Below are 72,089 nucleotides of genomic sequence, written 5' to 3' on the forward strand. Positions count from 1 at the left end.
ATGATTTAGGTACATAGCCAGTACTAAGGGAAGAATTGATTATATTTAAAAAGCGGTTCAATTACTCCAGGACAAATCTGTTTAAAGAAAGATGTAGGTACAGGATCTAGTATGCAAGTTGATGAATTCACTGAAGAAATTATTGTAGCTAGTTCGGTCTCTCTAAGAAGAGTAAAACATTCTAAACATTGATCTGATATTGCTATATTATCATATATAGGGTTAGTTATAATACTGTCTGGTTTTAATTTAATAGCCCGAATTTCACATCTAATATTTTCAAGTTTACCAATGAAAAAATCCATGAAATCTATGTAATGATTGTGTGCTTCTTTCTGTAGTGGTTTTATTCCTAGTTAATTTTGCTACTGTGTTGAATAGAAATCTAGAATTGTTTTTGTTATCTCCTATTAAGGTGGAGATATAGACTTTTCTAGCATCGCTAAGAGATTTTATATAGTTCAGTAGGCTCTCCTTCCATGCTGTTTGAAATATTACCAATTTGGTTTGACGCCATTTACGTTCTAATTGTTGAGTGGTCTGTTTTAAGGTACGCGTTTGATCGTTATACCAGGGTGCTAATTTTTTCTCTCTAATTAATTTTCTTTTGAGTGGAGCCACTGTATCTAGTGTGTAATGGAGTGTTGACTCTAAGCATTCAGTCGCCTGATCGAGTTCTATCGGATCAGACGGTGATCCAAATCTAATTGATGTCTCTGCGAGGTTATTTATGAAGCTCGGTGTAGTAGCTGATGTGAAAGTACGTTTTACGCAGTAGCGAGGCGAGGTGGAAATATTATGATCAATACGTATTATGAACGAGATAAGATAACGGTCTGAGACAACTTCAGACTGCGGAAAAATTACAATATTTTCTATATTTAATCCGTATGTTAGTATGAGGTCAAGAGTGTGACCACCATTATGAGTAGATCCGATTACGTTCTGATTGACCCCTACTGAATCTAAGATGGACACAACCGCTGTTCGCAGAGGGTCTTCCAGGTTATCAAAATGAATATTAAAATCACCGACGATTAACGCTTTATCTACAGAAACAACTAGGTTTGAGATAAAGTCTGCAAATTCACTAAGAAATTCAGTATATGGCCCTGGGGGTCTGTAAATAATAATTAGAGGAATTGACTTATTTTTTTGTGGCTACATAAGTTATACTGGTATAAAGAATTTCAAAAGAATTAAATTTATGACTAGGTTTTTGTGTGACGCCTAGATTTTGACTATGGATGAGACCAACACCTCCTCCTCTACCAGTTGAACGAGGCTGATGTATATAACTGTATTCAGGAGGACTGGCTTCATTTAATGCCATGTACTCGTTTGGTTTAATCCAAGTTTCCGTTAAACATATTAAATTACATTCCTGATCAGTAATGATTTTGTTAACAATAAGAGCCTTAAACGCAAGAGATCTAATGTTTAATAGTCCTAACTTCAGATTAAAAGTGCTGGATGTGCATTCAGTATGATCTAATTTTATGTTAATTAGGTTACTAAAACAAACCTTCTGAAATTTTCTATGTATTTGTAATATACGTAATGTAATGTATATACGTAATTAAATATATGTAATAGTCCTAACTTCAGATTAAAAGTGCTGGATGTGCATTCAGTATTATCTAATTTTATGTTAATTAGGTTACTAAAACAAACCTTCTGAAATTTTCTATGTATTTGTATAGCTCGGGGAACAGACACAGTCTCTATAGTATGTACTACAGGTGTTGAACTATTAATTGAACATTGCATATGATGAACATTGTTATTATAGGAAGATGTACTTACGGAAGGCAGTCACTTGGTGTGTAGCGACTTGGAGATATTGTCTGACAGCAGTTCCGCTCCGAGGCTGCTGGGGTGCAGGCCATCAGGACGAAACAACCTAGGACGCTCCCAGAACAGATTCCAGTTATTAATAAACAGCAGATTTTGTTCATTACACCAGAAAACTAAACAGTCATTTAAAGCAAGAAGTCTACTGAACTTTTCAGCTCCACGTCTGTATGTGGGAAGATGTCCAGAGACAATGATCTTCGCGGTGGGTGATCTGCCTCGTACCGTCTCGATCAGGCTGGCAAAGTCCCTCTTCAGAAAATCCGTCTGCCGCAGCCTGATGTCGTTTGCCCCGGCGTGCAGTACAACTGCTCCAATGCACTTGTCCTTCTTCAGGATCCCGGATACCTGCGCAGTGACATCAAGGACATGAGCACCAGAAGAACAATGTGTGTGCACCTTACCCTTTGTTGAAGTGACGTGGACGTTTCGCACAATGGAGTCCCCGACAATCACAGCGTTTGGTCTGGTCTGACGGAGAGGGGCGAAGCAGTTCCTGGTTGGTATCTCGAACATCGGAGGTGGAGAGGTCCTCGCCCGGGGTACGGCTCTCGCCTTTCGCTGCTGGTGCACCCAAGGTCCGTGGTGAGTCGGCGCAGGCGTGACGGAGACCTTGGCTGGAAAAGTCTTGGGTGCACGGTCCCTGCACAGAGAAACACACGGCGTAGAGGGCCTGGGAGTGGTAATACGATGCTGCGTGCTTACCTTGGATGTGTAGGCAGAGGCACAAGATATTTCCAGCACGGTTCTTCGCTCCAGCAGCTGGGCCTGCTTGTCGAGTAGGCCGCAAATCTGTTTCTCCACATCTTCCAGTTCCAGCAGCACCATGTGCAGCTCGAGCGAATCCTCATCTGCACTCAAAAGCAGAGAAACAACAGACATATTTGCTTTTTAAAAAACAGCGGCAAAATAAAATAAAAAATAAAAACAGCGGTAAATGTGATAAATGTGAAATGTAAACAAGGCTAGCGGTAAGGTGATGCTAGCGAGCTACAAGCTAGTCGCGGATGTTTGTAAGACCCAATAAAACTTAGCGACAGCGCAAAGTTATGATTGTTTTATCTAAAGTAGTATCAGTTATATTTGTAGACGTTGTAAAGAAATAACATAAGGTAAAAAATATATAATTTTAAAGTATAGAGATTAGAAAAATAGCATCAGCTAGAGGGACACTGCTACCTGCGACACTTCCTCAGAACTCTTTCTGTTCTCAGCCGAAGTTCCCCTGCCAGTTTACCTGCTGGAACACAGACGAGAGTGGGTTAGAGAGTGTGTGCAGCTTACCTTCTGTCCCGGCGTCCTCCTTGCCTCAGGCCATGTAGGCCTGCCGCACTCGTGCTTCCTTTGCCCCCAATGGCGGTTTCGGCAGATCCAGCGTGGGGAGGACATGACCTGTTAGCCAGGTTTGCTGGGTCTTCTTCGGCGTCCCCTGGTCCAGTTCGGGCGTTCTGGGCTCGTCCTCGGGTGTCCCGTAGTCCGGGTGGCCTTGGTGGTGCTGTCCCTCTTCGCCAAGCGCTAGGGTGGTCAGGGTGTGTTCCAGGGTGGTCAGAAGTTCCCTGGGTGTCCCGGGGGCTTGTATTCCCATGGCCTGACGTTCTGTGGGTGTCAGAGTCTTCAGGAACCGGTCCATGGCCACCCTCTCTACAACCTCGGTGGCAGAGTGCAGGTCTGGCTGGAGCCACCTCTTGGTGAGGCTGCCCACATGTCTTGGCTCCTGGCCTGTAGCTCCACTGGTGGAACTCCGCTGCTGCCTGGAGGGGGTTCCGATACACCATGCCAGGATCTCTCTCTTTACCGCTCCGTAGTCCCCGGCGTTCTCCGGAGAGAGGGCATAGTAAGCGGTGCGCGCCTCTCCGGAAATCAGCGGGCCGAGGATGTGCGGCCACTCTTCGATACCCCAGCTCTCCTGCTGAGCGACCCATTCAAAGGCTTCCAGGTAGGCCTCGATATCGTCCTCTGGGGACAAGTGGGGAAGCAGGTCCTGGACTTCTCGGCGGGGATCAGGGTGAGGAGGGGCGGCCACAGAGGTCATGGCTTTCAGGGCCAGCAGCTCCTGGGTTGCGACCTGTAGGCTCTGAGCGAGCTGCTGCATTATCATCTGTTGCTGGAGGCTGGCCTCCATTAGTTGCTGCAGCAGGGAATCCATCTATTGGGGAAGAAGAGAAAAAAGGAAAAAAAAAAAATTTTATAGGGCTGGGTCTGTGCTCATGCCCGCATCCTCCACCAGTGTAGGGAACTTAGCCAGTGGGGGACAGAGCACAGACACACAGGAGGCAGTTTCAGTGTCTCTCTTGGAGAAGTCTTTATTCACCACCGGGTTGTGAGAGGGTGTAGGTGTGCATGTGTGCGTGGGTGTCGAAGTGGGGGTGTGATGTGAAGTGTTTCGTCACGGTGGGGTTGCCTAGGGCATGCTGGGGGTTTCCCGAATAGCGGGGTTCCCGTCTTGCCATCAGGAGAAGCCGAGGGTGCAGCCAGGGGGCGGAGTCTTCGCTCGGGTCGGGATTTTCTCCAAAACACACTGCAACGGTTATCACATGTACACTGAGAGCCTCCTCTCTCTTGCGAGTGGAGTCTCCCCCCTTTTATACTCTCCCGTCACCTGCTGGATGGTGGAATTTTCCCGTGCCGCCCGCCATTCAGCAGCCCTGTATGTGTTGGCGGCCCCACCCCGCTGCCACACGTTCTCCGGCTGTCCAAAACATTGGTGGTGCTGAAGCGGAGCTGTCGCTTGGGCACCACAGCGGCAGTCGCGGGAGGAGCGATCTTGGTTTCTTGTGCGTCGGCCGCGGGCCTGTCGCCACACAAGTTAGTTCCCGTTATCACTTACATCAAATAAGTTATAAACTGTTGTTCTGCCTCAGATGCTCTTTTGTCTCACTCTCAAAATTAATAAGAAAATAAAAAGCAGGTTGACATGTTGCTGAGAAATAAGATAAGTGCAAAGTCATCTGTTCTAAAGAGTTTTCTGTGTCTGAAAACTTACTGAAACTGGAGACTCCTTCCATAAACGTTACATATCCCATTAAATAAAACTTCATCAAATCTGTTTCATTCACACATAAGGACATAAGTTTCCCTTAGCAGCAGTGTTACTTTTAAAATCTAAAACTGTTTAAGTCAATAAGCAAGCTTAATAAATGATACAAATTCATACATTCATCTTCTGTAAGTGAGAAATTTTTGGTGGTGACTTTATCTCTAATAAATATTCAAAACAAAAAGACACAACCAATGATATTAGTTATACCACAGCCCTGTAGAATTCCCAATACTGATTATTTGGAAGGGCAAATGTGATCATTCTAACATGGTAACGGATCAACTCCATCACACCACTCTGACGCTGAAACAAAACAAAACAAACAAACAAAAAAAATAATAGTCAGTTAGTGTGCATAGATGTATTTATGCATTATGATCAAATGAAAAAGTCACACAAACACGTTAATAAGGTACAGTATCTCACAAAAATGAGTACACCCCTCACATTTTTGTAAATATTTGATTATATCTTTCATGTGACAATACTGAAGAAATGACACTTTGCTACAATGTAAAGTAGTGAGTGTACAGCTTGTGTAACAGACACCAAACACACCTCCAAGACAACCACTGCCTTGCTAAAGAAACTGAGGGTGAAGGTGATGGACTGGCCAAGCATGTCTCCAGACCTAAACCCTATTGAGCATCTGTGGGGCATCCTCAAACGGAAGGTGGAGGAGCACAAGATCTCTAACGGAAGAGGACTCCAGTGGCAACCTGTGAAGCTCTGGTGAACTCCATGCCCAAGAGGGTTAAGGCAGTGCTGGAAAATAATGGTGGCCACACAAAATATTGACACTTTGGGCCCAATATGGACATTTTCACTTAGGGGTGTACTCACTTTTGTTGCTAGCGGTGTAGACAATGGCTGTGTGTTGAGTTATTTTGAGGGGACAGCAAATTTACACTGTTATACAAGCTGTACACTCACTACTTTACATTGTAGCAAAATGTCATTTCTTCAGTGTTGTCACATGAAAAGATATAATCAAATATTTACAAAAATGTGAGGGGTGTACTCACTTTTGTGAGTGTCACTTTTTCTACATCCCTACTGCTGCTGCTGCTGCTGGCAGCTGGACACTGTAAGTGTTTTTAAATTTGAAATAAATATCACTGTGTTGAGCTGATCCAGCCCAGATCCACACTATTAACCCCTGGTCAGTCAATGACTCTGACATGTAAAGTGTCTGGATATTCATTAACTGATAGCAGCTACTGAACAAACTGGATACGACAACCTGCAGGAAAATCTCTGGAGTGGGTCGGACGTATATGTGGTAGCGGTAGCACTTATTACAGTGAGAAACTGAAAAGCAGCTTTCAGGTTTCCAGAGATACGTCCAGCAGCACAGTAACATTAACAGGACAGAACATGCAGACTGAAGACACAGTTGTGTATTACTGCACTCGTGAACCACAGTGAGACAGATCAACAATAAACCTGTACAAAAACACCCTGTACAAAGGCCCGTTAGTCCGCAAGTGCAACATTTATCTATCTAAGTCTAACTAAAAAAAAAACATATAATCACACAAATGACAACAAAGAGTTTAAAGTTATTTTTTAAGAAGTTTACAATGTAGATTTAAACCATATTTCTAACATAATAATGCTACATCTCTAACTTTGCTGCACATTATACACAGCATTGTTAGGTAAAGATACTACAGTATAACAAGTTCTTGTAAGTTATGGAATTATAATAATCACCTCAGCAAATTAGAGTTTGTGTGAAAGTGTGAGAGCATTTTGAGAGGTAGAATTTTTCTATTATAATGATCCCAATATCCTCAAGCACAGATAATAATTATCATGCTAAATTTAATATTTAATCCTTGTGCTTATTACACTGACACTTCAATATTTGAATGAAAATTATAGCATTTGATAAAGAGGCTTCTGTTCCAATAAAAATCCACATATCCTCCATAAGATGAATTTCCACAACATGATTTAAACAGGTGTATTTGGTGTCTGTTATACAAGCTGTACACTCACTACTTTACATTGTAGCAAAGTGTCATTTCTTCAGTGTTGTCACATTAAAATATATAATCAAATATTTACAAAAATGTGAGGGGTGTACTCACTTTTGTGAGATACTGTAATACCTGGTTGGGAAAATGATTTGAAGACATTTGATGATGTTCTATTGTTATTATTCACAGGTGGTGTTGGAGGTGTGGATCTCACTCAGTCAGCCTCTGTGCTCGTGAAACCTGGAGAGTCATTCTCTATCTCTTGTAAGATCTCAGTGTCGAGCTATTGTATTCACTGGATACGACAACCTGCTGGGAAAGCACTGGAATGGCTTGGACATCTGTTTGACGGTGGTAGCACTAATCTCAAAGACACAGTGAAGAGCAAGATCGGTTTCAGACAGGACACATCCATCAGCACAGTTTATTTAAGAGGACAAAACTTTCAGACTGAGGATACGGCTGTGTATTACTGCACAAAAGACACAGCACTACAAACTCATTGCAGCCCTGTACAAAAACGTCCCTGTTCATTTTCCTCTCTCTGCAGTACACTTGTCTCCAGGGGCACCTGCTATAAATGAGCTAGCAGGGCTGAGACCCCTCTGTATTTCAAAGTTACAAGATCATCAACATGTTTCATCTTTGGCCTCCACATTCATGTATTTGTTGTCCTGAGGTGGATATACATTTAATCCATCATTAATAATATGTCAATCCATTGCAAATCTTTTCTGCAGGTTGTTGAATCTGAGCTGTGTAAAGTGGATGTTGGTATCAGTGATAGAAGCTCCACACACTCAGCTCAGTACAAAACACACATCTGCAAGAAGAGAAACAAAGTGTAAATGTTTTTGCACCTATAGAGGGCAGTAGCTCACTTCTACTGAGGTAAAACTCATGAAACATTTAAAGGAAACATTTTCTCGAATGGCCAGGGTCTGGGGTTCGATTCCCGCCGGGACCATGTGTGTGCGGAGTTTGCATGTTCTCCCCGTGCTGTGGGGGTTTCCTCCGGGTACTCCGGTTTCCTCCCCCAGTCCAAAGACATGCATGGTAGGCTGATTGGTGTGTCTAAAGTGTCCGTAGTGTATGAATGGGTGTGTGAGTGTGTATGTGATTGTGCCCTGCAATGGACTGGCACCCTGTCCAGGGTGTACCCCGCCTTGTGTCTGAACCTGTCTCCAGGTTCCCCCGCGGCCCTGAAGAAGGAGTAAGCGGTAGGAGATGGATGGATGGATGGATTTTCTGGAATGAGAAAAGACACAAGTATTCTCTCTCAGAATTAGGAGCAGAAGCATCCTCTAAACAACAACAGCAATAACATACACAACACATCAATTCAGACAACTTATGTAAATATAAAAGACAACATGAAATGTTGAATGAAAGTGTTCAGTTGCCAATTAAAACATTCTGAGGTAATTTATTCATTGTTTCTAATATGTTAAATAATAATTAACAACCATCTCTAAAGTGATGGAAATTAATGAATCAGAACTTTGAAGGTTAGTTGCATGTACGCTAATTATTAAAAACAACCACTAAGCTGAACTGGCAAACTGTAAAATGCGACATCGCTCTCATCCTTGAGACATGCAAAATCAGCCTGTGGAGGTTCATATTATAGACCTGACTCTATTGGTTAAAAGGAAGTCTAGGCAAATCCATCCTGTTATTATTTGCTCTGCATAAAAATCATCTTGTTGCTCAGCTAAAGCTCATATCATCAAACTGAATTACAGAACTTCTAAACATCACAGAGTTTGATTATGGGGCTAAGCATGTTAGCACATGTTAGCATGCTAGTCATGTTAACACGAGGTATCTGAGACTTCTTTATATGTTTACTAGCGAGTGTATGATTTAATGCATCAATAATTATTTTTGACTGTTTTATCTGGCAGGTTTTTGCAGTGCTGAGATCAGACTGGACTAGTATCCTGCTGTGGTAAAGAGACCTGGAGAATCTGTGAAGATTTTGTGTAAAATAAGTGGATATTCAATGACAAGCTACAACATACACTGGATTCGACAGAAACCAGGGAAAGCTCTGGAGTGGATTACCTTGATGAATACAGGCAATAATAAAGCAACATATGCAGAGTCTGTGAAAAAACAGCTCATTTTTACAGAGGACATCCCAGCAAGCACATAGTACTTAGAGGCCTGAAGACAGAGGACACTGTGGTTTATTACTGTGCCCGACAAACCACAGTGACTTGAGCTGAGGAAGCAGCTGTACTAAAACCACACACATATTTTTGAACAAGTCGTTACTGTTGTCATTTATGCAAAGAATGAATATAATCCCCTCTTACTGTGGTTAATAAACTGCTCAATTACAATTCTTTATATTACAAACCAGAGACAAATGAATGTGTATTATACTCTGTAATGTTTTCTTGAAGGAGGTGATGTGTTACTGCTGCATTCAGACTCTCTAAAGGCCAGGTGTTATCTGTATACTGTGCATTTGGCTTTAACAGCTTTAATGAGCTTCATCTTACAGTTCTCTAAATTACACTGATAAATTGCATCTAAATCTCCCCATCTGCAGATATGACAGATCACATAAATTGTCTTCTTTGTTACCAAGAAAGTATGTTTACTCAATGCAGTCCTGCATTTTTAAAACACCCTGGATGTGACACCATATTCACACTCATTAACACCCAGGGGCAATTTACATTAGCCAATTCACCTACCAGCATATTTTTGGGAGGTGGGAGTAAACTGGAGAACCTGGAGAACACCCACACAGACATACAGAGAGAACATGTGAAACTCCTGGCAGACAATAACCTGAGGTCAGGATCAAATTGGGGACCTTGGAGCTGTGAACCATCGATGCTAACCACTGCTGAACAATTATCCAAATCAAAGTGTTTTATTTCAGTTGGTAAATCCAAGCTGTTCTGTAGTTATCCTGAATAACCAAATGATCACAATGTCTCTGCAAACTCTGCAACAAAATACAAAAAAATACCTAATTTGATAGATGCATTTGTTTCACATAAGTATTTAGTTTGTTTTGGTTTAACAAAAGTTATTAAACAAAACCAAATATAATATAAAACATGAAAGCTTTACACATCCACATACACACGTTTAGCCTCTAGAGAGGAAGTTATACATGCTTAAAAAGATAATAATGTTTTTTAAAAAAAAAAACACACACAAAATATGGAGATTGTAACTGTTGAAACAACTAGACATTGAAAAGTCATGTCACATCTACAACACATTTTTAATACCAAAAATATACCACAAACTTAAATTTCATTCCCAGAGTGAACAAAAGAACATTCATATTCTCAAGGCTTGGACAGAAAAATATTTTATGTAACTATATTTTTGCCTCACTAATATCAAATTACCTACATTTTCCCTCCCATATACAACTCATATTGCTGTAATTGATGATGTTTTATTTGAATATCAGAATATTTTTTATAGTAACTCCTCTAGGGGCTGAACATGCAGATGAGACTTTCCCTTTATAAGCACAGACTCCAGTTGCATTATTTCCACTTAATTTAGACTTTTTTCAGGAACAGCCATGCAACCACAAATCATTTACTGTTTTATTTTGACATTATTGACCATAACATGTGAGTAAAAGCATATTTGTGCATGTATCACTAATATAAATTGTGTAATTCTGTAAGACTATGAAATGATTAAATGTATTTGGCAGGTTGCGGATGTCAGACACTAACCGAGTCTGAGCCGGTGGTCGTTAAACCTGGAGGATCTCATCAACTCACCTGTACCTACTCTGGGATTAGTGATAGTGATGCAGTTATATCGTGGATTAGACAGGCTCAAGGAAAAGGCCTTGAGTGGATCTCATTCATTTCTGCTCCGAGTGGTAGTACTAAACAATACTCTCAGTCTGTTCAGGGAAAATTCACCATCTCCAGAGACAACAGCAAGAAGCAGGTGTATCTGCACATGTCCAGCCTGAAGACTGAAGACACAGCTGTGTATTACTGTGCTCGGACAACACACTGACACAAACAGCTGCAGTGCTGTATAAAAACTTCACATTCACTTACAAGTTCATTTATTTTAAGTGAAGCTCAAATATTCACACCAGAGTCACACGTTCTATCTAATCCACAGAGCTTCATACTGTGTGTATAAAATGTTCCAACAGCTATTTCAAACTGATGTTTTAAAGTTCATTCAGATGAAAATGAGGGTGTGTGCTGTTCAGATGGATTCTGGGATTTGTGAATTTACCAGTTACATCTGGTTCAGCCCAGACTGTAGATTTGTGCAGCCTATCAGTGAGAGTGGTGTCAAGTGATAACACAGAGTGACACGTTCCCTAAACCTGATCTCCTTAACATGCCTTCAGCGGTGACTGAGAAGGTGGATGTCTACCCTGACCTAGAACCTCAACATGAAATCAGTAATTCCTCTCTGTATCAGTTAAAGCCTCTAGAGTACAGACTAAACAGAATGAAAATGATTTGACTGCATGGGGCATTTTCTATTACACAGTTTGATTATAATGTTAAATATAGAGCCCAGTTTTAATGCCACCAATAAAAAGTTTTAGCTACATGCTGTTCTGAAAACACTAATATTTCACTGTGTGAGTGTGGCAATTATGGAAGCAGTTATTCACAGCAGTTACTGTATTTTAACAGCCTCTCTTCTATGTCTATAAAATAAAACTTAGAGATTACATTTACCAGGAAATTTGTACAAATGAGAAAATATCTGTCTTCATGTAATACTCTAGAGTGGGATGTGACTCTGATTAACAGCTGCAGAGCTGCTCTCAACACAGCTTCTCTGTAATATTTATGCAAATCTCCACCTCCTCTTGTAATATTAGCACCGTGCTTATTTAGAGAGGAAGCGGTTCTCATTAATCCTCCTTCAACACAAACATGTTTACTTCAGCTCCACTGCTGCTGCTGCTGGCTCTCGCCCCCTGTGAGTGTTTGTATTTAAGCTTTATTACTTTATCTGATCCTTTCAGTTCCACATGTGAACCTTTTCTTTTCCTCTTTTCACAGCTGTGTTCTGTGCTACTGAGCTCCTCCAGCCAGACTCAGTGGTTATAAAGCCAGGAGAAACTTTAACCATCACCTGTAGAGTGTCTGGAGCTTCTATCACTGATAGCAGCAGCCACTATGGAACAGCTTGGATTCGACAACCTGCAGGAAAATCTCTGGAATGGATCAACAGCATTTATTATAATGGGGGTATTAATAAGAAAGATTCACTTAAAGACAAGTTTGTCATCTCTCGAGACACATCCAGCAACACAGTAATATTAACAGGGCAGAACATGCAGACTGAAGACACAGCTGTGTATTACTGCGCTCGTGAACCACAGTGAGACAGATGAACAACATCCCTGTAAAAAAACACCTCATACAAAGTCCTATTAGAACTTATGAATGACAATATGTGAACGTTATAACAAAATTATCACAAGGACAACACTTTTCCACCCAAGTCTAAATGGAAAATAAACAAATAAATACATAAATCATCTATAAGACAAATTCAGTTATTGTTATGAGTAGTTTGTAGTATAGATTTTAAGCAGTCTGCCGACAAAGCCATGATCTCCAACATTGCTGCACATTCTACATCAGTGGTCTCAAACTCCCGGCCCACAGGCCACTTCAGGCCCGCCTTCCCCCTCAGTCCGGCCCGCGACGGGATGCAAAAAAAACATATATATATATATATATATATATATATATATATATATAAAATCTGGCCCGCCAAATCTAATGATATTTTATAGCGTTTTCATGCCAATTCAACCTATCGTTTTGAAATAATTAAAATAAAAACACAATTCTGTTTTTTTAAAAATGCATTTCGTTTGTTATGGCAAGGTCAAAGTTGGCCAAAATGCGTGCAAGGTGCTGAAGAATAAAGATGTTGCTGTCAAAATCAAAACGTAAAGTGGATGATGAACACAGACTGTTTCAAGAAAGATGGACTACCAAGTACTTCTTTCTGTGGAGTTTAATAGAAATCCTACTTGCCTGATATGCAACGAAAAAGTTGCAGTTTTAAAGGAATATAATATCAAGCGTCATTATTGGACTAGTAAGGGCAACACGAGCCACGCAGCTACAGAGAGGTTTTATATCTCAGCAAAGTATTTTTCATAAAGACAAAAAAGGATGCTGAAACTGCAGTTGAGGCAAGTTATGTGGTAAGTGAATTAATCACCAAAGCCGGAAAGCCATTCACTGAAGGCCTGTTTCTGAAGGACTGTATGATGAAAGTTGCGGATATTTTATGTCCAGAAAAAAAGAGCTTGTTCAACAATATAGCGCTATCGGCTAACGCGGTGGCGGAGCGGATCAGCGAGTTATCAAGTGACATTTATGATCAGTTACGTGATAAAGTTAAAGCTTTCCCTGCATACTCTGTGGCGCTTGATGAAAGCACAGATAAAACTGACAGTGCACAGCTCGCAATTTTCATAAGGGGTATTAATGAGAAGTTCGAAGTGACAGAATAGTTGCTAAGTTTGTGTCCATTGCACGGCCGCACCACATCCAAAGATATTTTTCAGGAGCTGTGTGACGTGTTTGAGTGTGCTCGTTTACCATGGAGACGACTGGTAGGCATTACAACCCTTCTATGATAGGCAGAATAAACGTACTGGTTGCACTGGTACAACGAAATTAGAAGAGGAAAAAGCAGGTCCAGCAGTTGTTCTGCACTTCATTATACACCAACAGGCACTGTGCAGTAAGTGCCTGAAATATGAACATGTCATATCTGTTGTCCTGAAATGTATTAATTATATCAGATCCAGGGGTTTGCAGCGGTGCCAGTTTAGGGCCTTTTTGCAAGAAATTGAGTCAGCATTTGGTGATGTACTTTACTGAGGTGCGCTGGCTCAGCATGGGAAATGTCCTGAAGAGATTCTGAGTTAAGAACAGAGGTGAAGAGATTCATGGAAGATGGCAGAATGGATGTTCATGAATTTGATGATCCAAAATGGGTGATGGATCTTGCCTTCCTAGTGGACATAACACATGAGCTAAACCTTCTTAACCTGAAGCTCTAGGGCCCTGATCAGCTCATCACAGCAGCTTATGAAAACACGAAAGCCTTCTCCATAAAACTGAAATTGTGAAAATGTCAGCTTTCTGCAAAAAACCTTAGCCATTTCCCATCATGCAGATCTCTTGTGGAGGAGGGCACATCATTCAGTGGTGACAAATATACGCCTGCTATTGACAACCTACTGCAGGAATTTGATGAGCGCTTTACTGATTTCAAGGCACACCATGACACTTTCCAGCTGTATGCAGACCCCTTCTCAGTTGATGTGGAGAGTGTCCCAAGTGTGTTGCAAATGGAACTTATTGACTTGCAGTGTAACAGTGAACTAAAAACTAAATTCAGGGAGGCACAGGGAACAGCAGATCTCATTGGACAATTTCCGAGAGACTTACCTCCATCCTTCCCAGAACTGTTAAAAATGTTCAGTCGGTTAATGTGTCTTTTTGGAAGCACATATCTCTGTGAAAAAACAATGAACTTTAATAAATGCAAGTACAGGTCCAGGTTTACTGATGCCCATCTTGAAGCTGTACTTAGGGTTTTGACTACAACCTCAATCAGGACAAATGTATCTCAATTGTTTTTTTTGGGTTTTTTTGATCAAGGTTTCTTTATTAACATTTTTCAAATTAAACATATAACACCAACCAAACAGACAGAACAACCCCCCCCCCCTCCTCTTCTCGGCGGTCAGGCAGCGCCTCATGTGCAGCTAGGGAGCGGAGGCTTCGTTCGGGTCCGAGTCTTCTGCAAGGGAGAAACAAACAAACAAACACACACACACACACACACACACACACACACACACACACACACACACACACACACACACAACCAACCAATTAGACAACACGCATATGACTCCAATGCTAAATAAAGCTCGCAGGAAGCCATGTGCACTTGTCATGTGAGCGGAATCTCTCGTGTCGCGCGGAAGAGCGGCCCTTTATACTCTCCCCTCGTCCGCTGGATGGTGGAATTCTCCCGTGCGGCGCACCAGTCATCAGCCGGGGGTGTGTCGGTGGCCCCGCCCCACCGCCACGTGCTTCCTGCTTGTCCACAACGTTGCAGCGAGGCCGTCTCTTCAGCAGTCGGGGAAGGAGCGATTTTTATTTCTTGTGCGCCGGCTATATATAATATTACATATTATAAAGCCAGACCACCATAGAAGAGAGCAAAAGAAATAAAATTATAGACAATGATCACATAACAATACTGTCAGCATCCATGTCTCTGACAAAGAACAGAAAAGGTTGCCGGATTCTGTAAAATTTCCCAGTCGCCCCCCTGACAGTGTACCTAATCTTTTCCAACTTAAGATGAGACATGACTTCCCTGACCCAATGACCATACACTGGTGGAGCAGGATCCTTCCATCTAAACAGTATTAATCTCCTGGCCAGGAGAGTGCATAAGGACATCATGCTGGTCTCGCACCATCTAAAAGGAGTACTCGCCGGGGTCACCCCAAACATCGCAATAAGAGGGGACGGCTGTACTACTCTTCCCAATATCTTAGTAAAGGTCTCAAATATAGATTGCCAGAATGTGTACAGCTTTGGACATGTCCAGAACATATGCAACAGAGTGGCTGGGGCCTGTCTGCATCGACAACATGTGGGATCTACGTCGGAATTAATCTTCGAGAGTCTAGCTTTGGACCAATGCAGACGGTGAACAATTTTAAATTGGACAACCGCATGTCTGAGACATATGGAGGAGGAGAAAATCCCCTGGATTACCTTGCACCAATCAGCATCAGAAATTGATTCGCCTAAGTCCGCCTCCCATTTATTCTTAAGGAGATCTAAGGACGACAAGTCATGCATGCTGAGTAGGTCATAGATAACCCTTATTGTCTGCTTCCTGGCCAGTTTACAGTTAAAAATTGCATCTAATAGCGAATTGGAATGGCACAATGGGAAGGTGTCCGAATTTAAGTCCACAAAGCTTCTAAGCTGCAAATATTTATAAAAATGCGATCTGGGAATGTCATATTTCTGCATGAGCTGCTCGAATGAGACAAAAACGCCCTCAAAATAGAGATCAAACAGTAAGACAGCTCCATTTCTAGACCAAGTAACGAAAGTCTTATCCAACAAAGATGGGAGAAACAGATGATTATTTGCAGTTGGCCCCATGAGTGACAAGTCTCCAAGAGAGAAAGATCTAAACTGATTCCAAATTTTGATTGAGTGTACAACAACTGGATTAGAGGTAAAGCTAGACAGAGGTTGTGCGAATGGTAATTTAGCACACAGTAGGGCCAACGGGAACGTGGACGCGATAGACGCCCCCTCCATAAGTGTCCATACAGGGGCTGCCACACTCTTCCCCCATCCAGTACAACAGACCTGGGCATTGTACGGCCCACGGGCCACATACGGCCCTTTGGTTGACTCTGACCGGCCCGCGTAAGGTTGAGTGGAAATTACAAAATAAACATATTTTCCAATTTTACCTCATGCATGGACTGAAGCTGCATTGCTTTTATTTTGAAATTGTTTTTTTATTCATGTGCATAATGACACAATACGTAAATCAATACGTGCACATGATTGAATCAACACAAGCAGGTCACAAGGCGATTTTAGCCCTCAAAAATGTTCGCTCATGCTAAAAAAAGAAAGGTAGATGCCGAATGCAGGGTTTTCAACAAAAAAATGGACTGCTAAGTATTTATTTACTGAAGTCGGAGGTAAAGCCGTGTGTTTAGTTTGCGGAGAGCAGATCGCCGTGTTTAAGGATTACAATTTGAGTCGGCATTTTGAGACGAAACACGCAGAGAAATACAAAAACTTGAATGATGCTGAAAAGCCGTGGACATCGGAAGCTTTGCTAGCTAAGCTACAACAGCAGCAAGGCTTTTTTTACCAAGCTTCACACATTCAGGGATGCAGCAACCAAGACCAGCTTTATGATATCCCACAAAATCGCTAAAAACAGTAAGCCATTCTCGGAGGGGGAGTTTGTCAAAGAGTGCTTGGTGGACTCTGCAGCACTAATATGCCCTGAAAAAAAAGGAGCATTTGAGCAAGTCCTGCTGTCCAGGCGAACCATGACTAGAAGGATCGAGGACATTGCGGGGAATTTGGAGCTTCAGCTGCAACGTGAGGTGGGAAGTTTTGACTTTTTCTCCTTGGCTTTAGACGAGAGCATTGATGTGAGTGACACTGCCCAGTTACTCGTATTTGTCTGTGGGATAACGGACTTCAAGATTACAGAGGAGCTGTCAGCAATGCGGCCAATGAAAGGGACGACGACAGGGAGCGATCTTTTCACGGAGGTAAATACATGCATGGAGACGCTGGGACTGAAATGGGAAAGGCTGGCAGGAGTCACAACGGACGGTTGTCCAAATCTAACAGGGAAAAATATCGGACTTTTGAAATGTATGCAAGATAAAGTGACTGAAATTGACACAGATCAGAAATTGGTAATTTTGCATTGTATTATACATCAGCATGTGTTTGCAAGTCAGTGCTAAAAATTAACCATGTCATTGATGTAACTAAAATAGTTAACTTCATCAGGGCACGAGCATTGAATCACAGACAGTTTGTTTTACTTTTGGAGGAGCATGAGACTGAACATAGTGACATCCGCTACCACACAGCTGTCAGATGGCTCAGCCTTGGCAAAATACTAAAAAGAGTTTGGGACCTGAAAGCAGAGATTCGAGAGTTTTGTGAGAAGAAAGGCAAAGACATCCCAGAGCTCTCAGATGAGGACTGGATGGCAGATTTTGCATTTGCTGTTGATGTGACTGCACTGATGAATGAACTAAACACAAAACTGCAAGGCAAGGGCCTTTTTGTTCATGAAATGCACAGCCTGGTGAAGGCTTTCATGAGAAAGTTGCAGTTTCTTTCAAGCCAACTGGAGAGCAACACTCTCACTCACATGCAAACCCTGAAAGAAGTCACACCATCAGCTGATCACCTCCGCAGGTACTCATCCATGTTAGGAGCACTGCATGTTGAGTTTTCAAGGCGATTTGAAGATCTCAGAACAATCGAGGATGAAATGCACTTGATTTCCTCTCCCTTTACCTGCAGTGTGGATAATGCACCCAGTGATGTTCAGCTGGAACTCATTGACCTGCAGTCTGATGCAGTACTAGCAGAGCACTTTAATTCAGGATCACTGCTGGATTTTTACTCTTCTCTCAAGGAGGATAACTTTCCAAACATGAGGAGACATGCTCAGAAGATGTTGGTTCTCTTTGGCTCTACCTACATATGTGAACAAACATTCTCAGTGATGAAGTTTGCCAAATCCACGTATAGATCCTCTCTCACCGATGCTCATCTGTCAGCTGTGCTTCGCATCTCCACCTCAGACATTCAACGTGACTTTGATGCACTCGTTAAAGCCCAACAGAGACTAGATTTCTCTAATTGAACAAGAAAAAAGAACTGAAAAACACCAAATGTGGTGGTTAGACTACAAATGTAGGCATTTAAAGGCACCAACTAGCAGTGAACTGGGACATTTTCTTTGGAGGCCTTTTTCTCAAAATCACAGTTCAGTGACAATCATTATTATAATATGATGTATCTTGCTTAATATTTGGAGTACAAAGACAATGTTGTTATGTCTTTAGAAAGCTAAGAATCTCTTTCCAACAGTATATGAAACTCAAAATGTGTTTTGGGGTGAATGTGAATGAAAATGATCACTAATATAAGAAGTCACAAATGGTAAAAATGTTCACATTTTGTTTACCATTGTTTTGGGAAATTTGATTGAATAAATGACATTTTTTGTAAGGCAACCTCACTTTTTCATTGATTAATCATAACATAAACTCTTACCAAGCTTACCAACTTCAAAACAGTGCTATTTACTGCTTTTTATAAAGAAATACAATTAATATTATGCAGAATTGAGTTCAGCCTTTTGGTCCGGCCCTTCACAATATTTTCTGTTTCTCATGTGGCCCCATGGAAAAAATAATTGCCCACCCCTGCAGTACAACAATGATCTTATATTAGCTGCCCAGTAGTAATACATGAAGTTTGGGAGTGCCATCCCTCCCTTCACTCGAGGTCTCTGCAATATATGCCTTTTGATCCGTGGTGGCTTTTTGTTTCAGATAAAGGCTGATATCTGATTGTTCAGTTTTGAAAAGAAGGATTTTGTAAGAAACACTGGGAAACACTGAAAAACATACAAATTTAGGCAGCACATTCATCTTTATAGTATTGATTCTGCCCCCCAGGGAGCGAGGCAGGGGATCCCACCGCTCAATATCTTGTTTCAGATTAGTTAACAGGGGCTGATAATTAGCAAGGTATAGGTCTTTATAACTATGCGTAACCCACACCCCGAGATACTTGAATTTTTTTAGACTAATTTTGAAAGGAATGAGTCTAGGGGTACCTGGAGTGCCCCCTCCCCAACAGGCATCAGTTCAATTTTTTTGAATATTGACCTTATAGCCCGATATTCTACCAAAAACCTCGAGTAGGGTCATTAGTTCAGGGAGAGTTTCAAGGGGCTGTGAAATGAACAATAGCATGTCGTCCATGTATGCTCTATCCCCGCATGCCGGATCCCCCTAATGTCAGCATTCTGTCTTAGCGCCACAGCAAGTGGCTCCATTGCAATGGCAAATAGCAGTGGTGATAGAGAACATCCCTGTCTTGTACCCCGCTGGAGCTCGAAGTAGGTGGACAAATTATTATTAGTGCGAACAGCAGTCCTCTGAGACATATATAGAAGTTTGATCCATGATATGAACCTGGGACCAAACCCAAACCTCTCCATCGCGCTGAAAAGATAGCCCCGCTCCACCCGGTCAAATGCCTTTTCAGCATCAAGTGAAAGCACCACTTCTGGGGTGCCAGGTGGGGAGGGGCTATAGAGGATATTGAAAAGGCGTCTGATGTTGAAAAAAAGAGTATCGATTCCTAATAAAACCTGTTTGGTCCAGTGATATAATGGATGGAAGAACTCCCTCCAAGCGACGTGCCAGAGTTTTAGCAAGGATTTTAACATCGCTATTTAATAAAGAAATTGGCCGGTAAGAGCTGCACTCAAGAGGGCTTTTGTCTTTCTTAAGGAGTAAGGAGATAACTGCTTCACGCATAGTAGATGGCAGGTCTCTCAAGGAGAACGACTCCTTGAAAACCGACAGTAACAAAGGGGAGAGTTGCCTTGAAAACTTTTTATAGAAATCGTTTGGATAACCATCCGGTCCTGGGAACTTGCCGCTTTGCATAGAGCCAATCACCGATGCTATCTCCCCAACCGAGAGGTCCTCCTCTAACCCTGCGGCTTCCGCTGGATCTAAGGACGGAACATGCAGGGTCTTATAAAAGTCTTCCAATGCAGAAGGGTCTACAGATGGGCCGGAGCTGTATAGTGACATATAAAAAGCTTGAAAACTGGAGTTAATTTTATGATTATCTGTGCATTTTGAGCCCTGCTCATCATATATTTCAGAGATGGACAGATTAGCAGTCTGCTGTCTTAGCTGGTGGGCGAGAATCCATCCAGCCTTCTCCCCATGCTCATAAAACCTGTATCGTGATTTGGAGATAAGATACTCAGCCTGTTTCGTCGACAAAAGGTCAAACTCTGTCTGCAGTGACAAACGCCTCTTCCTAAAATCTGCAGAAGGCTATGTGCCCTATCCAGCTCAAGAATCTCTTCCACCAGTTCTTTAAGTCGAGCCATGTTCACTCTCTTCTGATTAGCACAGTATGAGATGACCTGACCTCATAAATATGCTTTCAGTGACTCCCAAATCGTCAAGGAGGACATTCCAGCTGTTTGATTAATATCCAAAAAAACAAAATTTCAGATGCAATAAAAGTAGTAAAAACATCATCCGACAGGAGCAGAGGATTGAGTCTCCAAGGGCGGTAATTGGATTGCGTATCTGGGATGCGCATTCTCATAGTCAAGGGGCAGTGATCTGAAATAACTATGGGTCCATAATCACATCTGTCTATGAGGGGAAGCATTCTTTTGTCCAAAAAGAAGTAGTCTATACGGGAATATGTATTATGAACTGAGGAGAAAAAGGAGTAACTCCTGGAAGCAGGTTTGCGAAAACGCCATACGTCCACCACTCCGTATGACTCAAGGAAGAGCTGGATAGAACGTGCCACCCCCGACAGGGATGAGGATCTAGGTGAGCTACGATCCAACACGGGGGAAAGTGTACAGTTCATGTCACCGCCGAGGATAAGGTAATGCGATGACATATTCAGTAGGCGTGAAAAAAAATTTGTGAAGAACATTGAATCATCCCAGTTTGGTGCGTAAACACTGGCCAAGATGACCGGAAAAGTATAAATTTGCCCTACGACAAAAACATAGCGCCCAGCGGGGTCAGCTTCCACACTTGTCATCGTAAATGGTGTATTTCTATCAATTAATATAGTTGCCCCCCTAGCCTCCGAATGGAAATTTGAATGAAATATCTGTCCTGACCACTCCCCTCCCAATCTAGCGTGGTCTGATGACCGTAGATGCATCTCCTGAAGAAATACAATATTTATATTAAGCCGTTTCAGATGTGTAAATACCTTCTTCCACTTCAAAGGATGATTAAGTGCCTTAACATTCCAGCTCACGAAATTAACCATACTACCATCCGAGCCTCTGGGAATACTGAAGTCAGTCATAATGAGAGAAGAAGAAAAAAAAAGGTTAGATATCTGAGCCCTGCAGGGAACCTAGAATGACCACAGATGGGCCATAACACAGATGTCTGACAAATTAAACACAATAAATGACAAAGTCTAGCACACCCTCCCCATAACCCCACCCCCCACAGCACCTACAGGAACAGGGTGCTCACCATACCCACCCAAAACAAATCCGCACATTCAGTGCTTGTGTGGGGGAACTCTATAGAGCCTACTGCTCAAGCTCCCACCGAACCCCTGGTATGAAAAGTAAATTGAAAAAGTGCATCCTATCACAGTGTAGAAGCATACACCCTATCATAGCGTATATAACAGAAAATAAGACAACGGAGTTGACCATCTTCCTTGTTGAAGTAGAAGTCTGATCAAACAGTTATCATCCAGTCAGAATTCAGAGACGATGAATTAGCTGGGGCAATGTTACTCACTCAGCCCTCTACAGTAGTAATGATATTCTTCTTGACATAGCTCATGGCTTTGCTTGCGTCTATGAACTTTCCTCTCCGTTGAACGTAATACAGAGACAGGCTGGAAACACGATGCCATACCGAACCCCCTGCTGGTTACGGAGCAACTTCCTGACCTCATTGAAGGCCGCCCTGGCCTTAGCGACACTCGCGGTATAATCCGGAAAGATAGCAATCGTCTCACCGTTACGCCGGAGCGGAGCTCGAGAGCGTGCTCGGCTCAGTACCCCAACGCAGTCCTGGTAGTAGTGGAGTTTGGCTATGATGGCGCGTGGTTTCCCATCCTTCCTCACAGGACCCAGGCTTCTATCAGAGCAGTCCACAAGCACATCCCTATCCAGCTGTAGTATTTCTCTCAGTAGCTCCGAGACCGATGTTGTGGAGCTGGATCCATCCGCTGCCGCCACCCCCAGAATTCTGATGTTACATCTCCTCAGTCTGCCCTCCATGTCCTCACACTTGTTTCGGAGTCCAGTCACCTCCACTGCCAGGTCCTTCACCGTAGTCTGTAAGACTGCCACTTCGTCCGACCAGGTCGTTAGCCCACCTTCCACCTCTTTAATTGTGGCTTTCATCTGGTCGATTTCGGAGTGAATTGCGGCCGTATTGTTCTGTATTTCCACTTTCACCGCTTGCAACTCGTTTTTAAGAAAGTCGAAACCTTCAGCAAGTGCACTTTTCAGCTCAGTTTTTAATCACCACAACAATGTCAGCCCTAAGTGAAAGTAGGATATCCGTCTTCAATGATTCAGCGTCTAACTCCTGGCTGTTCGACGGGGGCAGGGGCTCCGAGCCCGGAGAGGCAGCAGAACTCGCGGCCAAGGTGGTACTGGGCCTAGATTTGGTTGACTCAGTGAATTTATACTTCCGCAAGTTTGCCGCCATCTTCATGCAAATATACGCACCATCAAATTAAGAAAACGTGTTAGGAACAGGGTTTGCTAGTATTTAACTATGAAAAAACACTTATTAACTTAAAAAAAAAACAAAAAAAAACATAAGTTCGACGGGAGCTCAAACGAAACCCTACCTACTCCATTTCCCGTTCGACAGCGCCCCCCAAATGTATCTCAATTGTGTGAGAAGAAGTGCTCTCGGGTGTCTGGCAAGAATTAAAACAAAACAAAAATTTGTGTGTGTGTGTGTGTGTGTGTGTGTGTGTGTGAACTATTACATTTATGTTGAAATTGGTACCAAGTTATTGTTATGGTTATGTTTACTACTACTAAATTTGTTTAATAAAATATTTTGTTAATAGTAATAAAAAGTACATTTTGAGAATATTGCACTTTCTTGGAGTACTTTAATGCTCTTGCGGCCCACCTATGAGATGACAGTACCAAAAGTGGCCCCAGGGCAATTTGAGTTTGAGACCCCTGTTCTACATACACGGTGAAATGTTAAAGCCTGTAGTCATTACAAGTGACTGTGCTGATGAAACCTGGAGAAACTCTATTCTAGTTTCTCTGGAGTCTAATGAGTGATACATTATATAAAGAGCTCTTAATGGCATAATAAGAACAATTTGGGGTATACTATTTAGCGTACGCACACGCACACACTCTTAAAGGTAGAAGGAGAACTGCATTTCTGAAAAGCTGATAAGCAAGAAATGAATAAATGGTGAGAGAAAAAGTAATGTAATCACTTCTTGATATGCAAATAAATTGATTTGTAAAATACAGTTGTAATCAAAATTATTCAATCCCCATTGCAAGTCAGGTTTATTGTCAAAATTTACAGACTTTCAGTTGTTTGCAATGAACAAATCAAGCAAAAGCAATTGAAATAGTTGAACAAAAATGCTTCAAGTGGTTTCCCCAAATTCAACTGAAAATGCAACTTATTAAAATTGTCAAATAATTTCTCAACATGCAGTGGCATAAGAGGAACAACAAACTAGAGGACATGAAGTGATAAGAAAATAATCACCTTGGGTACAGTAAAAGCCACATAATACCACCTCTTCATTGATTTTTATCAATGAAAAACTCCTTGTCTTCATTACATACTATGGTTATATTCTAGTATGTTGACTTAATATTATATTAAAACACCTGATCGTGCATAAGCTCAACCATTACCAACTGTCTTAAGATTTTTGTTTATTAAAACATAAATTCAAACAGAATCCATCAAATTTTCCCTAAGATAAGGAGTGTCTCTATGCAAATGTCCTTCCCTGTTATATATTTAAGCAATGAAGACCAAGAGCTTTTACTTATTCTGCTTCAACACACACCATGATCTCTACGTCCCTACTGCTGCTGCTGCTGGCAGCCGTACACTGTAAGTGTTTTTACATTTGACATATAATACAGTTTGGGTTACTTAAAGCTTTTTTGCTTTTACAACATTAAAATAACTTTTTTTTTTTTAACAGATGTTCACTGTGTTGACCTGATCCAGCCGGGATCCAAAGTATTAATCCCTGGTCAGTCAATGACTCTGACCTGCAAAGTGTCTGGATATTCATTAACTGATAGCAACTACTGTACAGGCTGGATACGACAACCTGCAGGAAAAGCTCTGGAGTGGATTGGACATATATGTAGTAGCGGTGGCACTGCCTACAGTGAGAAACTGAAAAGCAGGTTTCAGGTTTCCAGAGACACGTCCAGCAGCACAGTAACATTAACAGGGCAGAACATGCAGACTGAAGACACAGCTGTGTATTACTGCGCTCGTTACCCACAGTGAGACAGATCAACAACATCCCTGTACAAAAACACCTCATACAAAGTCCTATTAGTCCACAAGTGCAATCGTTATCTACCCAAGTCGAACCATAAAATATAATCAGACAAATCACAACAAAGAGTTTAAAGTTACTTTTAAACGTTTATAATGTAGATTTTAAACCATATTTCTAACATAATAATGCTACATCTCTAACATTGCTATGCATTATACACACCATTATAATTACATGACTTACCAGAACTTGTTATATTGTAGTATTTTTTCCTAATAATCACCTCAACAAAGTAGAATTTCTGTGATCATGTGTGAGAAAGTTTGAGAGCATTTTGTCATGACTTTTAAGAGATGTATAATTTTTATGTGATCACGAGCCCAATATCCTCAAGCATAGATAATAATTATTATGCTAAATTTCAAACTCTTCAATATTGTATTGAAAATTATAGTATTTGATAAAAAGGCATTTGTTCCAATAAAAATCCACATATCCTTCATAAGATAAATCTCTTCATCATGATTTAAATATGGTTTAAATACGTTCTCCTCCCATCATGACCAGATATGCAAATTCAAGCATCAGGGTTGGATATCACTCTATGAGATCTGATGGTCTCTGTTAAACTTTGGAGAACAGAGAAGACCCCAGTACAAACAACACACACCATGTTCTCTACATCTCTACTGCTCCTGCTGGAAGCTGCTTCCTGTGAATGCTTTATCAAATTCATTTATTTACTACAATAACAATAAATATGCAGCATATATTGTGTGAGATATTGCCATGTGTTTTCCTCCATAGATGTGCATAGTGTTGAACTGACCCAGCCTGCTTCCATGACAGTCCAGCCAGACCAGAGTCTCTCCATCAACTGCAAGGTTTCATATTCAGCGACCATACAGCTTGGATCCGACAACCTGCAGGAAAAGCTCTGGAGTGGATTGGAAACATCTATAGCTGCAAAACATCATCACAATTCAGTTCTGTATTTAAATAATAGCTACATTTAACTGAGCGAATAATCCCCACATTATAAACATTTCAGCATAGACACCAAGACCATTATTTATTAATACAAATATTTACTCAGATCATGCTTAATAAAAGATCTCTTTTTAGCTGTTTAAAATTAAATGCGTTTGAATGTCCAGCTAACATACCACTTGCTTTACATGTTTGAAAGCTTTTTGTTTATTACTTCATATATTTAATTCAAATGCTACTTAAAATAATTGGTAATAAATATTAATTGATGACTCAGACACAAAAATATTTGTTGACTCAATACACAACACAGAGGACTGCACTGATTATCATCACAACCTCTTTCACTACCTGTTTTATAGTGATGTTTATAGCTGTAATAATGTGAGTGATAACAAGAAATCCTTTGGGTGATAACAGGAACTCTGGTTTGATTCATTGTTGATTATTGTCCTCCGGAAGTATTTTATTCCTTACTGAATCTGTCACTGAGCTCCTCTGCTTCTGTGGAATTTTTAAAAAAGCTCCAAGTGTTATATTATATATATATATATATATATATATATACATTTCTATGAATTTATAGTGTATAGTACATTTATAGTGTTATATAATAACATATTTTTGGTGTTTTCACTCAGCTTCATTTAATAAAACGGGTTCTTGTTGTTTTCCTAAAGTGTTCATTAGATGGGTAATGGTTCTTCTAAGAACACTTTCTGATAGTGAAACATTCTGTTGTACACAGCAAAATACCTTACAGTGTTTATATAAGTCCACTGGACACAAAAGAACACTCTGGGTGTTAATTCAACACTAGGGACAGGGTTCTACACAGAACCTTATAATCATCCACTCATCTATACACTGAACAGCCTGTGATTGTGGATTTAATACATCCATAGTGGTCATGGACACTCCCTATTCAAACAGAGTCGGCTATAAACAGCATGTTCTTGGCTGTTCTAGTTTCCAGTGAGCTCTGTGATAGATAACACTCCCATAAACTTTAAATCTGGGTGAAGCAGAACTCAGAGAAGGATGATTTGAGGATATTGTATTTTATTTGTTTTCATTTCATGTAAGTTTCAGACTTTTTCATGTGATGATTACTAGGAAAATTAACCATTCTGATCCCTGATAAGCATTATAACATAACATTACCTGGTTGTACTCTTCTCTTCCAGATTCTTATGGACAGTCCCTGACCTCCTCTGCTTCTGTGGTGAAGAGACCTGGAGAGTCAGTCACTCTGTCCTATACTGTCTCCGGATTCTCAACGAGCTAACACATGAGCTGGATCCGTCAGAAACCAGGAAGAGGACTGGAGTGGATCGGATCCATTGCCTATGGCACTGGCACAACATTCACGCAGTCTCTGCAGGGCCAGTTCTCCATCACTAAAGACACCAATAAAAACATGCTGTACCTAGAAGTGAAGAGTCTGAAAGCTGAAGACACGGCTGTTTATTACTGTGCACGACACTCACACTGACACAACAGACTCCAGAGCTGTACAAAAACTTACACAAGCACGTCCTCATGAGCTGTAAATATTCCCTCAGCAGGAAACTGAACCCAAGATACATTTATTATAAACAACATCCATTCATTTTAGTGCTCAGATTTATTTCTCCTTTTGTCTTACTCCATTAACAGTCAAAATTCCTCTGTAAAATTCTCAGCCTTTTCTTTTTATTATCTCTGGCAAGTGCTTAAAGCTGGAGACAAACACGAAAGCAACATTAAGTAAATGCAAAGACACTAAATGATATAACATTCAATTTAATTTCTTGATAAAAACATAACTTATAAAAAATATTTTTGCTAATTTATTTGTTTCTTCATATGCAACACTGAAACTATATTTTGATTAAATGTAATTAATTTATTTGTTCATTTATTCCTTTAAGAATTTGTCTACACAGTTTTGCGAATGAAAATGTTTGAAGAAATGCTGTACTGTATAAAGACTGCCGTAATTAATGTTAAATACATAACCCATACTGCATGCAAATCTCCTCAACCTCAGACAGATATAAATACACTGCAAGTACACAGCAGTCCCTGTGTTTGGTCAAGTACAGCAGAGGAATCATGAGCTGGCCTCTTCTTCTTCTGATATCCTCTGTGCCCTGTGAGTAAACACATCTCTCCACACCTTACTCACCTTTTTATATGCATCATATTTCAGTCTGAAGTGAGTTGAAGTGAAGTGTGTTTTACCGCTCTCCTCTTCTCAGATGTACATGGCATCAGTCTGACCTCGTCTCCTGCTGAGGTTAAACCTCCCGGAGACTCAGTGAAGTTGTCCTGTCAGATTTCTGGCTATGCCCTTACTAGCTACGGCATGGGCTGGATCAGACAGCCTCCAGGAAAAGGCTTGGAGTTGATTGGGATCATATGGGGTGGTGGAAACAAACTCTGGAGCTTTGTGATGTGCTTGCTGCCTGTTAGTGTCAGAGTCGTTTAAAGGACTAATATGTTCATATTGTGGGGAAAAAGAACAAAGTTAGTTTGTTAGAAAATAGCATAATCAAGTCCAAACATAAAGACAGGGGAGGAACTAAATAGTCGCGCACACACGGAAGCGCACACGCACGCACGCACGGAAGCACACGCGCGCACGGAAGCACACGCGCGCACGGAAGCACACGCGCAAGCACACGCGCGCACGGAAGCACACGCGCGCACGGAAGCACACGCGCGCACGGAAGCACACGCGCGCACGCACACACGGAAGCACACGCGCGCACGCACACACGGAAGCACACGCGCGCACGCACACACGGAAGCACACGCGCGCACGCACACACGGAAGCACACGCGCGCACGCACACACGGAAGCACGTGTGAATATAGCATAGCCAATCCACCAACCAGTAGGTCTATGGGTGGTGGGAGAAAACCAGAGAACCCGGAGGAATCCTGTACAGACACAGAGAGAAAATGCAGCTCCACATAAACAGTATCCTGAGCTCAGGATCAAATCAGGGACCTTGGAGTTTGTGTATCGTGGCATCATTAGATATTTGACACTTCCAACAAGCACTGTGAAGTACAGCTCTGCTGTAGGCTCCCACACGTCCACATCCCACATACTGATGAACCCAAACAGGCTCCCCAAAAATCCTCCCTCACACTTTAGGAATATCAGGGTAAAAATATGGGAAAACAAAATAAGATAAAATAGTCCATGTTATGAAACTACATTAAAGCATCACTTTTAAATCTCCTGAGAAGTCACTTACTGCCTCAGGAGCTGAGTCATTTGTGAAGTATCCAAACTGAAGTAGCTCATAAACCACGTCCCGGAAGTTGTATCAGTGGAGCTGCACAGAGGAGAAAAAATGCTTGATATATTAGAGTCCTGTTTTCTATATAATCAAAATCTTTCAGATTTAAAAATCTGTCATTTTACACAGGCATTTGCAAGCTATCCTGAAGAGAGCCCCAAAGAGCTCTGTTACAATCAACTTCTGATTTGAAAGACTTCTCAGGAATTGAATCAGAGACTCATAAGGCAGCTACACAACAACCACATCCTGTTAAAGCAAACAAAAAAAAAATCTTTATAACTCACTTTGGCTATAATGTTCAGCATGTCTACTCATTTTAAACCCTAACAAGAAGCAGTATGTAAACCTAAGCATGTCCAGTACTCCACTAAAGTTACACAGATGATGTACTACATGGGCCAAATTTCCAAGTACTGCATTTCCCAGAACCATTTTCATCACATACATATTATTTTAATATTTGTCCTTAATTCTTAGCAGGCTGTGATTATTACAAAAAGAAAATTAACTATGAATGCTAGTTATTTCAATAGTTATTGTACCTACATTGCACTTGTGTGTTAAAATGTATGCTAACACAGTTTTCTTCACTGCCTAATTACCTGTTACTGTTTTTATATTTAACCACTAAAACAGTAACTGAAAATATGTTGCACAAAAATGAAACAGTCCATCATCATTCTGAAGTCACCTGGTTGTTAGTTGCTGCCAGATGCATCACAAACTTCTTTCCCACCACAAGCAAGAATTTCTGGTTTTGGATGCTAGCAAGCAGAGTCTGAATATAAGACTGCACACAATATAAGTTAAAGCAGAGTGTAATTTACCTGCACAATGACAGCAGCTAAACAAAGGTTTTCCTCACAGAAAACGCCTGACAGAGTGCGCACAGCTTCAGGACGATATCAGCAACCCCTCTCACTGATAAATGGTAGCTAAGAAACAAGGGATATAAATGCGTAGTGTATGTTAAACATACATTAAAACATTACACCAATAAAAACAGTGAAGAGGATTGTACCTAATAAAGGAGACCTCCAACTCCAAAAATGCAAGTCTCTCCTCACTCTCCGGCAAACCAAATTAGCAATGAATCATTAAATCTGCCCCAGTAAATTTTACAGCCTCACAATGAGGGGAACAGCAGCTGAAACATCGAATTACCTAAGAGTCTGGTTCACTCTCTGAATCACTGTAGGGAGAGTTATAATCACGTTCCTTCATCCAAGTGGAGGTGTCCACCTGATATTACCACATACAGGTAAGTGCAGGTCACCTTTTTCAAGGTTGCTGTTAATTAAAAAAGACAAAAACAAAGCAAATATTGACACTGAAGACAAATGTACAACAGACAAAATTCCATAAGTTACTGTCTACACATACACATCATGACAGGGTAATAAATGTACCACAGAGTCCTCAAGTGGCACGGTGACAGTCTCCATGTGGTTACAGGAAATTAATTCTGTAACCCTCCCAGATACACACTTAAAAGAACAATTTAAAGTGAACACAATTGGTCACTGCAATTAACAAAATTTTGTGATGCTGCAACGAATAATCCCTTGTATGCCAGTGAAACATTCCTTGGTGTTGATATGATAAAGGAATCCCTGCAAATAACAAGTATCTGAAACTCAAGATCTATTTCACAAAAGTGTTCATCTAAAAATCATTAATGTCAATTCTCTTCATAAGAGTAATAAAGACTGATTACCTCCTGATTTGAGTAGCGGGTCTTGGAGGTTGTAAACCAGCAGAACCGACGCTCTGGACCCCTCATCATGTTGAGGAAGTATCACCTAATGTTCACTGACTAGAAATAGAAAAAACAAAACCAAACATTAGAGTTTATAAAGAAGAAAATCTGTCTCTGTGTGTGTGTGTGTGTGTGTGTGAAATAAATCTCTCTAAATGTTGCTTTCAAGTAACTTATTGTATTGTAGGTCTGAGTATTTTGAAAACAGGACATGTGTGCCTCTAGAGGGCAGTCTGCTCAAACTCTGCATCCAGCATCATGACTCTCAGGTTAAACTGTATTTCCTGCTTCACCATCTCCAGAGACAGCAGCAGGATGTTGGTGTATCTGCACATGAACAGCGGGAGGACAGAAGTGTATGCAGGGTATTACTGCACTCGCCACAGTATATGGAGCGCCGACACGCTGATACAACCCTTACCAAAAACCTGAAGTGTAAACAAGTCTTCTAAAAGTAGCACATTTTCTTCTGTTCACTAAAAACTGTCACCATCATCCAACCCTTGTTCGCTGCTTGCTCAGGAATATGGCTATAATTAAAATAATGAGAAAAGACACAAGTATTCTATAAGAAAAAGGAGCACAGGGATCCTCTAAATAACATCAGCAATAACACATCCAACATATTAATTCAGACAGCTTATGTAAATATATAAAAGACAACAAGAAAAATATAACCTTTTATAGAGATTAGCTAAAAAAAATCTAAGACTGAATAGCAGCTGCAGAGCTGCACTCAACACAGCTTCTGTAATATTTTGATTATTTTCCTATAACAACATGCCCCCAAGTGTTTTATTCCTCACTGAATATGTCACTTAGCACCTCTGCTTCTGTTGTATTTTAGCTAACGGTCCAATTGTTCATGTCTTTTATCAGAAATGAGCAACAGCACTTTATTTTCAATACAGGACCAAGTTAATGTTCTTTTTGTGCCTTGAGAGAGCAGTCTGGGTAAATTTAGCCATCTCTAACTACTCATTAATACAATTCAGATTCTCTCTCCTCAGACTGCAATGATTCACCATCATCTCTGAAAGATAACATATCCTTGTTAACATTATCATAGTATTATTTTATTGTTCATTACAATACTCTGCAAAGGGTGTCAAATGTGAATGTTAAAAATTATACCATCTTTCACAAACTTAACAACGGACAATTTGTTGGCATGAGCTCTTGACTGAATGAGTCAGTGATGATTTGTGACCTTCATTATTTCTGGAACTATATTAAGTTTGTATTGGATAACCTGGATTAGATACACAGCTGAAAAATGATAGTTTCTGAAAGGACTGGACATGTTTGTGTTGTTCAGTGATCAGAAAACTTCATGTTCTTCTGGGTGTTACAGTGATACACAGTGATGAACTAAAAGGACATGATATCTAATGAGTAAAGAACAGTTATGGACTTGACAGCATGAAACATGGCTGGAGTCTCAGAGTAAGTTTTTCTCTTCATGGCTAGTCCTCTGTGAATCTTTATGTCTCTAGTGGGCGTGCCATGCAAATGATATCCTGTGTTTGAACCATTTATGTTGATAAACGTTCAGCTCAACATCATACCAGCAGTTTGTGTTTATTTACAGCAACAGTAATCATTTGAGATGGGACGAGGCAGACTTCTGAGTTACCTTTCTCTAGCAACAATTATTCAATGTTAGTAATATTATTTATTACATACAGCTAAATATTTTAATGATTTTTTCATACTTATTATTAACTTTAACACCTGGCTTTATGTAATCTTGTATTTCAGATTCCTGCAGTCAGACACTGATTGAGTCTGAGTCAGTGATCATCAAACCTGATCAGTCTCATAAACTGACCTGTACAGCCTCTGGATTTAACTTTGGTAGCTATTACATGGCTTGGATTAGACAGGCACCTGGAAAAGGGATGGAATTTGTTGCAACTGCCCACAGCAGTAGCAAGTATTACTCCAGTGCAGTTAATGGCTGCTTCACCATCTCCAGAGACGACAGTAAGATGCAGGTGTATCTGCACATGACCAGTGTGAGGACAGAAGACACTGCAGTCTATTACTGTGCCCGACACAGTGATACTTCTCCTTAGACATCAGTACAGAAACACATGCTTGCTATAGTCACATGACAAGCTCACATTTTCATAAGCAGTGTATTCATGGAGGTCAAAGAACCTAAATGTTTTGACTTTTACTGCATGTGGCTTGTTGTGAGTGTTGTCTGGAATTTTATGCTAGTGTAAGATTACTTAAGTCAGCTCTAAGTATATGCAATACAGTAAACAGAAATACAACAGTGTAATACACATTACTTTGAAAAAGCCTAATATTGAATTCTTTGACTTTCTGCTGTGTTTCCAAGAGTCTGTGTAATGAGCTCTAGCCAATATAAAAGTTCCTACATGCTGTTTTAAACACAGAAATATTTCACAACGTGACAGTGAGAACTATGGCAGCAGTTGTTCATAGAGATAGGAAACAAAGCTCAATGCAATAACTCACTTCTGGGCCTATAAAATAAAAATTATCTAGATGCAATGTGTATAGGCAGATAATGACAAAGGACTGGTTCTTATTAATATGCTTTAGGGCAGCATGGTGGTACAGAGGGTAATGTTGCCACCTCACAGCTTCAGGGCCCTCGGTTTGATCCTAAGGTTGGCTTACTGTCTGTGTGGAGTTTCATCTTCTTCCTATGTTCATGTGGGTTTCCTCTGGGATCTCCAGTTTCCTCCCACAGTCTAAAAACAAGCTGGGAAATGGATGACATGAATGAGTGTGTGAATGTGTGTGGTGTGTGCATGATAGAATGGTGTCCCATCCAGGATGTCGTCCTGCCTCACACCCAATAGCCTCCAGATCCAATGCAACCCTGACCAGAATAAAGCTCTTACTGTAAATGTATAAAAGACTATTTCATTCAAATGTGATGTGCTCTCCTAGTTATAAATGTTTGGTATTGACGGATGTCTATGCAGCATATAATGGTCATTTCTAGTACTAAATTTAAATTAATTGTTCTAGCTTTAGTTAATACAAACCATGGTAAGCACCAAAGAACATGTCCATTGTGATTATTAAAACATGTAGGAGACAGAATTTAGCACTGCTTTTAGTTCAACGATGTTCCTTTCATTTTTGCTGCTGCTGGCAGCTTCATCCAGCAACTTTCACTTCAATAATGAACTCAGCTTCTACTGTAGTAAGTTATTACAGTTATAACCTACTGTACATACATTTGTGACTGAAACTGTGACATCTCTTTCAGATGTGGGATGTGCAGTGGGACTCACTCAGGTCACCTCAGTGATGTTAAAGGCAGGAGATTCTTTAACCCTCAGCTGTAAAGTATCCGGCTACTCTGTTACTGATAACAGCTACGCCACAGCTTGGATTCGACAACCTGCAGGAAAAACTCTGGAGTGGATAGACCACATTTGGAGTGGTGGCGATAATCATAAAGATTCTCTAAAGTTCAGTATTTCAGCTCCAGCAGCACAATGACTGAAAGGACATAATGTGCAGACAGAAGACACAGCTGTGTATTACTGCATCCGTTACACACACACACACACCTACCTACTTGGGTGTCAATAGAAAAACATATGCATGCTGTAGTCACACACTGACCTCATTTTCATCAGTGTATTAGATCTAAGGAACATTGAGACTAAACTGAACTCTAACTTTCCTCTATGCTTAGAAGAACATCTGGAATAAGCAACATTTCCTGAGACCTCAGTTCTGTAAAATAAGGAGACTGATGGGTGTTTCTGAATTTTAGCAAGTTTCACCATATCAGCAGTTACACACTTTTTGAAAAGTCTGTTTATGTAGAACATCCACCATACAAGTTGTGTGTAAGTTGGAATGAAAGTATTACAATAAGCTAATTAATATAAACCTGTGATTTGCTTTTCTATAACTGTCAGACCTGCTGTTATAGAAGATGAATCAACACCTTCTGACTAATCAGAAACGAGAGTTCAGCGGCACTGTGGTGCAAGTGTATTTAATATCTTGCAATTATTTTTTAGTGTAGCAAGTGGCTCATTTGCAACAACTACACCACCTCAAGAAAATCGGGAAACAACCCAAACAAAAGGCACAGATACGATCCACTTAGGGGATTACTGTCACAAAACACAGAGATAACCCTGAGCTCAACTGATTACAGGGAGCAAGTTTACAAAGACTGACCAAAACCACTACTACCACATAGCGGTATCAGCATAGTTGATAGAGACTGTTACAACAGTTGAATTAAAGAAAACTTAACTTGGTGACAGTAACCAAAATAAAACTAAGTCAAAGACCAAACAAGCAGCAGCGTGGCTCCGCGAGTGAGGGGAGAAGCTATACCGAAATGACCACATCTCACTCAGCCCGCCTTAACGCACGCAAAATCAAGAACCCCAAGAACAACAAATAGGTGTTACAACCTCAATTTGGAAAGCATACAAGTTCATTTAGCTCAAATAATAGAACTAAACGATTTACCTACCATGATCCGATGACAATACTCACAACGGCACATACGGAAGTCATATGATAGCTTCTTTAATAGTTGTGACAGCAACAGCTGGCACTCCGACCGGAGCTACGTTAAACTACCATGCTACACAGATGGGATCCTTGACCGGAAGCACACCGCAAAAAAGAAGCCCAGATGGAAGCACACCGCACTGAGAGTGAGCAGCAGACCGCACTGAGAGTGAGCAGCACACCACACATGCATAGTCTCGGTAGCTCAACGTCACACTAAACAAATAAATCACATGTTGAGTGGACAACGCTAGCATCAAACATCTAAGCGACAACCCTAACAACACATACATCTGTAGTCCATAGCAACGAAAGGAAGGGGCGGGCTGTCGACCACGACGCATCCTGGGAAGCCTAAACAACAGCTTATATACTATGGAAAGAAGAGAGCTCATTGGCCACGTAGTTAATAAGGGTGACGTTTTAATCACGGCACACCCCACTACATTCGGAAGCTTTTATTTATTTTGGCTTTAAATTACATTAGAGAAGCACACTTCACAGAGAGTGAAGAACAAACTATATCATAAAGACAGGGTTATAAATGACTTCATTTCCCTCTGATACTGTATCTGAGTGCTTTCTCTCTTTTAAACCGTGGTGATACAAATACTCCAATGTGGAATTCATATTTTCTTAATTTGTATTGCTGCTCCATATGAGAAGGTTTTATTGACAGCAAGAACATTTGACTCTTTTTCTTTAATATTCCTCATTCTAGTTCTGGATATTTTGGAAACAGGACTTTTGTGCCTCTAGAGGGCAGTCTGTGCAAACTCAACCATCTCAGTCTGTTGCTATCTGCAAATTTAGACAATCTCTCTCTTCACATTCTGCTATGACTGCATCCAGCATCATGATTCTCAGATTAAACAGAATTACATGTAGCATTTTAGGAACCTGTCTTGTGCTGATCAATAATTAAATCATTTTGTTATAGAGAACCTGATTTCATGGAAAGTTAATAAAGATCTGAGTGAGCAAGATCAATTGTTTAATTTTATACGATTTCATTCAGATACATTTTTATTCAAATGGTTTAAGGGGTCATTGGATAATTAAGGTTTCTCAGCTTGTAAAAATGCTTCTACTCGGAAACCTTTCTCATAGTGAAACTTTCTGTTGTAGGGTTCTACACAGAACCTTATAATCATCCACTCATCTATACACTGTGCAACCTGTGGTTGTGGATTTAATACATCCATAGTGGTCATGGACACTCCCTATTCAAATAGAGTCGGGTATAAACAGCATGTTCTTGGCTGTTCTAGTTTCCAGTGAGCTCTGTGATAGATAACACTCCCATAAACTTTAAATCTGGGTGAAGCAGAACTCAGAGAAGGATAATGTTAGGACATTGTATTTTATTTCTTCTCATTTCATGTAAGTTTCAGACTTTTTCATGTGATGATTACTAGGAAAATTAACCATTCTGAATTGATTAGCATTATAACATAACATTACCTAGTTATACTCTTCTCTTCCAGATTCTTATGGACAGTCCCTGACCTCCTCTGCTTCTGTGGTGAAGAGACCTGGAGAGTCAGTCACTCTGTCCTGCACTGTCTCCGGATTCTCAATGGGCAGCTACTACGTGCACTGGATCCGTCAGAAACCAGGACGAGGACTAGAATGGATTGGATACATTGACACTGGCACTAGCACAGCATTCGCTCAGTCTCTGCAGGGCCAGTTCTCCATCACTAAAGACACCAATAAAAACATGTTATACCTAGAAGTGAAGAGTCTGAAAGCTGAAGACACGGCTGTTTATTACTGTGCATGACACTCACACTGACACAACAGACTCCAGAGCTGTACAAAAACTTACACAAGCATGTCCTCATGAGCTGTAAATATTCCCTCAGCAGGAAATTGAACACCAGAGACATTTATTATAAACAACATCCATTCATTTTAGTGCTCAGATTTATTTCTCCTTTTGTCTTACTCCATTAACAGTCAAAATTCCTTTGTAAAATTCTCAGCCTTTTCTTTTTATTATCTCTGGCTGGTGCTTAAAGCTGAAGACAAACATGAATGCAACATTAATTATACGCAAATACATTAAATGATAAAACATTCAATTGCATTACATTTCATTTCTTGATAAAAACATAACTCATAAGAAATATTTTTGCTAATTTATTTGTTTCTTCATATGCAACACTGAAACTATATTTTGATTAAATGTATTGTATTTGTTCCTGTAATAATTTGTCTACACAGTTTTATGAAAATATTTGAAGGAATTCTGTATTGTAGAAAGACCAACATAATAATTGTTAAATACATAACCCATACTGCATGCAAATCTCCCCAACCTCAGACAGAAATAAATACACTGCAAGTACACAGCAGTCTCTGTGTTTGGTCGAGTACAGCAGAGGAATCATGAGCTGGCCTCTTCTTCTTCTGATATCCTCTGTGCCCTGTGAGTAAACACGTCTCTCCACACTTTACTCACCTTTTTATATGCTCCATATTTCAGTCTGAGTTAAAGTGAAGTGTGTTTAATAGCTTCTGTGTGTTTTACCGCTCTCCTCTTCTCAGATGTGCATGGCATCAGTCTGACCTCGTCTCCTGCTGAGGTTCAACCTCCTGGAGCCTCAGTGAAGTTGTCCTGTCAGATTTCTGGCTATTCCCTCACTAGCTACGGCACAGGCTGGATCAGACAGCCTCCAGGAAAAGGCTTGGAGTGGATCGGGATCATATGGGGTGGTGGAAGCATAGACTGGACCTTCCTATGAAACTTGCTTCAGTGTCTCCAGAGACACAAGCAACTATGTGCTTTACTTAGATGTTGTCACGTAATAGAGGTTAGGTTGGACGCAATTGCAGAGAAGAGCTTAATTAAAGAGAGGCAGGCAGACAAATCCAAAACGTGAATCAAAAGCATGGTCAAAACAGGCAAAAAGTCAGGCAATCGGCAAATGGGCATAAACTAGGTTAAACAAAAATTTATTTACCATTTATTTTGAGTTAAAACTTAAATGGTACAATTCACGTTAATCCGTCACATCCTATATACATAAAGAAATCTTAAATGATTAAAGGCAAGATAAACACATAATAAATAATGAATGAATAGAAAATCTGCTTTAACATTTCACTATTTTTTGCTTTTTCATAGACAATAAAATTGACCTAAAAGTTTGACTTGCACTGTATATATTTATATTTAGTATATTTACATATCTGCACCCTCTTTAGAAATGAACATTATGTTTTTCATAACACTTTAACTCCTCTGAGAGGCGCTCTTTACACAACGTCTACCCAACATGTTGCGTTTAAAGTGACTGAGAGATTAAAGGTTGTACAACATTGTTTAAAAACTAAAACAAGTAAGTGTTTTTACATTTGACATATAATACGGCTTTTGGGCACATTTTCCTTTTCCAACATTAAAATAACTTTTCTTTAACAGGTGTTCACTGTGTTGAGCTGATCCAGCCCGGATCCACAGTATTAACCCCTGGTCAGTCAATGACTCTGACCTGTAAAGTGTCTGGATATTCATTAACTGATAGCAGCTACTGTACAGACTGGATACGACAACCTGCAGGAAAAGCTCTGGAGTGGATCGGAGAGATATGTGGTAGCGGTAACACTTACTACAGTGAGAAACTGAAAAGCAGGTTTCAGGTTTCCAGAGACACGTCCAGCAGCACAGTAGCATTAACAGGGCAGAACATGCACACTGAAGACACAGCTGTGTATTACTGCGCTCGTGAACCACAGTGAGACAGATCAACAACATCCCTGTACAAAAACACCTCATACAAAGGCCTATTAGTCCACAAGTGCAACACTTATCTATCCAAGTCTAACGATCCATCAATCCATCCATCCACCCATCCATCTTCTACCGCTTACTCCTTTTCAGGGTCACGGGGAACCTGGAGCCTATCCCAGGAAGCATCAGGCAGAAGGTGGTGTACATCCTGGACAGGGTGCCAGTGCATCGCAGGGCACAATCACATACACACTCACACACCCATTCATACACTACGGACACTTTGGACACGCCAATCAGCCAATCTACCATGCATGTCTTTGGACTGGGGGAGGAAACCCCCACAGCATGGGGAGAACATGCAAATTCCGCACACACATGGCCCCGGGGGACTCGAACCCCCGAACCCCCGACCCACTTGTGAGGCAGACATGCTAACCACTAAGCCATCGTGTGCCCTCAATCTAACTAAATATTTCTAACATAATAATGCTACAGCTCTAACATTGCTGCGCATTATATCACTGCTGTCATATATCAGGAAACTCTGGACTCCAGTCCCCATCAGCCACTGCACTGCACTACATGTCACATGACCACCTGCACCTGATTCACGTTTGGTAATGAGCACACTTGTGTATATATAGCCATTGTCTGCACTGTTTCTGTCTTTTGTTGTCTTAGACTTTCTTGTTCCATGTTCCTGTGTTTTGTTTCATGTCACAGTATTTTGCCTAGTTGTCTTAGTTTTGTTGTTTGATTGTTTAAATAAATATTGAAATCTGTGATTGCTTCTGAACTCAACCTTGATTCGTGACAGAAAGAAAGACCTTCAATCGGAAGCAGCAGATTGCCAGGATGGAGAACTGGGGCATCAGGATGCCACCGATATTAGTGGAGTACTTTGCTATGTTACGCCAACAGTTGGAGGATTACCAAGCTGTTCTACGAAAGCATCAGGTCACCAGGAATTACCTGGGCTTCAATTTACTGCCTATGTTCACGAAGGACTACGCCACGCCAACAGGAGGAGGAGTTTGAGTACAAGGGGGAGTCTGTGGTCAGGGCTAATACCATCTCCCGCCCTCCCTCCCTCCCCTATTATGGATCTACTTCAGCAAATGGAGTCAGCGGAGAGCGAAAGTCAGCCTCCCTGCTCGTCTGAGGACGCTGCTCAGCTTTTTGGTTCAGCTGAGGACGGCACTCAGTCACCCGGGTTGGCTGAAGACATTGCTCCGTGTCCTGACATACCCAAGTACTCCCCTCTGTTCAACAACCCCGCACTCAACACCGCTGTGCCTTCCTGCACTGCTGAGGTCGTCGCTCTGCCTTCCTGCACCGCTGAGGTCGTCGCTCTGTTTGCCTGCACCGCTGAGGACGCTGCTCCACTTTCCTGCTCGGCTGTGGATGTCGCTCTGCCTTCCTGCTCGGCTGTGGACGTCGCTCTGCCATCCTGCTCTGCTGAGGTCGTCTCTCTGCCATCCTGCTTCATGGAGGACGTCGCTCTGCCTCCATGTTCCGCTGAAGATGTCATTCCTCTTCTTTGCTGCGCGCCGTATGTCACTCCCCCTTCCTGCCCCACGAAGGACATCATTCCCCCCTCGTGCTCCGCGGAGAACCTCGCTACTGTCCCTGGCCTCGCGGAGAACTTTGCTCCCCTCTATGGCCTCGAGGAAATCTTGGAGCTTGCCTCGTGGAGAACTTTGCTCCCCTCTCCTGTCCTGCGGAGGAGGTTGTCCCGCTTTCCTGCCGCGCCGAGGATGTCCCTCTACCTCCCTGCTCCACTGTGGACGCCGCTCAGCCTCCTAGTTTTGCTCAGGACATTTTGCCCAGGGGGCCTGACCACCAGATGGAGAGCATGTATTTTTGGGTGCTCTGGGAGAAGCGCCCTTTGGGGAGGGGTTCTGTCATATATCGGGAAACTCTGGACTCCAGTTCCTATCAGCCGCTGCACTGCAATACATGTCACATGACCACCTGCACCTGATTCTCGTGTGTGTGGCCATTGTCTGCACTGTTTCTGTCTTTCGTTGTTTTAGACTTTTGTGTTCCATATTCCTGTGTTTTGTTTCATGCCACAGTATTTTGCCTAGTTGTCTTAGTGTCTGTTTTGTTGTTTGTTTAAATAAACGTTGTAATCTGCGATTGCTTCCGAACCCAACCTTGATTTGTGACAACTGCGCAATATATAACTTACAAGAACTTGTTATACTGTAGTATCTTTACCGAACAATAATCACCTCAACAAATTAGAATTTGTATGATCATGTGAGCATTTTGAGAGGTAGAATTTTTTTCTATTATCCCAATATCCTCAAGTACAGATAATTATCATGCTAAATTTAATATTTGATCCTTGTGCTTATTACACTGACACTTTAATATTTTATAAAAAATTATAGAATTTGATGAGGCACATGTTACAATAAAAATCCACATTCAAAAGATGAATCTCTTCTTTATGATTTAAATACATTCTCCTCCCATCATCACCAGATATGCAAATACAAGCCTCAGGGCTGGATATCTCTCTGAGATGTGATGGTCTCTGTTAAACTTTGGAGATCAGAGAAGACCCCAATACAAACAACACACCATGTTCTCCACATCTCTACTGCTCCTGCTGGCAGCTGCTTCTTGTGAGTGCTTTATCAAATTTCATTTACTACAATAAATGTGCAGCATACATATTGTGAGATATCACCATGTGTTTTCCTCCACAGATGTGCATGGTGAAGAACTGACTCAGCCTGCTTCCATGACAGTCCAGCCAGCCCAGAGTCTCTCCATCAACTGCAACGTTTCATATTCAGTTACCAGCTATTATACAGCTTGGATCCAACTGCCTGCAGGAAAAGATCTGGAGTGGATTGGAAACATCTATAGCGGTGGGAGTACAGCTTACAGTGACAAACTAAAAAATAAGTTCAGCATCTCCAGAGACACTGCTACAAACACAGTAACAATTGGACAGAATCTGCAAACTGAAGATACAGCTGTGTATTACTGACACAGAATAGTGGATTCCCCTTACAAATACTTTGACATGTGTTAGAGACATCATCTCAATGCAACTAATAAACCATCTCAGTCACACTTTTACTTTTTTCCAGTGGAATGACATTTTAACAGCTTCTGTTATTTTAAATACACAAACACTAGTTTTTATTAAAGAACTGCATAAAAATGAAAATTATATTCTTTAACAAGTGATCATTTTGAATGTTTATTCATTTCTCCATTTTTACAGTTAAATTAAAGTACAATTAAAAATCACGATAATTAATGAATAAAACACTTGCGGTGTGCTGTTGATGGTGTAATGTGATGCAGCCCGATGTGAAGTGGACTTACTGTTACCACCTGAATTTACCATCAAGTTTTCCAGTAACAGCACATCTCATGGTTTATTTCTCTTATAACACAACAATTTGCCAACACTAACAATTATTTGTTTATTTTTTAACAACACTTAGGCTGATACATTCTATCCATTACTGATTACATTTAATTTTGTGGCACATCTGTAAAACAAATTAAGTTCCCTTTATCACTTATGTCATAGAGGTTAGAAACAGTTGTTCCCTCTCCAGTCTCTTTTTTGTCTCTCTCTTGAAGTTAATGAGAAAATAAAGAGCAGTTTGTCATGCTGCTGAGAAACCACAAAGTGCAAAGTCCTCTCTACTGAAGAAATGTCTGTGTCTGAAAATTTACTGACACTAAATATATACACCTTCCATAAATATTACATAAACATCTCCTTACAGAAATCTTAATTATACCAGTGACGATACCTTTTATATTGTTAAATAACAGCATGTTTTCTAATCTGTTTATTATTAGTATTAGATTATGTGGAGAGCCCTTCATACAAGTCGCTGCATTGTCCCTTAACTAAATGAAAAAAAATGACAAAGTTCACTGTGTCATTGTGGAAGCCTGGAAACAAGGAACAAGGACCTGGATAAATGTGAAAGAATTAATGATTTGATTTTATTGCTTTTTACTTTGCATTTCAGCACAGCACTTCTGAATTCTCAAATCTGATTGGTCAGAGGTGTTGCTTAATTTTCTATAACAGCTGTGACAGTAGTTCCAGCCAGAAGGCAAATCACAAATTTATATAATGCACTTATTCTGATATGTTATCATTTTTATGATAACATCTTACACAGAGGTGTATGGTGGAAGCAGGGTTGGGAGGGTTACTTTAAACATGTATTCTGTTACAGTTACAAATCACTTCATAAAAAATGTAATCGGTAACATAATCCAAGTATCACAATATAAACATAATAAAAGTAATGTAATCTGATTACTTTTGGACTCCACATAATCCAATTTCAAAACCTGTGTAATTGTTTGTGTTTAAATTTTATTTAGCATTTTTTAAAGCAGTCTTCAATATCATAGCTTTTTAACAGTCAGAGATAAAGCAGTAACTTTAAGTGTTGTTCCATTAAAAAGCCACATATCCTCAACACCAAGAAACTCCTCCCCATTTTTCAAAGACTTTCACCTCCCATCATCATTGCATTCTCATGAGACACATTCAGTATCACTCATTATCTGATACATATCTGGATTTTGTCTTTTTTTTTTTAATCAGATGCTTTCACTATATGCCTAATTTATGATTATTTCTGTTTTTTCATATCTAGATTAACTCAGGATATGTACCATTTTCCAAAGCAAAATAAATAAAAAGTAATAATAAAGAACAAGCCTCCTTTACCACTCTGTCATCAGCAGGATGATCAGAAATCTCTGCTGGATTAGTGTTTCACAGTAAACACAGTAGATGAACATGATGTGTTGAAAGTTTATTTGCTGTTCCTCTCTGTTACATCATCATGACTCACACATTTATTCCATTATGATGTCATGATGCAAATCCAGAGTGCTGTGTGTCCATACAGTATTTATATACAGTTGAGCTGAGTGGAGCAGTCGAGTCTCATCATCACTCACCATGAAGATCCCACTCTCCTTCTTCCTGCTACTAATCAGCCTCATCAGTGAGTTCTCATGCTGAATCTCAAATATATTTTACATTAGTATTTTTTAATACACTAATGTTTTTCTTTTATGTGGCAGATATTCAGTGTCAAAGTCTATTCCCACTGGTGCAGTGGTGAAAAAACCTGGAGAAACTCTGAGTCTTTCCTGTAAAGGATCTGGGTTTAACTTTGGTAGCTGTGGCATGCACTGGATCAGACAAGAAGCTGGAAAAGCACTGGAATGGATTGGGGTTATCTGGAATGATGCCAGTAAAACGATATATGCCAAACACATTGAGGGACGTTTGGAAATTACCAAAGACAACTCCAAAAACATGGTGTATCTGCAGCTGACTGGTTTGAGTGCACAGGACTCCACTATGTATTATTGTGTAAGAGACTCAAACTGACACAACAGACTCCAGAGCTGTGCAAAAACTTACACAAGCACTCAGATTTTACTTTTTCATTCCAAACACATCTACAAACTCTTCAAGCTTTTTCTGATTAATAATAATCCCATGGAATTAATTATGATATGAACGCATTACAGCATTTAATCATGGATTACGATCATTTGGAAATGAAAGGACAAAGTGTAAATACATTGTTAGCAAGTGTTTTGTGAACATTTAGACAAATACAAGCACAGGGAGACTCGAGGCAAATAAGCTCTAGGACAAATTCATGTTTTTTTCCCATCCTATTACTTCCATCCATCCATCCATCGTCTATACCGCTTTATCCTTTTCAGGGTCACGGGAAAACCTGGAGCCTATCCCAGGGAGCATCGGGCACAAGGCGGGGGACCCCCTGGTATCCATCGCAGGGCACAATCACATACACATACACATTCACACACCCATTCATACACTACGGACACACCAATCAGCCTACCATGCATGTGTTTGGACTGGGGGAGGAAACCGGAGTACCCAGAGGAAACCCCCGCTGCACGGGGAGAACATGCAAACTCCGCACACACAGGGCCACGGTGGGAATCAAACCCCCAACCTTGGAGGTGTGAGCGAACGTGCTAACCACTAAGCCACCATGCCCTTCCTATTATATTATATTATATTATATTATATTATAATATAATTTTATTATTTTGTAATATTATTTAGCACTAATTAACATCTGTATATTGACAGAATAATCTGATTATTGTTTAAATATAGGGACATGCATGTGTATGCCTACTTACATATTACTGTCTCACATGTCCATTTATAAATGAATTTGAATTGAAGTTGTTGTAAAGTAGCTGCTGCTATTTGTGACAGAAGCTGCAGGAACAGATCTATGGTTAATTTCCTGAATTTATAAACTCTGAATCTGTTCAGCAGCACAGAATCTGACCAGGGATTAAATTAAATGTACATGTTTTGTGCAGCATCACTACTACAAACTGCTGGAATTAAAATCATCTGTAGGGCAGCAGCTCACTTGTTTTGAAGAAGGATTCATGAAACTATTAAATCTATTAGTTGAAGGGTTTTTATGCAAATTCATACTGTTATAAAAATCAGCCTCTTACTTACCCAAAACTCATTTCACACATGTTACGCCACGGCCAGCAGATGGCACTGCGGCACGGCTTCTGACTGGTCACGTGACTCTTTTGTTTTCGTTTGCTTCCTGCTTGGACGTTGATTTAAGTCTGATCATGTCTCTGATTTGCCCCAGGTGTCCATGTTTTGGTTTGATTATGTTGACTATTTAAACCCCTCGGTGACTGCGCACTTGGCGCAGTCTTATTTGGTTTACATTTGTCATGGCAAGGAAATATGACGGTATGTGCTAACGTGTAGCATGCTAGTGGTCGTAGCTAGATGTCCAGAGTTTAAGTATAGTCAGTAGAGACCGCGCTCCCTGTGTTTTGTTTGTCTGCTAATTAATAAAGACTTTGACCTGCACCTGCACCCGCCTCGAGTCTACGTTTCGTAACAACACAACTGATTCAAAAAGCTTGATTATGGGGCTGAGGGTCACTCAGTACTGCATCTTTGTTATAATGTTAACACGAGGTACCTGCTAATTTATTTATGTCTTCATCATAAGAATATCGTCACTATGTTGATTATCTTTGATTGCTATGTTTTATCTTCTAGGTGTGAGCAGTGATGAGATCAGACTGGACCAGTCTTCTGCTGTGGTAAAGAGACCTGAGAACATGTGAACATCTCTTGTAAGATAAATGGCTTTGGTATGACTGAGTATCTCATGCACTGGATACTACAGAAACCAGGGAAAGCTCTACAATGGATTGGTTATATGAACTCTGTGAAAGGCCAATTTCTCCTCTCCGAAGACATCCCAACATGCACACAGTTCTTGGAGGCCAAGAATCTGAGGACAGAGGACACTGCAGTTTATTACTGCACCTGAGATGCCACAGTGACTGGAACTGAGGAAGTAGCTGTAAAAAAAACAAAACAAAAAAAACACATTGTAACTGAACTAACTAAATCTGCTTCAATTGTAATTCATAGACAGGATAACACCATCTGTATCTGTTTCCTGCTCCAAATATCCATATGTGTATCTGGATTTTTCCCTAAAGTAGGAATGACCTAAACTAGAACTTTTTTATTTATTTATATGAACCCTTACTATGTTCCTGAAACACTGGGGGGGGAAAAGCCCACAAGTAGAAATGTCCATACTGTCAGCATGGTGTGTGAATTGTGGCTCTGCCAGTTCCTCAACAACACACTAATAGGCATCCAAGTCCCATTACAAACCTCTAGTCTCAACCAGATTTCTTGCAAGATTCCTAAAAATCGATCCTCCTATTTGTATTAGTATCTGTTCAGATCACATTATCTGTTCATTCCTAATAACGTATTCATATCCCTACTCTTCACACAAAACGTCACCATATCAACAATGCTACATGTCTTTTTTTGTTTGTTTGTTTTAATCCAATTATCCACATAAATATAAGAGTTCATTAATATAAAGAGTCCAAAAAATAGAGTCCGTTATATTAGTCCCTGTGTAAATTGTACAGAAGCTCAAACATATTAGAGCGAGCGCCTCTCTGTAAAACTTGCAGCTGGAACTACTCTCAGAGCCTCTGTTATAGAAATGTAATTAACACCTTCTGACCACAGTACTTGCTACTTCAGGGAGAAAGTTTTATATTGGATGATTGTTCAGGTATTTAGGATTTTCGCAAAATAAAAATGTTACGGTGTAATCCGTTGATCACAGAGATACGTTAGTGTTTGTTTATTTCAGGCTAATTTTAAAATGAATTCACTGAGATTTCAGAAGGTTAGGATGTCAACTAATAAATTTGTAAACCTGAGTCTTCAAGTTCATGTAGCAGTTGATGACACATTTTATGCAAATCCTCCACTCATGTCTCTTAAATTAAGGAGGTCTGTGTGTGTGTGTGTGTGTGTGGTGAGGAAGGAGGAGAGCAACTGGGAAGTTTATTTCACTTCAGTTTTATACTAAACAAAGATGCTCTCCTCAGTGCTGCTGCTGTTAACAGCTGCATTCTGTAAGTCTCCATGTTGTCTGAATGAGTTTAGATTTAATACCTGTTTGTGAAAATGATTTGAAGACATTTGATGATGTTCTATTGTTATTATTCACAGGTGGTGTTGGCGTTGTGGGGCTCACTCAGTCAGCCTCTGTGCTCGTGAAACCTGGAGAGTCGTTCTCCATCTCCTGTAAGATCTGAGAGTCGAGCTATTGTATTCACTGGATACGCCAACCTGCTGGGAAAGCACTGGAATGGCTCGGATATCTGTGTAGCGGTGGTAGCACTAATCTCAAAGACACGATGAAGAGCAAGATCAGTTTCAGCCAGGACACATCCATCAGCACAGTTTATTTAAGAGGTCAAAACTTTCAGGCTGTGTATTACTGTGCAAGACACACAGCACTACAAACTCACTGCAGCCCTGTACAAAAACATCCCTGTTCATTTTCCTATCTCTGCAGTACACTTGTCCCCAGGGACGCTTGGTATAAATGAGCTAGCAGGGCTGAGACCCCTCTGTATTTCAAAGATAAAAGTACATCAACATAGTTCTTTTATATGTTTACCACTGAGTGTATGATTTAACGCATTAATTATATTTTTGATTGTTTTATCTGGCAGGTTTTTGCAGTGCTGAGATCAGACTGGACCAGTCTCCTGCTGTGGTAAAGAGACCTGGAGAAACTGTGAAGATCTCATGTAAAATAAGTGGATATTCAATGACAAGCAAAAACATACACTGGATCCGACAGAAACCAGGGAAAGCTCTGGAATGGATTGGCTGGATGAATACAGGCAATAATAAAGCAACATATGCAGAGTCTGTGAAAAAACAGCTAATTTTTACAGAGGACGTCTCAGCAAGCACACAGTACTTAGAGGCCAAGAGTCTGAGGACAGAGGACACTGCAGTTTATTACTGTGCCCGACAAGCCACAGTGACTGGAACTGAGGAAACAGCTGTACTAAAACCACACACATTTTTTCACACATCATTTTATTGAACAAGTCATTACTCTTGTCATTTATGTAAATGATGAATATAATCCCCTCTTATTGTGATTAATAAACTGCTCAATTACATTCATCCGCACCGTCACGAATGCGGAGACATGCACTTGCAGATTCAGAGTTTAATAGGAGTTCAAACCAACCACAAACGTCATTAAGCATAGGGCACGGACACACATAACATGACGACCTGAAAGAAACAAAGCTAGACACAGAGTGCTGTACAAACAGTGATTTAAATACACAGGTGCTCGTTAATCGGAATGAGAGTCAGGTGCGGCTGGTCACGTGACCGTGATGCAGAGGTGAGGTGGCTGCTGGGAATTGAAATCCCTAGTTCCTCATGGAGTTTCATAACACCCATATTGCAAACACTCCAGCCTAGACACTTAGATAATAATTTAACAAAAACTAATAAAAAAATTTTACTCAGTATATAGTTATTAAGAATATATTATATATCTTTTTAGCTGTTTTAAATGAAATTAAATCTGAATCTCTAGTTAAACTTCTACTTTTTTTGACACTTTTGAAAGCAGTTTTTGATGTTCATATAACTGAATTCACATTGTATAAAAACTACTTAATGTATTATTTTTTAAAATATTTGTAAATAGTTTATGAAACTATTTAACTGGTGAGGCTGGTTAGGAAATGACTTTTTATAACTGTAATAATGTAATTGATGACAAATACTTTGGATGCTAACAGGAAATCTGTTTTAATTCATTGTTGATTATTTTCTTCCCAAAGTGTTTTATTCCTTACTGAATCTGTCACTGAGCTCCTCCGCTTCTGTTGTATTGTATATAATGCTCCAAGTGTCCATGTCTTTTAGCAGAAATGTGCAACAGCAGTTTATTTTCAATTGAGGTCCAAGTTACTGTTATTTTACATTGAATGGGAAGTCTGTTTAAACTAAACCATCTATGCCTAACATTCCTATGAATTTGTAGTGTATACAGTAACATTTTTGGTGTCTTCAGTCAGCAACATTTAGCAAAACTGACCTTATAATCATCCACTCATCTATACACTGAGCAGCCTGTGGCTGTAGATTTAATACATCTATGGTGGTCATGGACACTCCCTATTCAAATAGAGTTGGGTATAAACAGCATGTTCTTGGCTGTTCTAGTTTCCAGTGAGCTCTGTGATAGATAACACTCCCATACATTTTAAATCTGGGTGAAGCAGAACTAAGAGAACAATGATTTTAGGATATTGTATTTTATTTGTGCTAATATCATGTAAGTTGATTTTTTTTTCATGTGATGATTACTAGGAAAATTAACCATTCTGTCCTGATAAGCATTAAAACATAACATTACCTAGTTATACTCTTCTCTTCCAGATTCTCATGGACAGTCCCTGACCTCCTCTGCTTCTGTGGTGAAGAGACCTGGAGAGTCAGTCACTCTGTCCTGTACTGTCTCTGGATTCTCAATGAGCAACTGGATGAACTGGATCCGTCAGAAACCAGGACGAGGATTAGAGTGGATCGGATACATTGACAGTGGCACTGGCACAACATTCGCTCAGTCTCTGCAGGGCCAGTTCTCCATCACTAAAGACACCAATAAAAACATGCTGTACCTAGAAGTGAAGAGTCTGAAAGCTGAAGACACGGCTGTTTATTACTGTGCACAAGAGTCACACTGACACAACAGACTCCAGAGCTGTACAAAAACTTACACAAGCACATCCTCATGAGCTGTAAATATTCCCTCAGCAGGAAACTGAACCCTAGAGACACATTATAAACAACATCCATGTATTTTTGTGCTCAGTTTTATTTCTCCTTTTGTCTTACTCCATTAACAGTCAAAATTCCTCTGTAAAATTCTCAGCCTTTTCTTTTATTATAAGACAAACATGAAAATAACAGTAAGTATACGCAAAGACATTAAATGATAAAACATTCAACTGCATTACATTTCATTTCTTGATAAAAACATAACTCATGAGAAATCTTTTTGCTAATTTATTTGTTTCTTCATATGCAACACTGAAACTATATTTTGATTAAATTTAATTAATTTATTTGTTCATTTAAGAATTTGTCTACACAGTTTTATGAATGAAAATGTTTGAAGAAATTCTGTATTGTAGAAAGACCACCATAATAAATGTTAAATACATAAGCCATACTGCATGCAAATCTCCCCAACCTCAGACAGATATAAATACACTGCAAGTACACAGCAGTCTCTGTGTTTGGTCGAGTACAGCAGAGGAATCATGAGCTGGCCTCTTCTTCTTCTGATATCCTCTGTGCCCTGTGAGTAAACATGTCTCTCCACACCTTACTCACCTTTTTATATGCTCCATATTTCAGTCTGAGTTGAAGTGAAGTGTGTTTAATTTCTTCTGTATGTTTTACCGCTCTCCTCTTCTCAGATGTGCATGGCATCAGTCTGACCTCGTCTCCTGCTGAGGTTCAACCTCCCGGAGCCTCAGTGAAGTTGTCCTGTCAGATTTCTGGCTATGCCCTCACTAGCTACGGCACAGGCTGGATCAGACAGCCTCCAGGAAAAGGCTTGGAGTTGATCTGGATCATATGGGGTGGTGGAAGCATAAACTCTGGAGCTTCCTTTAAAACTCGCTTCAGCATCTCCAGAGACACGAGCAACAATGTGCTTTACTTAGATATCAGCAGCCTGGTGTCAGAAGACACAGCTGTTTATTATTGTACAAAGACACACAGCTGTACATCTCAGTGAGAGGACTGAACAAAAATCAAACCTCAAATATGTGTGAAGTTTATTTTGAGTTAAAACCTAAAAGTACAATTTATGGAAATCCATCACATCCTATGTACATAAAGAAATATTAATTGATTATAGTCAAGATTAAAGCACAGTAAATAATGAATAGATAGAAACATCCGATCTAACATTTCACTAGTAGTGCAAATTATTTAGCTTTTTCACAGACAATGAAATTTTCCTAAATGTTTGACTAGCACTGTACATATTTATATTTAGGTTTTGTATACTTATATATCTGCACATTATGCTTTCCATTATGTTTTAAGTCCTCTGAGAGGCACTCTTTCTCTACTTACACAACATCTACCCAATATGTTGAGGTTAAAATGACTGAAAGATTAAAAGGACTGAGAGAGGACTGATGTCCTCCCGGGATTTCCGTTACAGTCATAAAATGTATTTACAACATTGATTAAAAACTAAGACATTACAGATCTGTTATATCCATGTCTTAATAAACCAGGCTGCATAATCCACACTGTTTGATAAATTAGTAAGCATATAGTAGTAGCTCTTATATTTTGTGAATGTGTACATGTGTTTGCATTTGCAGGAAATGTAGTATGACATTGTTTTATTGCACCCTTGTGAAAACCTAAACACTATTATGCAAATCAAATGGTTTAAATGACTGATATATTTATTTATAATGTGGGAAAAAGAACAAACTTAGTTTGTTAGAAAATATAACAATTAAGTCCAAACAAATACACACAGAAGTGGGTAGGGGAGGAAAATAAACAGTCACACTATTACTTTCTTCCACTGGAATGACATTTTAACAGCTTGTGTTATTTTAAATACACAAACAGTAGTTTCCATCAAAGAACTTCATAAAAATGATAATAAAAATGATATTCTTTCATTTTAAGAAAAAAAGAGAATAGAATAAATAATCTATTAAGTTAATGAAGTCATTTGTAAATTTCTAAATAAAAAGTGTATCTTCTAGTGGAATTGTCTTATATGGTTTATTGAATTTATATTAATTCACTGCATTCTGTGTAAACAATAAATAAAGCAGTTATAACTGAAAAAAAAGCCTGATACTTATAGAACAATAAAGGTAAAAATAAAAAAAATAATAATAAACTTCCGGGTGGAGACCTTTGCTCTCTGCAGTTTCTCAGTAAAAAGCATCATTTTTTAAATCAACTATAGGGTGGTAACTAACTCTAGTTCATCTCACCACCATGTCATTGCTTATTTTCCTGTAACAGTACCCCTGATGTGTTTTATTCCTTACTAAATGTGGTTATAATGTAGTGTGTGTGCTTATTCACCTGAAAACACAACAGGACTGATAGATATATTTAAATAGATATTTAAATGGCTCAATGTCCCACATTTTTTTATATTTAAAATGACATGTTTGATAGATGGGGAGGTGATTTGATTTAGAAGACTCCCTCAAATGTACCCTAAGATAAGGAGTGTCTCTATGCAAATGTATTTCCCTGTTATATATTTAAGCAATGAAGACCAAGAGCTTTTACTTATTCTGCTTCAACACACACCATGATTTCTACATCCCTACTGCTGCTGCTGCTGGCAGCCGTACACTGTAAGTATTTTTACATTTGAAATAAATATGGCTTTTCGGCACAAAAAAAAATATTTTACAACATTAAAACAGCTTTTCTTTAACAGGTGTTCACTGTGTTGAGCTGATCCAGCCCGGATCCACACTATTAACCCCTGGTCAGTCAGTGACTCTGACCTGCAAAGTGTCTGGATATTCATTAACAAGTACCTACTGTACACACTGGATACGACAACCTGCAGGAAAAACTCTGGAGTGGATCGGACGTATATGTTATGATGGTAGCACTGCCTACAGTGAGAAACTGAAAAGCAGGTTTCAGGTTTCCAGAGATACGTCCAGCAGCACAGTAACATTAACAGGACAGAACATGCAGACTGAAGACACAGCTGTGTATTACTGCGCTCGTGAACCACAGTGAGACAGATCAACAACATCTCTGTACAAAAACATCCTGTACAGTAAACTATTTATGTCAGAAAAAGCAGAAATACAATGATTTATCATTTTGCTGTGTGTCGTGTCATGTTCCTTCATTAACAATGGACAAAGCCATGATTGAACAGTGCTTATTGTGCTTTAAAACTATGTTTAGTTATTTATTTTCCAGAAAAACATAAATGAAATCTGTGAATTATATCTAAGCACATACAGTACCAGTCTTGCACAAGTGCTAGCTCCCAACATGCTTCTTAATTAATTAATTAATTAATTAATAATAATAATAAGAAGAAGAAGAAGAAGAAGAAGAAGAAGAAGAAGAATTCTGGCTGAGTGCATAAGCATCGTGAACATTTTGTCAGTCAGTATCTGATTACAAACTGAGCTAATTAGGCTTATGTTTATTTCACTGAAATGCATAGTTATCAAAGTGTGAAATTCACTGTGTGAGGAAATCACACTTAGCTAGTAAGGTTTCAGGTTATCTTCAGGCAGACTGTCTGTTTTTCACCACAGTGTTTGTTAAACCAGCTCCTTACACATGATTTTTGCAGGAACAAATCCTAGCCCAAGTTTCAAAGTAAATATAGAAATATATGTATGGTTTCATAAAATTGATGTGTCAAAGTACAACCCCAATTCTGAAAAAGTTGGGACAGTATGGAAAATGCTAATAAAAACAAAGAGGATTGATTTGTAAATGTACTTTGACTTGTATTTAACCAAAAAACGTATAAATACAAGGTATTTGATGTTTTACTTAATCAACTGCATAGTTTTTGAAAATAAATGTTTATCTTTAAATTGATGAATGTTCCAAAAAAGTTGGGACAGGGGCAATTTAGGACTAATAGAGATGTGACAAGTTAAAATAAGAAGGTGAAGCGAAACAAGTCTAATCATAAGCCTCCAAAAAAGGCCTAATCCTTCAAGACCAAGGATGGGTCGAGGCTTGCCAATCTGTCAACAGATGAGTCAGCGAATAATCCAACACTTTGAGAACAACATTACCCAAAGACAAACCGGTAGGATTTTGGGCAACCGTCATGAGTCTGTAATGGATATCCTGACTTGGGCTCAGGAATACTTTGGTAAATCTTTGTCAGTCCCCGCAACCCGACTACTAATAAGTGGTTGATCTTTGTCAGTCAACACCATCTGCCGCTGCATCCAGCGATCCAAGTTAAGGCTTTATTATGCAAAGCAGAAGCCATACATCAACAGTGTTGAGAAGCGCTGCCGACTTCTCTGGGCTCAGGCTCATCTGAGATGGACAGTAGCACAGTAGAATCATGTTTTGTGGTCCGACAAGTCAACATTTCAAGTAGTTTTTGGACAAAACAGCCGTCATATTCTCTGGGCCAAAGAGGAAAAGGACCATTCAAGCTGTTATCAACGTCAGGTCCAAAAACATCTGTCAGCATCAGCATGGTCAATGCCCATGTCATGGGTAACTTGCACATATGTGAGGGAATCCCTAATTTCTCCATCTGGGGATTAATAAAGTATTATCTTATCTTATCTTATTAATGCAGAAAGATATTTACACATTTTGGAGCAACATATGCTGACATCCAGAGCAGGACAACGCTAAACCACATTCTGCCCAGATTACAAGCGCATGGTTGCGTAAGTAGAGAGTGTGGGTGCTAGCATGGCCTGCCTGCAGTCGCGACCTGTCTCCAATTGAGAATGTGTGCCACGTTATGAAGCGCAAAATAAGGCAACAAAGGCCCCGTACAGTTACTCAGCTGAAGAAATGCATAATGGATGAATGGCGAAAAATTCCACTTGCTAAACTTAACCATCTAGTGTCTTCAGTGTCCAAACACTTAATAAGTGTTATTAAAAGAAAAGGTGTTGTGGTAAACATTCAACTGTCTCAACTTTTTTTGGAGTGTGTTGAAGTCATCAGATTAGAAATGAGTATTTTCAAAAATAAATAAAATTCACAAAGTTAAACATAAAATAATGTGTTAATAATGTGTTTTCATTAAAGTACAGGGTGAAGCGAATTTTCAAATTACTCTTTTTTTTGCTGCATTTTCCATACTGTCCCAACTTTTTCGGAATTGGGGTTGTATATTATAGACAATGCTGCTTTAACATTTGAGCAGCATTGCAAATTATTTTCTGTTTTTTACAGACAATCAAATTTAGAAAGCCAACCGTTGGTCATGTAGTGTACTGTAATGTATATTTAGCCTGCACCCACATTAGAAATGTATGAACATTATACTTTTCTTTAAGCTTTAAGTCCTGTGAGGGGCGCTCTTTCTCTATTCACACAACATCTACCCAACATGTTGAGGTTTAACGGGCTGAGGGTGTGATAAATATGAGAACACATTCTCCTGGGATTTAAGTCATGGGATGTAAGCTCAAACTACAACATTGTAATGTCTATTATATCAGTGCCTCATTAAACCAGGGTGCATAATCCATACTGTTTGAGGAAAAAGGAAGTAAATAGTACTTAACTCTCTTATATTTTGTGAATTTGTACATGTTTTTACATTTCCAGGAAATGCCTCATGTCATTGAGCTCTGTGCCTTTATGAAACCCTAAACACGGTTATGCAAATCAAACCCCCTATAAAATATTTGAGGTGTTCTCAGGAGAAGTGAGGTTCAGGATTCAGGTTCCACTCAACCATGTTCTCTACATTTCTACTCCTGCTGTTAACAGCTGCATCGGGTAAATATGTGGAGAGTTTTGAGATAATTGTGTTTATATTTCTTTTTGAAAGAATGCACCTGATTAATTGATTGATTTGTTGTTCACAGGAATTAAATGTATTGAACTGGTTCAGCCTGCAGTCATGGTGGTTAAACCTGGAGAATCATTTTCAGTCCCCTGTAAGATCACTGGGTATTCAGCCACAAGTTCCTGTACTGACTGGATACGACATAAATCAGGACAAGCACTGGAATGGATTGGCTGGTACTGCAGCTCCAGTAATACTGGCAGTAAAGATTCACTAAAGAACAAGATCCGTTTCTCAGCCGAGGCCTCCAGCAACACTGTGATTTTACATGGGGAAAACTTTCAGACTGAGGACACAGCTGTGTATTATTGTGCTCGTAATACACAGTGAGACAGATCAACAAGGACCCTGTACAAAAACCCCCAGTACAGAAGAATGTCCTGCAGTCCACTGGGATCGGCTTCTACATCACTGTACATCATTGTTTTTATAGTAGGTGTTCTGTTCAAGCAATTATGGTATTATTACAACTACCAATATTGTTGTTGTTGTTGTTGTTGTTGTTGTTGTTGTTATATTGAATTAATTGATTGATTAAATGGGAGTGCTGTTATCGGAAAACATTCAATGAGGAGGAGGGGTGATTCAGCCCAACACAAAATGGAGTTACTATTTCCACAAAGAAGTTGATTATTTTCCTATTACAGCATGACCCACAGTGTTGTATTCCTCTAATACCATAGTCCGTCCGTCCATCGATTTTCTGTACCACTTAACCTACAGAGGGTCGCGGGAAGACTGGAGCCTATCCAGTCAGTGTTTATGTTAATGGTAGCAGCTGAATAAACACCATTTTAGGTTAATTGTTGCATGAACATTATGGAAAGACATGCTTACAACGCCAAAGAAAATGTTTTACATATAATATCTTGTTATTTGAGTTCATAAGATTCATAAAGTAGGCTTTACATATGCTCCACAAGATGAACATTCTGCACATTTTAAATATATTCTCCTCCAATCAGATAAGCAAATACAAGTGTCAGAGCTGGATATCACTCCATTCATGGTCTCTGATAACTTTGGAGAACAGAGAAGATCCCAGTACAAACAACACACACCATGTTCTCTACATCTCTACTGCTCCTGCTGATTGCTGCTTCCTGTGAGTGCTTTATCAAATGTATTAATTTACTACAATAACCATAAATGTGCAGCATATATTGTGTGAGATATCACCATGTGTTTTCCTCCACAGATGTGCATGGTGTTGATATAAGTACAAATATCACAGTCAATAAAGTTCACAAGCGTCTCTTAGCAGCAGTGTTACTTATAAACTATTAAATAATAATAATAATAATAATAATAATAATAATAATAATAATAATAAAACTATTTAACACCAATGTGCAATCTGAATAAATAATTTAAATTCAGTCAGTCAGCCATTTTCAGTAATTGATTTTTTTCTGGTGGTGACGCTAATAAATCTCTAATAAATATTAAAAACAAAAAGGACAACCATTAGTATCAGTTATAACACAGCGCTGTAGAATTTTCAGTACTGATTAATGGTTAGTGCAAATCACAGGTTTATATTAATGCGCTCGTTCCTAACATTGTAATGGATCAACGGCATCACACCACCCTGAGGCTGAAACAAACCAGTTTAAAATAGTGAAATAGTCAGTTAATGTGTATAGTCACATTTACACATGAAGAGAATATAAAAATAAAGTCACATGTGTTAATAATGTATATTGGTTCAGATATGTAGGATTGCATCAAATTTGCTCTGATAAGGAATGTGTCACGACCAGCTCAAAGCCGTGACAAATGAAAGGAGGACATAGTAAAGTCAGTTGCAAGAATAAACATTCATTAACATAAAAAGAAAAAAATATATATAAAACAAGGAAACAACACAGTCATCTGTAATGTCTATCTGGTGCAAGGATGTTAGTGGATCAAACATAGAAAACTAAATACTCAAAACAAATTACAAAAACAAGCTAAACTACAAAACAAACAAAAGCCAAACTCAAACACAAAGCAACCAGGAACAAGCTCCATCTACACTAACACAGCCTAAGCTTTTATAGATGGAAGAACAGTGGACATGGTTCTCTTGATGAGCCTCCTAGTCACACCCACTGACCGGCTGTAGCATGAAGAGTAGAAGACCCGTCACAAGTGTCTCTATGCAAATGTCCTTCCCTGTTATATATTTAAGCAGTGAAGCCCAAGAGCTTGTACTTATTCTGCTTCAACACACACCATGATCTCTATATCCTTACTGCTGTTGCTGCTGCTGGCAGCCGTACGCTATAAGTGTTTTTACACTTGACATAAATATGGCTTTTGGGCACATTTTCCTTTTACAGCATTAAAATAACTTTTCTTTAACAGGTGTTTACTGTGTTCAGCTGAATCAAGCTGGAACCATGGTTTTATCCCCGGGTCAGTCAATGACTCTGACCTGTAAAGTGTCTGGATATTCAGTAAGTGATGGCAGCTACTGGACACACTGGATACGACAACCTGCAGGAAAAGCTCTGGAGAATATCGGACAAATATCTGGTAGTGGTAGCACTTACTACAGTGAGAAACTGAAAAGCAGGTTTCAGGTTTCCAGAGACACATCCAGCAGCACAATAACATTAACAGGGCAGAACATGCAGACTGAAGACAGATCAACAACATCCCTGTACAAAAAACACCCAGTACAGAAAAGTGATATATTAGCAAAAGCAATACCATAGCGATACAATGTTTCATCTCTGTTTGAAATTCTATGTTTCTCATAAGTGTAAGAAGACATCAGCTAGCTAATATTCAGTTGATTTGCTGAGTTTGTAAAATTTTAACATCACATTATAAATTGGTTTAGAATTCAAATTGACCATGAACATGATCTGTGCAGCGCTCCAATGAAAAACTTCATGTTTTATCTTTCCTTTACTGAGTATCATAATTTTTGTGCAGTGATGTACTGACCTAAAGAGATGAAAAATCTGATTTTGGCTAAATTTGGTTTTCTGTCTAACATTTTGAAACCTCAACATTGATACACTATAAAAACATATCTCCAAAACACCATGGAATGCTTTACTTTCTACTTGCCTAGGCTTTCTTCCTGCAGAGATCATGTTGGATAAGGAGCCAGTTCAACAACAGGGGTGATGAAAACAGTGAGTTTGATTAAAATATCTAAAACCTTGTGAGCTAAGTGTGATTTCCTCACACTTTGATCAAGATTTAGGCTAGCTTTGTATCTTATTGAAATCTGGTATATCTGGTATATATCTGGTAGTGGTAGCACTTACTATAATGAAAAACTGAAAAGCAGGTTTCAGGTTTCCAGAGACACGTCCAGCAGCACAGTAACATTAACAGGGCAGAACATGCAGACTGAAGACACAGCTGTGTATTACTGCGCTTGTTGGCCACGGTGAGACAGATCAACAAAATCCCTATACAAAAACACCTCATAAGTCTAACTATAACACAAATAAAACAAAGAGTTCAAGGTTATTTTAAAACATTTATAATGTAAATTTTAATCCATATTTCTAACATAATAATGCTACATCTCTAACATTGCTGCACAATATTATACACACCATTATAATCACATCACTTACAAGAACTTGTTATACTGTAGTATCTTTTCCTAACAATAATCACATCAACAAATTAGAATTTGTGTGATCATGTGTGAGAAAGTGTGAGAGCATTTTGAGAGGTAGAATTTTTAAATTATAATGATCCCAATATCATCAAGCACAGATAATTATTATCATGCTAAATTTAGTATTTAATCCTTGTGCTTATTACACTGACACTTCAATATTTTATAGAAAATTATAGCATTTAACAAAGAGGCACATATCCACATATACTCCATAAGATGAATTTCCATGTTTTAAATACGTTTAGAGAACAGAGAAGACCAACACACACCATGTTCTCTACATCTCTACTGCTCCTGCAGATACCTAAATCATTATTTTATCCAAAAAAAAAAAATAGTACAAAGGACATTGTTAATAAGAATATATCTTTTTTTAGCTGTTTGAATATCCAGTTAATATTCCATTTGCTTTACATGTTTAAAAGCTTTTATTTTATTTTTTTTTTTACTTCCTATATTTTAATTCAAATGCTACTTAAAATATTTGGTAATAAATTTCACTTGATGAATCAGACACAAAAATATTTGTTGGTGTCTCTTAAAGATTAATTCCTGATGTTGACTCAGTACACAACACATAAAGGACTGCACTGATTAACATCACGACCTGTTTCAGTCTATAAAAGCTACTTTATTTAATTTAACTGGTGAGGCTGGTTAGGAAATTACAGAGCCCCTAAAGGGACACAGTGGTGGAAAAAAAATGGGATGTAATTTTTTTTTTTTAAAGCTTTTGGTTCTCTCACAAAACTTTTGCCTTCCCCCGAGAAACTTTTGTGTTCCCTCGCAAAACCTGTTATGAGTTCGGTCAAACACTTCCTGTTTCTTTTCCTGCTGGTAGTGGCTCAGACAGCTCCATAGGTTCACAATGGAGCGGTTCATAAAGTTTTATTTTGAACTTGGACACAATAAAGAAATGTGGTCTGTGCTTAGTTCGAGGCACGGTTCTGACGGAAATGAAAGACACCTGAAAAGGATAATACGCAAAAGTGCGTTGTTTCTACGAAAAAAATTACTCAAGTGATGCTGTGAAGATACAAGTGCGAACCACCACACAGAAGTCTCTCGCGAAACCTGTGTTCACAACACAACAAGTAGGCAATCTTTGCGAGGGAATGCAAAAGTTTCTCAGGGGAACGCAAAAGTTTTGCAAGAGAATGCAAAAGCTTTGAGTTTTTTTTCACCCATCCCAAATTTTTTCCACCACCATGTCCCTTTAGGGACTCCGTACTTTCGTGTAATATGATCTGAAATCTCTGCTGGATTTGAGTGTTTCACAGTAACACAGAAGATGAACATGATGTGTTGAAGGTTTAGTTGCTGTTCCTCTCTGTTACATCATCATGACTCACACATTTATTCCATCATGATGTCATGATGCAAATCCAGAGTGCTGTGTGTCCACACGGTATTTATGTTCAGCTGAACTGAGTGGAGCAGTCGAGTCTCATCATCACTCACCATGAAGATCCCACTCTCCTTCTTCCTGTTGCTAATCAGCCTCATCAATGAGTTCTCATGCTGAATCTCAAATATATTTAACATTAGTATTTTTTAATACACTAATTCTGTTCTTTTATGTAGCAGGTATTCAGTGTCAAAGTCTGGAGTCTATTCCCACTGGTGCAGTGGTGAAAAAACCTGGAGAAACTCTGAGTCTTTCCTGTAAAGGATCTGGGTTTAACTTTGGTGACTATGGCATGCACTGGATCAGACAAGAAGCTGGAAAAGCACTGGAATGGATTGGGGCTATCTGGTATGATGCCAGTAAAACGATATATGCCAAACACATTGAGGGACGTTTGGAAATTACCAGAGACAACTCCAAAAACCTGGTGTATCTGCAGCTAACTGGTTTGAGTGCACAGGACTCCACTATGTATTACTGTGCACGAGACTCACTCTGACACAACAGACTCCAGAGCTGTACAAAAACTTACACAAGCACGTCCTCATGAGCTGTAAATATTCCCTCAGCAGGAAACTGAACCCCAGTGACCTTTATTTTAAACATCATTACATTCGGCACTCAGATTTTACTTTTTCATTCCAAACACGTCTGCAAACTCCTCAAGCTTTTTCTGATTAATAAAAATCCCATGGAATTAATTATGATATGAACGCATTACAGAATTTAATCATGGATTATGAGCATGTGGAAGTGAAAATGCAAAGTGTAAATACATGTTAGTAAGTGCTTTGTGAAGACAAATACTGTATTTTAGACAAATACAAGCACAGGGAGACTCGAGGCAAATAAGCTCTAGGAAAAAGATTGATGTTATTTCCAGGGATTAAATTAAATGTACATGTTTTGTGCAGCACCACTACTACAAATTGCTGGAATTAAAATCATCTGTAGGGGGCAGCAGCTCACTTGTTTTGAAGAAGAATTCATGAAGCTATGAAATCTATTAGTTGAAGGTTGTTTATGCAAATTCATACAGTTATAAAAAATCAGTCTCTTACTCACCCAAAGCTCATTTCACACAACTGAATCAAAAAGCTTGATTATGGGGCTGAGGGTCACTCAGTACTGCATCTTGTTATAATGTTAACACAAGGTACCTGACACTTATTTATATGTCTTCACTGAGAATATCTTCATTATATATCACTTCACTATTATACTCATGTGGAGATCTCTTGTAAGATAAATGGCTTTGATATGACTGAGCACTACAAGCACTGGATTTGACAGAAACCAGGGAAAGCTCTAGAATGGATTGGGTATGTGAACTCCATGAAAGGCCAATTTCTCCTCTCTGAAGATGTCCCAAAAAGCACACAATTCTTAGAGAACAAGAGACAGAGGACATTGCAATTATTACTGCAACTGAAGCCACAGGGGCTGGAACTGAGGAAACAGCTGTACTAAAACCACACACATGTTACAGTGTGTAAACACAAACTTTTTTTTTCATTCAGAGACATTCTTCTTCAAATGGTTTAAGAGTTCATTGAAACCCTTTCTGATAGTGAAACATACTGTTGTAGGGTTCTACATATAACCTTATAATCATCCACTCATCTATACACTGAGCAGCCTGTGGTTGTGGATTTAATACATCCATAGTGGTCATGGACACGCCCTATTCAAATAGAGTCGGGTATAAACAGCATGTTCTTGGCTGTTCAGGTTTCCAGTGAGCTCTGTGATAGATAACACTCCCATACACTTTAAATCTGGGTGAAGCAGAACTCAGAGAAGGATGATTTTAGGATATTGTATTTTATTTGTGCTAATATCATGTAAGTATACACCATGTGAAGTGTACTTATTGTTACCAACCTGAATTTATCATCATGTTTTTAAGTAACCGCACATCCCAAAGTGGTTTATTTCTTTCATAACACAGTAATTTGCAGAAGCAAAGCTAACTTTTTTGTTTATTTTTGTAACAATGCTTTTATACATTTAATCCATTAATAGCTACATTTAATATTGTGGAACCTGCGCAAAACAAGTTAGTTCCCGTCATCACTTAAGTTGAAGAAGTTATAAACAGTTGTTCCGTCTCCAGATGCTCACGCTCAAAATGAATAATAAAATAAAATGCAGCTTGTCATGCAGCTTGTCAGCTTGTCATCCACATGCCAAAGTGTCCTTGGGCAAGACACTGAACCCCAAGTTGCTCCCGATGGCAAGTTAGCTCCTCCTCCTTTGCATGGCAGCTCTGCTACCATTGGAGTGTGTGTGTGAATGGGTGAATAAGACACAGTGTACAGCGGTTTGGATAAAAGAGCTATATAAGTGCGCCATTTACCTTTTACCATTTACTTTTAAGATCTAAAACTGTTTAAGTCCAATAAGCAAGCTTAATAAATTATATAAATTCATTTTTCTGTAACTGTGATTTTTTTGGTCGTGACATTATCTCTAATAAATATTCAAAACAAAAAGACACAACCAATGATATTAGTTATACCACAGCCCTGTAGAATTCCCAATACTGATTATTCTGAAGGGCAAATTTGATCATTCTAACATGATGATGGATCAACGGCATCACACCACTCTGAAGCTGAAACAAAACAAACAAACAAACAAAAAAGACAATAGTCAATTAGTGTGTATAGATGCATTTATGCATTATGATAAAATGAAAATAAAGTCACACACACATTAATAAGGTACATTGGTCGTGATATGTGGGATTGCGATGATCAAATTTCCCCTAAGATAAGAAGTGTCTTTATGCAAATGTCCTTCCCTGTTATATATTTAAGCAATGGAGACCAAGAGCTTTTACTTATTCTGCTTCATCACGCACAATGATCTCTACATCCCTACTGCTGCTGCTGCTGGCAGCCATACACTGTAAGTGTTTGTACATTTGACATAAAAATATGTTTGGGGCACATTTTTCTTTTCTAACATTAAAATAACTTTTCTTTAACAGGTGTTCAGTGTGTTGAGCTGATCCAGCCCGGATCCATGGTATTAACCCCTGGTCAGTCAATGACTCTGACCTGCAAATCACATGGATATTCATTAACAAGTACCTACTGTACAGACTGGATACGACAACCTGCAGGAAAAGCTCTGGAGTGGATCGAAGAGATATGTTATGATGGTAACACTTACTACAGTGAGAAACTGAAAAGCAGGTTTCAGATTTCCAGAGACACATCCAGCAGCACAGTAATATTAACAGGGCAGAGAATGCAGACTGAAGACACAGCTGTGTATTACTGCGCTCGTGATCCACAGTGAGATAGATCAACAACATCCCTGTACAAAAAGATCCTGTACAGAAAACTGTCTTATTCCTTACTGAATATATCACTGAGCTCCTCTTCTTCTGTTGTAGTTTAGGTAAAGGTCTGTATAAACTAAACCATCTCTAATTGCTCATTAATATACATTTAGCTTCTCTCTCCTCACAGACTGCAATGATTTACCATCATCTCACTCACATTAAACAAATGACCTGCACATCCTCTGGGTTTAACTTTGGTGGCTCTTGGATGGCTTGGATCAGACAGGCGCCTGGAACAGTGCTGGAATTTGTTGCAATTTTCTCAGACACCAGTGGCAGCAAGTATTACACGCGCACACACACACACACACAGGAGTTCGTCTGTCGATTTTGACGAAGACAGAAGTTTCCAATTCCACCTCCAATTATGGATAACACAAACACATACTGGGACTCGACTTGCATATGAATTGGATTAAAGTGAGGAAGACTTAGGTCTCACTCTCACTTCCCGGTGACCACCATGATCCAGTGGCAAGACGAAGATGGCCCCCAGGCACAGTGATTCATACACCCATTCATACACTACGGACACAATCCACCTACCATGCATGTCTTTGGACTGGGGGAGGAAACCGGAGTACCCAGAGGAACCCCCTTCAGCATGGGGAGAACATGCAAACTCCACACACACAGGGCCACAGTGGGAATCGAACACCCAACCCTGGAGGTGTGAGGCAAACATGCTAATCACTAACCCACCGTGAATACACACATGTGCGCGCACAGACACACACACACACACAGACACACACACACACACACACACACACACACACACAGACACACACACACACACACACACACACACACACACACACACACACACCTCTTGTATGAATGCTAATCGCCCCATACCCTATATTTTTGGCGTTTATAAAATCCTCAAGCATAGATAATAATTATCAACCTAAATTTAGTATCTAAACCTTGTTATGAGTTTCTCTATATGTTTAATTCCCTCATTATTTATATATAATAACAGAAATTGTTAAAGATGTTTCTGTCATGGAAAAGATTTGTTCCATTAAAAAGCCACATATTCTCCAGCAGATAATTCAATTCAATTGTATTTGTATAGCGCTTTTTACAGTGGTCATTGTCTCAAAGCAGCTTTACAGAAACATATAAACACAGTGTACAGATTTTAAATGTGCAAATTTATCCCAGTTGAGCAAGCCGGTGGCAGCGGTGGCAAGGAAAAACTCCCTAAGATGTTAAGAGGAAGAAACCTTGAGAGGAACCAGACTCAGAAGGGAACCCATCCTCATCTGGGTAACAACAGATAGTGTGAAAAAGTTCATTATGGTTTTATATGAAGACTATGAGGCCTTAAAAGAAACCATAGTCCCAGCAATCTGGAACTGGTGTAGACGAGAGCTCCATCCAGATGTAGGGCATACGAAATGGATCAGGCAGGTCCGGAGAGCAGAAAGGATCAGGGTTTCTAATATCTCCATAAAATCGTGTGTTGCTCTACAGAAGGAGAGAGGGAGAGAAGAGATTGTTAGGACTGTGCTAAGCGTAACAGAAAGTCTACTCATGGTAGCCTTGAGTAAACAAATACGTTTTAAGCCTAGACTTAAACACTAGATAAATCTCCTCAACCATGTTTGAAACATGTTTTAAATACGTTCTCCTTCCATCATCATCAGATATGCAAATACAAGCGTCAGGGCTGGACATCACTCTATTTATATGATGTGACGGTCTCTGTTAAACTTTGGAGAACAGAGAAGATCTCAGTACAAACAACACACATCATGTTCTCTACATCTCTACTGCTCCTGCTGGCAGCTGCTTCCTGTGAGTGCTTTATCAAATTCATTCATTTACTACAGTAACAATAAATGTGCAGCATATATTGTGTGAGATATCACCATGTGTTTTCCTCCACAGATGTGCATGGTGTTGATATAAGTACAAATATCACAGTCAATAAAGTTCACAAGCGTCTCTTAGCAGCAGTGTTACTTAGTTTTCCTCCACAGATGTGCATGGTGAGGAACTGACTCAGCCTGCTTCCATGACAGTCCAGCCAGGCCAGAGTCTCTCCATCAACTGCAAGGTTTCATATTCAGTTACCAACTATACTACAGCTTGGATCCGACAACCTGCAGGAAAAGCTCTGGAGTGGATTGGATATATCAGTAAATAAGTTCAGCATCTCCAGAGACACTGCTACTAACACAATAACAATTCGAGGACAGAATCTGCAAACTGAAGACACAGCTGTCTATTACTGCGCAAGATACACAGTGACACAGAATAGTGGATTCTCCTCACAAAAACTTTGAGACATGTTAGAGACATCCTCTCAGTGCAACTAATAAACCATCTCAGTCAAACTTTTACTTTCTTCCACTGGAATGAAGATTCAACTTCAGCTTGTGTCATGTCAAAAAAGTAATATCCATCAAATAATTGCATAAAAATGATGGTTAGTAGTTATTTTGAACGTTTATTATTTTATTCATTTTATGGAATATTTAATGACCAGTTCAAATAAATATTTATTTGGTGGATTTAGGAATAAAACAGCATGTCTCCAACAGTTTGTTGTGTTTAACACAATTTGTTTTCACAGGTTGAGGTCCAATACTTTCGGAACACAGTAGGAGGCAACAGAGCTCAACAAATAAAGTTAGGGGAAAAAAGCCCCTGGAGGTTGAAATTCCAATTTTGTCAGCATAGTGTGTGAATTGTGGCTCTGACAGTTCTTCAACAAATAAACTAACAGGATTCCCAGTCCCAATAAACACCTCTAGTCTCAACCAGATTTCCTGCAAGATTTCTAAAAAAAAAACCCAATAATAATAATAATAATAATAATAATAATAATAATAATAAAAATAATCCTATTTGTATAAATATCTGTTCAGAACACATTATCAGTTCATTCAACAATACTATAAGTTCTGTTTATTTTTATCTTTAAAGCCATTGAATCATTGTGTAAATTGTGCAGGAACTAAAACACATTAGAACGAGCGTCTCTCTGTAAACCTTGCAGCTGGAACTACTGTCAGACCCGCTGTTATATGAATGTAACACCTTCTGACCACAGCACACCTACTATTTTATTAAAGGGATCATTTTGGATGAGTGTGCAGCTATTTGTTTGTTTTTGTTTATGCATAGTGTTCATAACATTTTCACAAAATATAGTAGTTGTTGATGCATTTTATGCAGACCCTTCACTCATGTCTCTTACATTAGGGACATGTGTGTGTGTTTGTGTGTGTGTGTGTGTGTGTGTGTGTGTGTGTGTGTGTGTGTGGTGAGGAGGAGGAGAGCAGGTGAGCAGCTTAAATCACTTCAGTTTTATACCATATACAGTTAATCAATCCATTAATCCATTAATAATATGTAAATCCATTCCTAAGCTTTTGTGCAGGTTGTTGAATCTGGGCTGTGTAACGTGGATGTTGGTATCAGTGATAGAAGCTCCACACACTCAGCTCTGTACAAAACACACATCTGCAGGAAGAGAAACAAAGTGTAAATGTTTTCACACCTATAGAGGGCAGTAGCTCACTTCTACTGAGGAAAAAAGGTCAAAAGCAGGAGCAGAGGCATCATCTAATTAACAGCAGCAATAACACACCCAACATATCAGTTCAGACAGCTTATGTAAATATAAAAGACAACATGTAAATGTTGAATGAAAAAGCGTCCAGTTGCTTCATGAAGTAAAATATTACTTCTTAATATCTTACTGCTTAGAGTATTCTGAGGTTATATTTTTATTAAATACTGTATTGTGCAAAAGTCTGAGGCACCCTATTTTTTTTTAGTACAAACTGTTTTATAGATTTTTGTTTTATGACTTCTACATTATCGAGTCAAGAACATTTTATATTTCCAAACATTAGTTTTCCAGCACAAAATTGTTACAGAAAAATGTTTGTATGTCATTAAAGAAAGCAGCATATTATGTAAGAGACCCTTTTCAGACAAAAAACACAATGAAGGCTGCTGGGTTTTGCTGCAAAAATAGGACACAAGTGCGAGAGTCAAAGTCTCCAGAAGAAATGTGACTGGTTCTGCAAGATGTACAATAAAACTTACAGCTCATTTCCTTATAAAACTGCAGAAAGTGTACCTTAGACTATATATTTTTTTAAATCAAAGGGTCATCAAACTAAATATTGACTTTGTTTCCTTTATTACTGTTTATTACTGCATCCATCCACTTTCTATACTGCTAATAATACAGGGTCGCTGGGAACTTGGAGCCTATCCCAGAAAGCATGGGGCATGAGGCGGGGTACAAGGTACCAATCCATCGCAGGGCACAATCACATACACACACCCATTCATACACTAAGGACACTTTGGACATGCCAATCAGCCTACCCTGCATGTCTTCAGACTGGGGGAGGAAACCGGAGTACCCAGAGGAAACCCCCACTGCACGGGGAGGCGAACGTGCTAAACACTAAGCCACTGTGCACCCATTTCTTAGTGTACTTTATAATATTTTTTTTAAATGTAGAAACATTTAATTTCTTTATTTTTGCATGTGCCTTAGATGTCTGTAGAGTACTGTAAAATATGTTCATTGCTAATTAACCACCATCTTTAAACTGATGGAAATGAATAAATCATAAGAACTTTGAAGGTTACTTGCATGTACACCAATTATTAAAAACAACCACTAAGCTGAAGTGGCAAACTGTAAAATGTGACATCGCTCTCATCCTTGACACATGCAAAATCAGCCTGTGGAGGTTCATATTATAGACCTGACTCTATTGGTGAAAGGAAGTCTATGCAAATCCATCCTGTTATTATTTGCTCTGCATAAAAAGCATCTTGTTGTTCAGCTAAAGCTCATATCATCAAACTGAATTACAGAACCTCAATCACAGAGTTTGATTATGGGGCTAGGCATCATTCTGCAGTGCATTTTTATACTCATGTTAACACGAGGTATCTGAGACTTCTTTATATGTTTACCACTGAGTGTATGATTTAATGCGTTAATGATATTTTTGATTGTTTTATCTGGCAGGTTTTTGCAGTGCTGAGATCAGACTGGACCAGTCTCCTGCTGTGGTAAAGAGACCTGGAGAATCTGTGAAGATCTCGTGTAAAATAAGTGGATATTCAATGACGAGCCACAACATACACTGGATCCGATAGAAACCAGGGAAAGCTCTGGAATGGATTGGTAGGATGAGTACTGGTACTAATCAAGCAATATATGCAGAGTCTGTAAAGAACCAATTCACACTAACTGTGACTGGAGCTGAGGAAACAGCTGTACTAAAACCACACTCATATTTTTCACACAGCATTTTATTGAACAAGTCATTACTCTTGTCATTTATGTAAGTGATGAATATAATCCCCTCTTACTGTGGTTAATGAACTGCTCAATTACATTTTGTTTACAATTGTTTATATTACAAACCAGAAACAAATGAAAATGTATTATCCCTTGTAATGTTTAGTTATTATGGAGTCTTACTGCAGTAGTCAGATTCTGTAAAGTCCAGATGTTATGAACATGAATGAGTCTTTATTATTCACATATACATTACAGAACAGTGAAATTAATTTTTTGTTTGTATATCCCAGCATGTTAGGAAGTTGTGGTCAGAGTGCAGGGTCAGCCATGATACAAGAGAGGTTTAAGGGTCTTGCTCAAGGGCCCAACCATGGCAGCTTGGCACTGCTGGGGCTTGAACCCCCGATCTTCCAATCAGTAACCCAGAGTCTTAACCATCAAGCCACCAATGACCCAACATAGCACTAGTTTATCATTTTTGATCACACATTATGTCTGTATACTGTAAATTTAAACTGAAAATAAACTGATTAATATTAGTAAGATGTGTAAGGATATATTTACTGTAAGTAAAAATATAATCATTTAAATTCACGAGACATCTAATCATTCATTCAGTCATTCATTCATCTTAAGTAAACACTTTTTCCTGGTCAGAGTGGTGGATCCAGAGTCGATCCAGGAACACTGAGTGTACACCTGGACGTAGAGAAGCCAAGTCACATGCCTCACTCATGATTTGATTTCTTAAAGCAGATTATTTTAGGATTTTGAGAAACAGAAGTAGGAGAAGAGAATAGTTTCAGTGTCAAGCTGCTTAAGGATATTAGATTTTTGCCATCTGGTAACTAGATTTACAGTTATTTTTTATCATTTTAAACACCTGCTTTAGAATCATATCAATCTGCTACTTCACACTGTATTCATCAGTTAAAGCCTCTAGAGTGCAGACTAAACCAGAATGAAAATGATTTGACTGCATGGGGAATTTTCTATTACACAGTTTGATTATAATGTTAAATATAGAGCCCAGTTTTAATGCCAGTAATAAACACGTTTTAGCTACATGCAGTTCTGAAAACACTAATATTTCACTGTGAGAGTGGCAATTATGGAAGCAGTTATTCACAGCAGTTACTGTATGTTATTATTTTGTGTGTGTTATGGCAAAGATTCAGTTTAATTTTCACTATATCCATAACAAGAAGAAATAATTACATTATTTACTGTATGAAATTATTTGAATATAAAATACTTAAATTATTTAACACAAAACATTCCTATTATTATGTTGGCTTGAGAAACATCTACTATTTAAGCTTATTGTTATTATTATTTTTTTTTTTATTAGTAGTTTATTATTATTATTATTAGTAGTAGTAGTAGTAGTAGTAGTAGTAGTAGTATTAATTTTATTATTAGTAGTATTAGTAGTATTATCATTATTATAATAATAATAATAATAATAATAATTATTATTATTATTATTAGTAGTAGTAGTAGTAGTAGTAGAGGTAGAAATTTAAACAGAATCTCCTCCTAGGGCTTTCAAGTACAAGCACCAAACTTGGCTCAGAACTTCAGACTGTTCTGACTCGAGTTGTTATATCTTTTCGAAGTGATTGGAATTCTGGAATTCCCGGTACGGATGGTCAAAGTGGCCAAAATTCCCATTGACTTGCATTGAAAAATTCTGACTTATAACTCTTTAAACTTTCAAGCTATTTCCACCAAACTCAGCACAGTCCTTCAAGCTGATGAAACTGGTCAAGATGTATTTTTCCAAACTGATCGGACCCCCGGTATTCCCATTGCAGATGATGAAAATTCACAAAAACTCCCATTCACTTAGACAGAGGAAATGTTCAAAGCCTGACTCCAAACTCCACCTGTCAGAACTCACACACCTCCACTCCACCTGAGTGCAGACGGCCCGAAGCCCAAAAGTACTGAAACGCTGTCTAACTCCAAAAGTATTGGAACACTGCCTAGCTCCAAAACTACTGAAACGCTGCCTAGCTCCAACTGTATTGAAACACTATCTAAGTCCAAAAGTATTGGAACGCTATCAAGCTCTAAAAGTATCTGAACGATGCCTAGCTCCAAAAGTATTGGAAAGCTATCTAGTTCAAAAGTATTGGAACACTATCTAGTTCTAAAAGTATTGGAATGCTATCTAGCTCTAAAAGTATTGGAATGCTATCTGGCTCCAAAAGTATTGGAACACTGTCTAGCTCCAAAATTACTGGAATGCTGCCTCGCTCCAAAAG

At 39.4% G+C, this 72,089-nt stretch overlaps 1 protein-coding gene, 1 long non-coding RNA gene, 3 pseudogenes and 7 gene segments (V, D, J or C); 11 read left to right on the forward strand and 1 right to left on the reverse strand.

Moving 5' to 3' along the window:
• Positions 1 to 11,536: 11,536 nt before the first annotated feature.
• LOC128616964 (uncharacterized) lies at positions 11,537 to 15,713 on the forward strand. The gene is made up of 4 exons (XM_053639874.1): positions 11,537 to 11,832; positions 11,916 to 12,237; positions 14,062 to 14,225; positions 15,517 to 15,713. Exons 1-4 carry the CDS (start codon positions 11,787 to 11,789, stop codon positions 15,711 to 15,713), a joined length of 729 nt encoding a protein of 242 aa, XP_053495849.1. The 5' UTR covers positions 11,537 to 11,786.
• An 8,605-nt stretch (positions 15,714 to 24,318) lies between these two features.
• On the forward strand, positions 24,319 to 24,775 carry LOC128616974 (immunoglobulin heavy variable 2-26-like). The segment is given in 2 exon segments: positions 24,319 to 24,364; positions 24,459 to 24,775. Coding segments are annotated over 2 exon segments (363 nt in total).
• Positions 24,776 to 27,644: 2,869 nt separating this feature from the next.
• LOC128623657 (uncharacterized) lies at positions 27,645 to 31,848 on the reverse strand. Its single transcript, XR_008388621.1, has 5 exons — positions 30,777 to 31,848; positions 30,224 to 30,349; positions 29,887 to 29,994; positions 29,012 to 29,092; positions 27,645 to 28,237 (listed from the first exon to the last, which is right to left on the reverse strand). It is a non-coding gene; the product is annotated as an uncharacterized LOC128623657 (long non-coding RNA).
• Positions 31,849 to 32,427: 579 nt separating this feature from the next.
• On the forward strand, positions 32,428 to 32,896 carry LOC128616980 (Ig heavy chain V region 914-like). The segment is given in 2 exon segments: positions 32,428 to 32,479; positions 32,580 to 32,896. Coding segments are annotated over 2 exon segments (369 nt in total).
• A 3,641-nt stretch (positions 32,897 to 36,537) lies between these two features.
• Positions 36,538 to 37,161, forward strand: LOC128623642 (immunoglobulin heavy variable 1-46-like). The segment is given in 2 exon segments: positions 36,538 to 36,734; positions 36,839 to 37,161. Coding segments are annotated over 2 exon segments (336 nt in total).
• Positions 37,162 to 37,623: 462 nt separating this feature from the next.
• Positions 37,624 to 38,455, forward strand: LOC128623591 (Ig heavy chain V region PJ14-like; annotated as a pseudogene).
• Positions 38,456 to 41,686: 3,231 nt separating this feature from the next.
• On the forward strand, positions 41,687 to 42,169 carry LOC128623650 (Ig heavy chain V region 5A-like). The segment is given in 2 exon segments: positions 41,687 to 41,729; positions 41,814 to 42,169. Coding segments are annotated over 2 exon segments (330 nt in total).
• A 3,557-nt stretch (positions 42,170 to 45,726) lies between these two features.
• LOC128623668 (immunoglobulin heavy variable 1-24-like) lies at positions 45,727 to 47,863 on the forward strand (annotated as a pseudogene).
• Positions 47,864 to 48,611: 748 nt separating this feature from the next.
• Positions 48,612 to 50,539, forward strand: LOC128623658 (Ig heavy chain V region 5A-like). The segment is given in 2 exon segments: positions 48,612 to 49,850; positions 49,955 to 50,539. Coding segments are annotated over 2 exon segments (348 nt in total).
• A 194-nt stretch (positions 50,540 to 50,733) lies between these two features.
• On the forward strand, positions 50,734 to 51,323 carry LOC128617357 (immunoglobulin heavy variable 1-3-like). The segment is given in 2 exon segments: positions 50,734 to 50,881; positions 51,001 to 51,323. Coding segments are annotated over 2 exon segments (450 nt in total).
• A 12,181-nt stretch (positions 51,324 to 63,504) lies between these two features.
• On the forward strand, positions 63,505 to 64,981 carry LOC128623805 (Ig heavy chain V region 5A-like). The segment is given in 2 exon segments: positions 63,505 to 64,081; positions 64,164 to 64,981. Coding segments are annotated over 2 exon segments (360 nt in total).
• Positions 64,982 to 66,286: 1,305 nt separating this feature from the next.
• LOC128623829 (immunoglobulin heavy variable 3-23-like) lies at positions 66,287 to 66,852 on the forward strand (annotated as a pseudogene).
• The last annotated feature ends 5,237 nt before the right edge of the window (positions 66,853 to 72,089 follow it).

Source organism: Ictalurus furcatus, chromosome 2 (assembly GCF_023375685.1).
Source record: "Ictalurus furcatus strain D&B chromosome 2, Billie_1.0, whole genome shotgun sequence".
NCBI classification, from domain to species: domain Eukaryota; kingdom Metazoa; phylum Chordata; class Actinopteri; order Siluriformes; family Ictaluridae; genus Ictalurus; species Ictalurus furcatus.

What these genes read in the sequence shown, in the direction of transcription:
- LOC128616964 (XM_053639874.1), top strand. Translation starts at nt 11,787, where the DNA reads ATGTTTACTTCAGCTCCACTGCTGCTGCTGCTGGCTCTCGCCCCCT. An exon ending in GCTGCTGGCTCTCGCCCCCT is followed by an intron (nt 11,833 to 11,915) that starts GTGAGTGTTTGT and finishes CTCTTTTCACAG; the next exon opens with CTGTGTTCTGTGCTACTGAG. An exon ending in TGATGTGGAGAGTGTCCCAA is followed by an intron (nt 14,226 to 15,516) that starts GTGTGTTGCAAA and finishes GGACATGTCCAG; the next exon opens with AACATATGCAACAGAGTGGC.